Source organism: Jaculus jaculus, chromosome 14, assembly GCF_020740685.1.
Source record: "Jaculus jaculus isolate mJacJac1 chromosome 14, mJacJac1.mat.Y.cur, whole genome shotgun sequence".
Taxonomy (NCBI): Eukaryota; Metazoa; Chordata; class Mammalia; order Rodentia; family Dipodidae; genus Jaculus; species Jaculus jaculus.
Genome location: NC_059115.1, coordinates 10,874,772 through 10,946,860, shown reverse-complemented (window position 1 = coordinate 10,946,860; position 72,089 = coordinate 10,874,772). Strand labels below are relative to the sequence as shown.

Genomic DNA, 72,089 nt, shown 5'->3' with positions numbered 1-72,089 from the left:
GAGAAATCAGGTTTAACCACTTTCATCATACAACAATAGACACAGGTTGAGTTCCTGGTGTAATCTGCACCCATCTCAAATGAAAGGTGACATATGCCCTCTGCATATTTTTTGATACTTTTGTATAATGTGTCTGTAAATGGAGTTAGGCTACTTATCATGTTTGAGATTTGTTGAACAGTTATGAATCTGTGCTTTCTCTCATCTCTACAATCAGCAAATTTTTCCTCACTTTACATAATGCCTCCTCATGACTCTCAATCCCTTCATTGTTAGAAACTTCATTATGTTACAGGTTACAGCTTGCAAGAAACATACTTCTCCATGACTTTTTCTTGTATAGTTAAATTTAGTAGAATACTTACTTACATTCCATCTTTTATCACCCCTACCTTTTTTGAGACTGTCTATTAATATTGGACTTTTACCTTCAACACCTTCAGGAATTGTCTAAATTTTTGACACATCTATATTTATTCAATTCAATTGAAACTTCCGGTACCTCAAACATAGTCACCCAGGCATCTTTTTTCACTTTTAGTTCCTTCGTGATCATGAAATTGATTCTATAGTACCATGTTGTTTTACTATACCAGTGCTCATTTCCTTGTTTTGTGAGGTCCAATTGTCTTCCCAAGTTATTTGTGAAGGTGTGTCTCTGGGACCTTGTTCATCAATGATTTAATTTTGTATAGAAATTTTATCATAGGACCACATAGTGCAATTAGAGTGCATACTTCCTTTGAAGAGACCAGTTACCCAGATGACACTCTTTTCCAGTTCTTTCAGGGAAAGCTGTCCGTGTCCATGCACTCACAGCCGTTTCCCTCAGCATCGTGTCCTGTGGCTTCTAGGGAGAAACTTATTAACCACTTGCAGTTGTTTCTGGTAATTAGTACAAAACACAAAGTTGTTGAAAGTTATTTTTACTTCCCCAATTAGGCACTATCACTGTTGTCTTCTGTCCAACAAAATCAATAACACACACACACACACACACACACACATACACACCAAATTTTATCAGATAGTCAGAAAATCACAGCTCTGGAGGGAGGTGAGGTCAGAGGACTTCACAGTATCTCTTAGGAAGGTTTTTTTTTTCTTTTTTTTTCTGTACTTCACTAATCCTCAACGTACACTATTTTTTCTATACCGACAAATGTCAGAATATCGGTGACTATATAACATTCATAAGACAGAGCCACGGAAGCAAGTGACCTCTGTGTCAGGACAGTAAAATGCAGATCCTAGAAGGGGACATTTTCAACATACGTGATAGTGTCTCACTGACAGAAGGCCCACACGCAGTAGAGGGACGTTTGGTCCAGTATGAGCTCAACATGTGGACTGAAGTTGCAGGTAAGCATGATGTGATGGTCCTGTGTACAATATGGTGTTGGCATGTAAGGAAATATGAACTGTATTGTGAGTTACTTCATGAGATCATTCTGTAGTTAGGACTTCCATCCTCTTTACAGGGATGGGCAGAGAAGTGAGTCATAGGATTATGAACTCTGGTGGGAGATCATGGGCAGACAGACACTAGATGCTGAAATGCCCACTATTGGAATTTACATATTCATGATTCCAACTTTGAACCATTCATGTAATCAGCAGGGTTATGATTTTCTCTGTAGACACCTTTGATAAGCAGAAATGCCTTTCTCTTTTCAAGCAAAGGGTGTTATCTAAGTTAGAGAAAGATTTCTGATGTGTATGTTGCAAATGTGCAATGTTTCATGAACAGCCACAGGATTGTAACACATCTTATGATTAGACTCTTGTTTTAAGGAAGGTTTCCTAATGCAGTCCACAGTCAATTTATTTTTTACTCTATTTTCTCACCCACAGCATCCGTATCCTCCAGTATTCCTTTATCAGTTTATTTACTGAAGAGTAAAATTTGGTGTGTGTGGGTGTGTGTGTGTTATTGATTTTGTTGGAGAGAAGACAAAAATTTTGTAGAAAAGTGAGAAGGGCAGATATATAATAAATTAACGAAACAAGAAAAATAAGAAGAAATAAAATTAGGAAGATAATTCCTATTTCTTTAAAAAAACTGAAAATGAGGAAAAAGTGAAATAACTTATTTCTTGCTCCCATAAATGGTGAAGCACTGGGACATGCCACTGGAATTTTAACTACAAAATGTGGAGTGTGTGTCTGCAGTTTGTTAAACTGTGATGTGTGTGGGTACTCCCTAAACCCTGATTGGATGGACACATGTGCAACAACCTTTCTACCAGAGACACAGAGAGTTTGGCTTTACTATGAAAAATTTGTTAAAATGTCTATTTCTTTTAACATTTCCATTGTTGTTACCTTAGCCTGGAGGACAACCCTCTCACCACCACTGTTAGATATTCACCAAAACATTCCTGGCACCATCTGAGAAGATGTCTTCCAGAGGACTTTGGATTTAATGGACATTGTCTCCTGTCCCAACTTCATTAACATGACCAGATCAGTGATGTTTCTTTAAAGTGACAGTTTCCCATTTATTAATGAGCTTCTCTCTTACTCATTCTTATTCACATAGTTTGATATTTTATTTTTGTCACTATTTGATTTGCAAATGGGTCTCACTATGTAGGCAGAGCTGGCTCTAACCTATGTTTCCTTCACATAAAGGTCTTGAGCTCAAGACATCCGGTCTCTGCCTTGCCATTGCTGGGCATGGTTAAGGTTTATATGTTCTTCAATTACTTTTGGTATTTCAAATTAGTCACACTGTGTGCACATATAAATATATTAAAATACTTTATAAATGTCCTGAGAATTGAAAAGAATTTCAATGATATTGTACATTCATTTGGTGATACTGGAGCTTGTAAGAAAAATGTTTCTCACCACAGCAAAATGCGTTGATATCTATTTTGTCTTTAACTAATGCCTTCATTATGACTCTGGAAATATCCTTTTATTCTTATTATTATCAAGTTTCTTATCATAAGGTCTTTAAGTTGTTGTGAAGTAATTAGTTCAAATATTCTCGTTCATTGTTACTAAGGGATATGACAGATATTTATGTGGTAATTATTTTACTTTGGTTGTCATTAATTCCCCAAAATATTAAATTACATGTGAAAGGCTATTATACCCTTTGGACAAAAATGACTAAATGGCTTGATGTCAGAGTACTTGATTTTTAATTTGTATTTGGTATTACATTAATATATATACACACACACACACACACACACACACACACACACACACACATATATATATATTATATATATACATATATTATATATATATATATATAATTTGCAGTGTTTGTAGTCATTGTACGTTTTCATCCCAAGAAACAACATATATCATTTGTTTAATATTCTAATAGGAAATGGCACATATAAGTAATAATGTAATATCATGATAGTGAGTTATTTTGTTACCATTGAAGAAAAAAATGTATTATCAATATTGTAATTTGAAATATTCTCTTTTCATATTAACAGGAAACTTCCTTAACCAGCAGAGAAACTTTATTCAAATTACCATGACAAGGATATGTTAGTATAAACACACAAGAAAATGCTACACTCCAAAAGGATAAAATAAATGCATATTTTAAACCATTTATTACAAAACCTAAACACTACAAACACAAATGCACATGTACTGAAACAGAACAACTTAGTTTTTGAAAACTATAAGAGTGAATTTTAGTGGCCAGAATTTGTGAATGGCAAGCAATGTATTTAAATTGCCTTGGCAGAATGCACCAGTTCCAATTCTTCCAAGATTGACTGGCTCTGAATGAAACAATCATCTTCCAGACTAAATGTCAACCAGCACCCTGGCAAGAAGCATCATCTTTGCTTCACAGACAGGAGTGGGAATTCTGGGTAACATTTTGCTCCTTTCTTGTCACGTCTTCATGTCACACACAGGACAAAGGTTAAAAGACATTGATTTGATTCTCAACAACTTAACTAAAGGCCCAAGAGAAAGTAACAATCACACAAACATAAAGGACTGTGGGTACTGTTCTGGTGCAATTTTTGACAGAACTGTATCTACATTGTATATATCACTCTTGTCATCCATTGATGTGATGTCTTTGGGGTGTATGGTGTGTGCTAGTGGCTTCATGATGTTTATATTGTACAAACATAAGCAGACTGTCCTACGCATTCACAAGAACACAAGTTCACCAAAATTGTCTGCTGAGACTCGAGCCACCCTGATCATCATCATCCTTGTGAGCACATTTTTCTGTTTTTATTTATAACCTTTATTCTTTACTATTTACATAGATCAGTTTGATAAACCTAGTCTCTGCCTAGTGGACACCAGCTCTCTCTCTTCTGGCTGCAAACTTCCCTTGTTTTTGCCCCTTTGTGCTCATCAGCAGAGACCCTGTGTCTCTAGGCGGTGCTTTATCTGCTGTGTAATGATTAACACTTTCTGGAAAGAGTTCAGAATAATATGAATGTAGAATGCATGCCTCTGGGAATGAATATGTGGAAATCTATTCTTTCTTTTCATACATTTCAGTACTTATTACAACCTAGTCAGAGTGTGGATCAAATCAGAAAGGAAATTAAAATAACCTAAGGATAAAATTATTTATGACTTTGCAAAAAACCAGTGATGAAGTTCTTCTCATTTATACTTTGTGTAGTGGCCATGTATATCAGTGAGAAGAAAAGAAATGCATCTCTATCTATCAATCTCCCTCTCTCTCTCTCTCTCTCTCTCTCTATCTATCTATCTATCTCTACATATCCATCTCTTTCTCTTTTCTCATGTGTACTTTGTTTCTCATGAGACTTTCTGAAGTTCAACTGTTGGAGTTTGCGCAAATGGACCTTCCTTGAATAGGCATCATCTCTGTCATGTGATTGAATTTTAATTCAGAGGTTTTTACTTTAGACCATCTTGCAGATACCTCTTGTTCTACCTTATCCGAACTTCCTACCTTCAGTATGAGTACCCCATAAGAAACTCAGAGTACAATATTTCTATAGCGAGGGTGTATTACACTTCTTTCTATTACTGGGACAATATACCTGAGAGAAACTGTGCTAGAGAAAAAAAGATTATGATCTAAAGGATTTAACTCCATGTTCACTTGGCTCCATTGCTGTGGGTCTGTGGTGAATCATAACACAGTGGTCACATGAGTACACTGCAAAGGAGGTCGCTCATCTCAGCACTGCCGGCAAGCAGAGAGTGTTGACCGCAGACACAGGATGCCAGTCAATTTGCCATCTTCCTCCAGTAAGGATTTGAGTCCTTGTTTCCACCTCTTTTTAATAACACTCTGAGCTTATGAAGCTATCAATAATTATTTGTTGGAAACTTAGTCTACCATATCCAATCATCTCCAATAGTCCCCACTTGTAGACTTCAAAATGAGATTTATGTGAGGAACATTTCATGTGTAATCGTATACAGAGGTTGACTGCATGCTTCATTCTTTATAAGAATCATATGTTGGGTATTCATGTCCATCATATTTCACTGGATCTTGACTCTTCTTTACTCCTTTGAAAATCGATTATTTAATGGTTCGTGGAGTGTGTGTGTTTGAGTGCCCATACCGCAATGCTTACATAGAAATCAGAGAACATGGCTGGAGAGATGGCTTAGCAGTTAAGCACTTGCCTGTGAAGCCTGAGGACCCTGGTTCAAGGCTCTATTTCCCAGTACCCAAGTTAGCCAGCTGCACAAGGGGGCGCATGCATCTGCAGTTAGTTTGCAGTGTCTGGAGGCCCTGACTTACCCATGCTTGCTTGCTCTTTCTCTTTCTCTCTCTCTCTCTCTCTCTGTTGCTCTCAAATAACTAATTAAAAATAAAACAAACAAACAAACAAACAAACAAACAAAAAAAGAAATCAGAGAGCAACTCTTAGGTGTCTGTGATTTTTTATTTTTATTTTTTAGACAGGGTCTCTCAGTACTAAAAATGAATTTACAGGCTGCAAAGTAACCTCATATGGGCCCATGAGCTTCAAATTCTACAGGCTCAACATCTCATTTTCATAGGAAGGTTGAAATCACACATTTTGCATCAATTTACATCTGAATTTATATGAGTATTAGGAAATTGAAGCTGAACCAGTAGACTTAACAAGCAAGAATCATTAGCTTCTCAGACATCTTCTCAGTGCCTTCCTTTACACTTTAAAGTGTTTAAGATCTCTGTGAATACTCTGCTCATAATTTCTATCACATCATGTTAGCCCTCAAATCTCACATTCACTGGATTCATTTGTTTAAGTCACTCATAGTATCTGTACAGATTTTTAGTATGTGTGTATATAAATGCCATTTTCAGTATACTGAAATAGTCCTGTGTATTTTTCCTTTTCTGTGCTTTACTAGAAGATTCAAACAATTTTTATGAGCTCTTTCTTCTCACTGTTGACTGATATATTCTTGATGTCTTTCTCTTATTCCCCACTGATCTCCTGATTGCCTCCACTTCTCTCCTTTACCTGTTGTGGTGGTTTGATTCAGGTGTCCCCCATAAACTTAGGTGTTCTGAATGCTAAGTTCCCAGCTGATGGATATTTGGGAATTAATGCCTCCTGGTGGGAGTGTATTGTTGGGGACGGGCTTATGGGCTTTATAGCCAGTTTCCCCATGCCAGTGTTTGGCACACCCTCCTGTTGCTGTGGTCCATCTTATGTTGGCCAGGGGGTGATGTCCACCTTCTGCTCATGCCATCGTTTTCCCCTGCCATCGTGAAGCTTCCCCTCGAGCCTGTAAGCCAAAATAAATCTCTTTTTCCCAGAAGCTACTCTTATTGGGTGATTTCTACCAGCAAGGCGAACCGGACTGCAACACCTGTATCCCTCTATTTTTATTGTAAAGCAACATATTATAATAATATGTGATGGTAGGGTGTGGTGTCATCATGTAATACATGGATCACATGTTTGTTGGTCAACTCAGAATAAGTAGCACTTCTATTGTTTTGCCTTTATCTCCTAGGTGGAGAAGGTTCCTTCTGATCTTGAATATGACCAGACTCTCCAAAATTGATTTTTTAATTATTTTTAATTATTTTATTTATTTATATGCATGCAGAGAGGGGTGGGGGAATGGGCATGCCAGGGTCTCCAGCCACTGCAAACAAACTCGAGGTGTGTGCGCTTCTTGTGCATCTGGCTTATGTGGGTCCTTGGGAATCAAACCTGGTTCCTTTGGCTTCGCAGGCAAACACCTTAACTGTTTAGCCATTTCTCCAGCCCCAAGATTGCTTTAATAAATACTGTTGTTTACTTGTTATTGACAGAATGTGAACAAAAATTGTTTGACACAAGTCAACATGAGTCATACAGAGTAATTAATTTTAGATTTTAATGACAGTTCAGAAATTCATAGAGAAATGAACGCATGTGTCATACATTGGAGAAATAATATCAACCTTAAAAGAGTGTCTTTTCTTTGAATTAGGAATTCTTGTATCCTGGTCCTCAAATGATGTTTTTTCAGAGGCCATTGCTTGACTGACTTTGTGTACCTATTTTTGTGCCTCTCAAATCAGCATTAATGAGTTTCTCTTCCTGAATCAATAAAATAGATAAATATGTTTTCTCTAGTCAAAAAAAAGGTCATTTTAAAGCAGTCTGATTTAGACTTAACTTCCTTGTCTGGTGGGTATTTGAATGGAATTATATCTTTACCTCAGAGGTGCTATTTGATTAATATATACAATGAATTTATAGAAAATACAGTGGGATGACAGGGAAAGTATGGTGGGTTTTTCTTTCATATTCTTAATAAAGAGAAATAGAAGAAAAGAATACAATTGATCTATAAGTTTGAGTTTTCCAGAGAGAATATAATTTTAAGTTAAGCAGCTTCATAATCTATATATGCTCCTTCTCTAAACTATGTTGGCATTAGTTAACAAAATGCAAATCCTTAAAAGAAAAAGGATGGGGCTGGGGAGATGGCTTAGCAGCGAAGGGGCTTCCCTGGGAAGTCTGAGGACCCAGATTTGATTCTAAGCCAGATGCATATGGTGGCACACATATGTGGAGTTCATTTACAATGGCTAGAAGCCCTGCTGTGCCCATTCTCTCTCTCTCTCTCTCTCTCTCTCTCTCTCTCTTTCAAATAAATAAATATAAATAAGATACTTAAACAAAGGAAAAAGAAGTATCCCAGATTCAGGATACCTTACATGTGGTTAACAAAACATGTTAGCCTAACATGCATATCCAAATAGCAAAGATTATTCTATAAAGTTATTATTTTGAGCAGCCACAGGAAAATAAAATGTGCTTTATTTTATATAGCAGTGTTTATTGAACTCAATTCATTTTCCTAAGACTAGTAAGAGTAGTGGCTATAAAAAGTGTCCTTTTCTTAGCTGACACACTTGAAAGACTCTGGGTGCTGGTGTGGGTGGGTGTGCAGTTGAGCACACATACCTTGAGATGCTGAGTTAGTGTTCATAAAACAAGGTGAACCTTGGGGTGGGTGAATTGGTATCCATAAAACCTTTATTATAGTCTCTGATTCTGAACACACCATTAAAGGATAAGTATCTTACTTCTGCAATTGTGTTTAGAATTTATTTCCAGGAAAACATCTTAACCACACACACTTTTGACTTAGTAACCTTCTCTTTTAAGTGTCCTAACAATTCCCAGTGAAATTGGAGAGAGGTTGTTATCACTTGTTAGGATATCATTTATTTAATAATACTACTTATGTGAAAACAGCAAAAAATGAACCAATTAATAAGGACCCAAAGGGATAATAAAAAAAGAGAAATTTAGGGCTGGAGAGATGGTTTAGCGGTTAAGCGCTTGCCGGTGAAGCCTAAGGACCCCGGTTCGAGGCTCGGTTCCCAAGTCCCATGTTAGCCAGATGCACAAGGGGGCGCACATGTCTGGAGTTCGTTTGCAGAGGCTGGAAGCCCTGGCGCACCCATTCTCTCTTTCTCCCTCTATCTGTCTTTCTCTCTGTGTCTGTTGCTCTCAAATAAATAAATAAAAAATTTAGAAAAATAAAAAAAGAGAAATTTAGGATAAAAGAAGGTAAAATGGAGTTCATTGCTAGGGTGGCTTGACTAAAATCATGATTGATATGCAAATTGCCATATCTTGGTTCACTTACCCCTCCCCTTGGCTATGAAAACTCTAAAATAAAGGTAAAATCTCAGCTTGGGGCCAATATTCCTATTTTAAATATTTTATTTTTATTCATTTATTCATTTGACAGAAAAAAAGAGAGGGAGAAAGAGAGAGAGAGAGATTAAGAGTGAGAGAAATGGGTGGGTCAGGATCTCCAGTCACTGCAAATAATCTCCAGATGTGTGCACTCCCTTGTGCATTTGGCTGGCGTGGGTCCTGAGAAATTGAACCTGGAACCTTTGGTTTTGTAGGCAAATGCCTTAACCATTAATCCAGCCCAAGGGCCAACATTTCTTTTGAGAGATACCTCAAGCTTTTTGGCCCCTAAGTAATAAACTCCTTTACTTTTAGTCATACTAGCATTGGAGGGATCTTTCCACAGAATTTCTACAATATCTCTGGAGGCCCCAGCAAGATTTTCCTTCACCAGGACCCTAATTGATCAGGAAGGATTTCTGCTCCTGTGCCTCCAAGCCTGATAATGATCCCTGGAACTGATCCCCCTGACATGATTGGAGGGTACCCTTTCAGATGGCTCAAGGAGACTGTGGAGCCCCAGATCAGAGTACCTGGGTGGAAGGAGACGAGGCAGAGTCAGACATCTGGACCAGGTAAAAATTCCTCAGGGGAACTGAAAATTGGGACTGTGAATAGTTAGGTCTGGGGGAGCCAGCACACACTGTTCCCCTCAAGAGGTTGAATTCCCGAGTACTGATACTGCTTTGAGGTGACTACCCTCTTTCCATCAGGTGTCAAATTGACCAGTGGCATTCAGTCTTGAGCTTGACCAGGGTATTGAATGAGATTAGATGAGAAAAATTATTTAAACTCTGAATAGATAAATGAATAAATGTGTACAGATGGCCATCGAGTGTCTATATGAAAAGTGTACTTGATATGAATGTATGCACAAGTATGCATGTGGCTCACAGCCCCAGGGCTGCAGAACGGCTTTGCCTTTGTATCTGTTCTGTGGCACTAACACAGTGGGAAATTCACTGTGGGGAAAGACCTGCGTGATGCACATTGTCCTGGATTGCATGGCCAAAAACAAAGCACATTTGAGAATGGACTATTCAGGAGATTATAATACTAAGATGAAGCAAAAAGAATAAAGGTCTCTGTAAATTAGAAAAGCCAGCTTTTAATGTTGAATGGCCTCTAGAGAAAAGTACTGAAAGTATCTAAAGTTATAGACAGGGAAAAATGCAAGATTCTCCTACTCTTAAAAGTTATAAAATGCCGGGTGTGGTGGCGCACGCCTTTAATCCCAGCACTCGGGAGGCAGAGGTAGGAGGATCGCCATGAGTTCAAGGCCACCCTGAGACTCCATAGTGAATTCCAGGTCAGCCTGGGCTAGAGCGAGACCCTACCTCAAAAAACCAAAAAAAAAAAAAAAGAAAGTTATAAAATGACAAGATCAGGGAGCTGCCCTGTAACCCAGAGAAAAATCCAAAACTCTCCCTGGGAAAAAAAACAAACAAATAACAATAACAAAAACAAACAAACACATATCTAGAGTCAGAACCGAAGCTTCAAGGCCAGAGATCACCCCCACAGAGTTGACTCCTAACACATTTTCCACTGATGAGGTACCAACTAGCAGAACTTAAAATTTGCAAAACCCAATGCTACAAATTACAAAAGACCAAAAACTACATGGCTGGCTTCTTCACAGCAATGACATCATTTTCAGTACCAAGTTTTCTCTTCCATTTCCCTTTTTGTTGTTGGGACAAACACATGAACAGAAGCAACATATGGGAGGAATAGGTTTATTTCAGCCTTATAATTCCAGTGGAAGCTTTGATATGGCTGAAGAAGTAGTCTTGTTTCTGAAGGAAAGGAAGATTTAGCTGCTTTGACCAGAAGTAGAAGCTTTGTTCCAAGGATTATTTCAGACTCAGGGAGGCTGACTCCCTTTCTAGAATTCTCTGCTCTTCATACAGCATTGAAATGTAACTTTAAAGAACCTAGTCTGTCAGTTCATCATATACAAGGAAGCAGAGGAATCACGGAAAATTCAAGCCCAGCCTGGCCACATAGTGAGTGCCACAAGCCTGGGGTGCACAGTTACCAAGTCTCAGACTCTGTAAACAAAACTAAAATATTAAACAGTATAAAAAGGGTGTACAAGGGATAGACCTCTCAAGTGAGAACCACAGAAGCTATAGACTGACAGATTCCTGCAGACAGGGGATTTCGTAGCCATCAATGTGTGACAGAGACTCCGAGATGGGCAGGCTCATATTGACAAGAGGGAATGTTATGGGACGGCTGATCTATAGATTTGATGCAAGAAGCATGCTAAAATCAAGGTATCCTGTGTGGGTCTTTTTATAGAACAGAATTTCTGTTTTGGCCTGAATTGAAATAAGTGGTATGATAATGAAGTTGTGACAGAATTAAGTAACCTGTTACTACTTGACAAATATTGTCACTTTCATATAGGTTTTTGTCTTGTTGCAATAAAAGTTGTTGGTGAGGAAACTGGACATGGTGATGCCCACCTTTAATCCCAACAAGCAGAAAGTGAGGAAGCTGGAAATGGTGGTGCATGCCTTTAATCCCAGAACCCAGAAGCAGACGTGGGAGGATCCACATGAGTTCAAGACCACCCTATGACTACATAGTAAATTCCAGGTCAGCTTGTGCTAGAGTGAGAAACTACTTTAGAAAACATAAAACCACACACACACACACACACACACACACACAGTTGTTGTAAGGGTTAAGTATTTATGTGGGATTTGGTCATTGGCATGATGTATGTCCAAAGTATCTTTAGGAGACTGAATCCAGGGAAATTCAAAGTCCCGTCACAGCTTCCTGTCTCTGGTGTTTTCAAATTCCTCAGAATCCAACCCCCTGCTCACCAGTTCCCCCCACAGCTTCTCTGATAGTGGCACCCCACATGTGGGAAATTACTTCCAGTTTCCAATCTTGCCCCTGTGACTATTCCAGACCCAATTAAACATTTCCCTTGTTTACTGACTGCATGAAGTGTTTTTCAGGGACATGTCAGCTCCCCAAGCCCATACTCTCACAGCTACCTTCTCTGACATGACCATTTGTCACATGTGGGAAACGAGACATCAACTTATCAAAATGCCACCCAAGATTGCTGGCCCCCTCAGATAAGTGCTGGCTGTCCTCTGCCCACTGATCCCTAATCTAGGAGCTGGCATCACAGATGCATGTTGCAGGTACTGGTGAGTTTTTTATTTTCATTATCCCAGACTTCGGATGGTAGGAAACTCTATTGCATCTGGGTTTGTGCTGACTTCTGAACTGGTCCATTTTCTTTTTTTCAGGGAGAGGATACTGCATAGTCTGAATGCATGTAGAGCAGAGTATCTATCCTGATGTCTGACCCCACCTGAACTGAGGAATACAGTATGGGAAAGGATCCGTGAGCTCTGGACTATTCTTCTTGAAGCTATTTACGAAGAAATTTACTGTAGGTTCTTTACTAGCAGTGGGGAAGATGGGGTGTGTGTGGTTCAAGGTTTGTTGACTGGGTTTCAGAATTACCTTTCTCTTTCTTTTCTGATATGTAACTCCAGGTTCAATCCAGTGATATCATATGATATCCATCACACAATATTGAGTTATACCAGCAGTTCCCAGTTAAGAAAATTCTTGACTATGTACATATTTCCCTGTCTAACTGTGGCTTCCAGAAGGAAATGAGGATTTTTCTTTGCCATAATAGAAAGGTGCCACAGTGACACTTTCATAGAGGCAAGAATCATAACAAGGATTTAATCTGGTCTTTATGAGCACAATACCAGAAAAATAAGATTTCCTCCAGTTTCTGTCTCATCACTGAATGTTTGTCTCAGTTTGGACTTAATATCGACATCTCTGCTGCTTCCATTTCCAACTGGCTCAGCTGCCCAGGTATTTCAAGTCCTGCTTTGTCCCACTTGTGAGCCATGTTATTTACCAATACCGCATGCATGTTTCCTGTAAAGTAGCAAATACCATATTGCACATACAGCAATGTAATATATGTGTTTATAAATATCCCATGGTATTTGAATACTTTGTTATAAAAGAAACTGTTTTACAGATATTAGTAACGACAATTTATTTCATGTTTGCCATCCTACTACAAGGATATGTGTGTACTCATTAAGGTGACTTTTAAGTAAACTGTTTTTTATTATGATTTATCATTATTTTCTATATCTAGGTATATTTTTAGATATATATATAATTCAGGCCTACAGGAAAAAATTAATGAATCTAGAGGATATTATAAAATATTTTAAAAACATAAATTTTAAAATTAACAAAACAAAAAATGGCAAGGGAAAATTGTAAGGGATGAGCTTGTTTTTTAACAGAGAACTAACTTTAATTATTTATTCTGAAGTTATGTTTATTTCCTTGGGACTTATACTTTTAGTTCTGACAATACAATTTTTTGCAGTGGTTGCACTTGGAAAAACTGAGTTGTCTTGGCACATATATTTTACACCCTAACCATTGTAAACATGGTACAGGGCTCCTGTGAAATTTGAATCACATCATAATTATAAAGCATGTCAGGGACTGCTGACATCCAGAAAGGTTTTAAGTTCCACTGCAATGCCAACAAAAGAGAATTTTCAGGCTTAAGAAATTTATTGAACACATTCCATTATCACTTAGGAATGGAACATTGTAGTTACCAAATAGCACCACACTTGTATGTGCCCTGACGAATTCACCCAAGTGTCTTTAGCTATTAATTTTGAGTGATATTCCAGTCAGATGACAGAATGACATTCACAGGTTTAGCCATGGCAACCATCTTCCTGTCCCAGTTGACACTGGGAATCCTTGGAAACTCTGTCCTGCTTTATCACTTCATCCGTGCTGACTTTATTGGAGACAGGGCGAAGCCCACAGATCTTATTGTCAAGCACCTGACATGGGCCAACCTCATAGTTATTCTTTTTAAAGGAATTCCTCAGACAATCATGGCTTTTGGTCTGATTAGTTTTCTAGATGATATTTTTTGTAAAGTTGTCTCTTATTTTAATAGAATTGCCAGGGGAGTATCTCTTAGTTCTACATCACTTTTGAGTGTCATTCAGGCCATAACAATCAGTCCTAGTAATTCAAGGTTGGTACAGCTCAAGGTGAGAGCCTTCAAGGTCATTGGGCCAGCTCTGGGCCTGTGCTGGGCCCTGCACATGCTGGTGAATTTCTTCATTCCTATGAAGGTGACTAACATCCTGGATGCCAGAAATCATACTAGGTTTGCAGATTCTGTAAATTGTGCTGTTGTAGGGCCTCCTAGTCAAATCCAAATAGTTTATTCAGTCTTGTTGTCTTCCATTGATGTTATATGTTTAGGATTCATAATGTGGGCCAGTGGCTTCATGGTACTTATGTTATGGAAGCATAAGCAGAGGGTCCAGCACATTCACAGCGCCCTGTGTCCAAGTTCATCCCCTGAGACCAGAGCCACACAGAGCATCCTTGCCCTAGTGAGCAGCTTTGTGCTCTTTTATGTAACCTCAGTCATCTTAAATCTGTGTTTTCCTTACTTTCATATTGCCAGTAAATGGCTGATCAATGCAAATGGAGCAATGACTGCATGTTTCCCAGCCTTCTGTCCCTTTCTACTCATCAGACAGTATGCCACTGTTCCTATGTTCTGCTGTAAAAGTAAGGCAAATCATGGACCTTGTTTAAACAGAGAGCTCTAAACAGTGCATTGTATATATTCTTTTTGTTCAGCACCAGTAGTTTTGTCATTCTTTCAATATTAATCTAAACTTTCAATCCACATTATGGACAATGAGCAATCCCTAACATCATTCATTCATTCATTTATTTATTTATTTATTTATTTATTTATTTATTTATTTATTTATATTATTAGATATGGACATATGTTGTATGTTAAGGTAACATGCTGGTACCATCCTTTAACTCTTCCCCGACTCCTTTCTGTAGAGGCCTTCCTCACTGGGGATTCAGGTCAACCCCATCGGGATTGTGGGTCATACAGGATGGATGCAGCAGTCAGTTATGAGAGGCAATGTCTCTGTACAAAATGTCCCAACTTGTGGCTCTAACAATATTTTTGCCCCCTCTTTCATAATTTTCCCTGAGCCATGCTGGGAGCATTTTAAGTCTACTTCAGTGATGGGCTCTTAGGAGCATCTAGATGTCTGGTTTGGTAGGTGTCAAGTGTCCTCAGTATCTTTCTCCATCACCCTCGTGCTGATGTCAGTTTAACTAAGAAAGCAGCATTCTTACTTATTTGCCCAGTTCCTCTGTGGTTTTATGTGGGGTGAGCTGAGTTATTTATCTCCTCAAGTCCAGTTCCCTTCTAAAAAAGATAAACAGATTCTCCAATGGAGAGTGAAGTCAATGCCAGTTAAATGGGATAACCATTATTAATTTAGATGGAATTAAAAGGGTTCAGAAACTTTTATAGCCTAAGCTTGACAATGGAAAGCAGAATCATTATCTGGATAAGATTCTGACTTGTTTCTCAGTTCCAGATATGGCTCCCTTTCCACTGAGCAGACCTATTAGTCAATGCAAGAGCAGTTGGATACCCACCATGGGTGTGTGCCACTATAGCACTTGTGTGAGTATCACATCAGGTTGTTTGCTTCTTAGTTTCTTAGACTTTGAATTGCTCTGACAGATGTTGGCCACTTTCCCCTGGTAGCTCATGTAGCACCTTTCAGCACTAGATAGGCTAATTATTTGAGGACCGGATCTACTCTGTATTCCAACCAAGTCTCTCTTGTGTTGCTTTTATAATGACCATCTATTTTTTGAGGTGTGATTTAAATTCAAATTCTGATTTTCTTGATGATTATTATAGTTCATTCTTGCATTTAATCAAGTCTTCATTAAGCTTAATCAACTAGATGTTGAGGTCTTCCATTTCTTGACTTTCCTTCAATTTATTCATGCCTCTTTGGAGGGTTCTAATGCTTTCTTCCATCAAGTTATGACTACTGTCAAAAACTGAATACTCTAGGACATGATTTTGTTCAATTTCATTGATAGGATTGTTGGTTCTTTGGTAGTTTGCTTCAAATTCAGTGTTTTGTTGTTGTTGTTGCTTATCTGGGTCTCATTGGTTGTTGTGTTTTCATTTTGGCAATGAATTTCTGTTGATTTCTCTCTGATTTCATTGGAGGTTTCTATAGTAGGACTAGACATCCTTGGTGGAGATCTCTTAGTTTTCTGACCTTTTTTTTTTTGGCTTTTTGGCATTGCTTTCTACCCATTTTAGGAAGACTGTTTTTTAAAACTTATTTATTTCAGAGTGACAGACAGAGAAAGAGGCAGAGAAAGTGAGAGAGAGAGAGAGAGAGAGAGACAGAGACAGAGACAGAGACAGAGAGAGAAACAGAGAAAGAATTGGAGTACCAGGGCCTCCAGACAGAGCAAACAAACTCCAGATGCATGCACCACCTTGTACATCTGACTTACATGGGTCCTGTGGAAACAAGCCTCAAACTGGTGTCCCTAGGCTTCACAGGCAAGTGTTTAACTGCTAAACAATCTCTCCAGCCCAAGAGTATTTATTTTATTGTTGAGGAAGCAAGTTTGTGTCCTTTGGCCTGTTCATTCTCTTACTCAGGTGAACAGAGATGTTAGTACTTAGTGGCCAGTCAAGATACCAGAGTCAAAGGCCTGATTCCACAGCTCAAACAGGGGTCAGGCCTCCCCAAACAAGGCACGTTGAGACCTACCTGGACCAAGGGACTAGGAGAAGTTAGGGAAAAGGGATCTGTCCTGCTTCATGCTGAGCCCACCAGGACATAGACCAGTGCAGGCAACCTAGACTAGAACGGTGAGAGGAGCTCAGATACACGTGTCTTGTCTACTCACTCCAGAGGCTATGGCCTCCCACACACTGATGTGCAAGGAACTCAGACCAAGGCTGCGGGAGTGGATCACAATATGGTCACTCCACACCTCTGCCCCAGAAATGGATATTAAGATTTAATTTAATCACTAGTCACTTAATTACAAATATTAGCTATACCCACAGAAACAGATAAAGAAACAAATGTTATAACGGTCATAAGTATTTTCTGCTTTGTTAAAATATGTCTGTTTCTTGTCCTGAAAAATTAGCTTCTTCCACAGAAACTAACTGATACATTCACACAGTAAAGTACATAAATTATAAACATTACTGTCCATAATTTCATTCATGATGCAAATGACACATATATTCGCTAATGCCTTTCTTGGTTCTGCTGCACAGTAAAACTTCACATTTATTGAGTTCAGTGTAGGCAAATCTTTATTGTTATGATGAAATTATTGGATATTGAAAATGCAGACATTTATTAAGTTCCTTTGCTCTCCATCTGAATGCATTTTATCTCCCTGGGAAGTATCTGTACTAGGTTAAAGCAAATTTGGCCTCAGCGCTATCATTTGCAAATTAGGCATGATATAAAGATATATGGGTATTGTCTAGTTATCAAGTGCTAGACTTGTCCTGTTTAGTCTGTGTGGGCAAACTCATCAGGTATAGAATCCTGGTAGAGCCCCACATATGAGAGTGTCTTTGAGGGTACCTCCAGGAAATGTTAACTGGGAGAAAACATTGACCCTACCCTGCACATCTCACACGTGAAGATGTTCTGATAATGACTATTATGTTTGGCCTGCCTTTTGATCTTCCTAAGATAGTCTATATGTTATTGTGATCATCCTCTGCTGATATCAGAGTCCAGCTTCTTCAGCTGCCTCCACGGACTCAGTCCCATTGCCTCTCCAGGATGTTCCAAAGACTCAGCAGTATATTAGCATCTCTGAGGCATCCAACTCCATGGACTGAGCAACACTTAGGTTCTCTCCCTTTGTACGTATGGATGGATACTTTTGCTAACCCATCCCAAGTGTGTAACACAATCTACCCAAACCTCCTTTATGATACAAAACTGTGTTCTAATAGTTATGCTTTTCTATAGAACTTTAATATAAGAGCTATATACTCAACTTCCTTTCTTATGTATTTTATCAACATCCTTGGGGACCATTGTTTCTCTCAAGGCGACTCTTGACATATCTCCATCAGCTCACCTTATGGGTATCTGTGTGCATCTGTTTGAATATCTCTCATCACACAAGTAACCTCCAATCCACATGCAGCCATTTTCACTGAATTTACAGGAGAAATATTATTACTTCTCAGTATGGCAGATTGTGAGAACATGGAATCTCAACCTATATCTCAAGACTCTTCCAAATATTGTGTGACACAGCCTGAACTGTCTGTAAAGCAAATTTCAGCTAAAGGAGTAGTACATTATTTTGAAAATTATTAATTACATACTTTCTTTGATGTTGTTGATAAGCTATTGATAAGCTATCAACACTACATGGAATTTACTGGATTATTTTTACATTACACTTCAAGACATTTTTATTTTTGTTTGATAGCATCCAGTTTGGGATGTTGAGATTTGATGTGAAAGTATCCATTTAACTCTGTGCTAAGCACACATCTGGATAAGTAATTAAATATCCATCAAGAACTCTGTACAATCATCAGTGCTTGCTACTTGGACTTTGTTGCACTGATTTGGTTTTATCTCATGACTTCAATGCCACCCATGCTCTGTAACATTTACATCTCCATGTTATGTTATCTTTGCAATGATAATTTCTATAGGGCACACATCTGCACATGTCAAAAGAGCCTGGAATAGAAATGAATGTGCACCTAACAGTGCCTGTACATGTCACGCGAATTCTCCCGGAGTGAGCGATATCTCTAGTTCAGTGAGGACATACATTCTAGTATCTGCAGCATCTAGAATTTCCCATTTGAGAACTTTCAACATCTAGGATATTTTCTGAGTCATTTCTCTTTAGGTATTGTCCATCAAAACAGTAACTAATATTTGCAGGTTTAACTATTAATACATGAAACAATAGTGGGAGTTTTCTCAACATCACATTTAGGTCACAAAAGAACAATTGGAAATAAAAATATGATTAATATTATGCACCACATTCATGAATTGCCTAATAGTTGGATTATTTATGATTTTATGCACACATGGTCCTTTACATTATACTGAATTTACATAGGTATAGTTTTCATACATTCAAAAAATTACTAATGACTATGACATTTTGTAGATATGAGTATGGTCCAATGTTGCTACATGACTTCTTTTGAGAGATGTGCAAAATCACAATTTACCCAGATAGGGCATAGACTACAGAACAAATAATTGATTCCATCCAAGTCTAACTTGGTGAACCAAAGAATTAATTAGGGTAAAATAAAATTGAATGGGGTGGAATTGTGACTTTTTGTAGGATATGTGAGCAAACATTTTGTTACCCCAGATTTGATGTTGACAAAAAATGAACCAGTTCCACTAATGTCTAATATGTGAACCAATGAGTACTTTTTGGGGGCGTGGGGAGTGACTATTTCAGGATATTACATAGATGATGTGTCACATAAAGGAGCCTCAGTAAATCAAAGGCTAATAGGCATACCTCATCAAAAAAAAAATGTGTCAATGAAAGCATATTTCTTCATATAACTGGCCATATTTTAGGCAGCTGTTACTCAAGGTCACTTTTGCCCCAGAAATAGTTTTGTGCTTATATATTCTTAGGGAGGGACCATGTGAATCTTGTTACTCGCTGACCGTCCTGAATCTTATATTCAGCTTCTGGAGCCTGGTGGGTTAGTCAGCTGCCTGAGCCTCGTGAGGGAATGCATCTGTTAGGAGGAAATAGCTGCATGGGTTTCATTCAAGAGTGCAGGCAACATATGGACAGCTAAGTACTCATGATGTATAGTCCCCTGCAAGATCAGAAATTCATGACTTCTCCTATTTCCCGCACAGGGGGAAGATACTCTTACATGGCACTGTGTGCCCTACAAGATACCCCTCCACTTTCTAGGTAGTAATTGATTATGTGTTCTAGTTATGGGTGTTTTGTGTAGGTAATCAGAATTTCTCCAATTCAGTGTACCAACTTCCTTCTTATGCTTAGATGACAGAAATTTATAACATTCACATCTCAATCTGACTCTTGCATTTTCCCTCCCCATTCTTCCATGATGCTCCCTGATTCTTAAAGCTGGTGATAGACATATGGGGTTATTTTGTTCCGTTTCAGCCTGAGGATTGGGGCATTAAACCACAGCAGCAGGTACTTATTCTCATGATTTTGACTAGTTTTAAGTCTTCAGTAATCACCACCCTCTCCAAAATATTTTCCTGACCAAGACCAACATCAGAAATTATATATGAACACATAAATTAATGTTTAGAAGATAATTGGAAGAAAAATACACACACAGTAGAGTCTGGGGAGATGGCTCAGCTGCCAAGCATGATTCTCGTGCAAGAAAGCAAGGATCTGTGTGGTGCATATTTCCATAGGTTAGAGGGGAACTGACAAGTGGGAAAAAAAGGAAGGAAGTAGGAAAAATCAGGTATATCCACTTTACTCAAGCACAACAAACATAGCAGGGCTATATGTATGTATTAATAGTTACCTACGTTCCATATCACCTCTTTTCAATCAGGTTACCCTATATTGTTATTGGACTTTTACCTGCAACTCATTGGGGAATAGTCTTAGTTTTGTTGGCAAAAGGAAATACTTGCTAAATGTAATAGTGACTTTCCATGCTGGAAAAATGTTTATTCTGGCATTTTTTCTGCTTTTAATTCCTTCATAGTATTTGACTACATTCTACATTTTCAATCTTTTGTAAGATCCAATTTGTGTTCCCACATTAAAATTAAAATCGTTTATCTTGGACAACATGGATTATGGATTTAAATTTTTGGAAAAATATTATCAAGGGGAGCACATAATCTACAAAAGGTGTTTACTTCCTTTGCAGAAATGTTATCTTGTGACCCAAATAACATCCTCACCCATGCAAATGATAGGGCTCAGTAGCTCAACAATGGCTAAAAGAAAGGACCATGAGGGCCATCCCTGTGCTCACCTGACTATCCCACAATGTGTCCTGAAACAGTTCCCCTGAAGAGACCTGAAAACACATCTTCATCCAAATAGGCCTCAGCTGGCAGACAAAAGTATGATTGCCCCAATACCAGTTCCGTGAACCAGTGAGTTTATTGGGGTAACTTAGAGTGCATGAAGGGGTTATTTATAGGAGTGTGGAGCCCCCACAGCAGCCACTGTGGTTAGGCTTCCTAGGTCAAGATCACTCTTTGAAAGCTCCTCCCTCAGCCTCAGGATGAGGGCTTACTTAGAGAACATGGCAGCACCACCGGGAAGTCTCATTTCACCCTGAATCACTTCCCCTGGGTACTTCCCAGGGCTCCTTGTCCTTGTCCAGCAGTATGGGACCCTGTAGAAGCTTTCCAGTGGGCCTCACTATGTCGGGATGACCCCTCTGGTGCACCCTTCAGCCTCAGGGTGAGGGCTTCCCCACTGAGCCCTGGACCCAAAGCAGCACTGTGTCGGGATCAGCCCTGTGGACGCTCCTCCTCAGCCTCAGGATGAGAGCTCACCAAGGGAGCATGGAGACTCCACAGAATCCCAGTCTCCCTCCAAGATGCAGCCGCTGTATCCTGATCTTCTACACTCTAAGTGTTCCATCTACCGCCTGAGTCCACGAGACCTCGTGTGTCATTGTCCACAGCTGGCCTGGGGTGCCTGAGATCTCAGCTAGGGGGTGTCTGATGACCCTCCCCATGTTTAGAGTTATCCCTACTTTTTAGAGCAAAGCTGATAAAATTGTTTACTTTTTTCAATGTGAAAACATTTTTCCATACAATACACAACATACACAGCCACAGGAAACATGGCCCATGTGTCTGCAACTCCCAACATTCTAAAGCAAAGGGAGGCATAGCCAGGAGAATCCTGAGCTCACCGCCCAGCTGCACTGGCCTTCCAAGCAGGAAGAACCTTAACAAGAGAGATTCTGTCTCAAAAACAATGTACAAAGTGGACCAACATCTCTAGCTGGCACTGTGACCACCACATATGCAACAAGGCGCATCTATCTCCCATATGCAACAGACACCCGTGCACACACACACACACACACACACACACACACACACACAGAATCTTAAGTGTTCAGTAATGAGGAAGATGGACAGTTTAAAAATTATATTTCAATAGAAATGTGAAACACATTTCTAAATATCTAAGGGTTTTTTTTAATGACGCAGGGTTCTTGAACAAAAACAATAAAATTTTATAGGTTTATTAACTGACCACACCTGTATGTTATTACTTATCTACTTGGAAACCTAAAACACCTTGAGATCAAAACATTTACCCTGTGCACTCTTATTTATGTGAGATTTTGTTGGTTATTACTGTTACTAACTACTCAAGCAATATGTGAAAGGCAGGGATATGAAAGCTCTTTTTTCTGATTCGAGTGTTGTATGTTTCTAGTTCATGCAAATAACACACTAATATTTATCCCACCAACACCCTTGGTATTTATGAATGACAAATTTATTGTTACACACACACACACACACACACACACACACACACACACACACACATATATATTAACATATTAAAAGTACTTTGCTTGGGCTGGAGAGATGGCTTAGCGGTTAAGCGCTTGCCTGTGAAGCCTAAGGACCCCGGTTCGAGGCTCGGTTCCCCAGGTCCCACGTTAGCCAGATGCACAAGGGGGCGCACGCGTCTGGAGTTCGTTTGCAGAGGCTGGAAGCCCTGGTGCGCCCATTCTCTCTCTCTCTCTCTCTCTCTCTCTCTCTCTCTCTCTCTCTCCCTCTATCTGTCTTTCTCTCTGTGTCTCTCGCTCTCAAATAAATAAATAAAAAAATTTTTTAAAGTACTTTACTTATGCTTAGATTTTTTTACAATTATACTATAAAGTAATGTGTTTCATATTATTATTATTTCTCTTCTACCACTCCTCTCCTCCAGACCCTTATGAAAGTCCTCTATCTTTTCCACTAGTCTCATATGTTACATGCATTCTACTGCCTCTTCCCCCCACACCTGGCTTTCTTTAAGATTTCTTTCCCCTCCTCTCATAGCCTGATTTCTAGTTTCATGACACAGACCCCTCACATATACACACATACTACATAAAAATTAAAATCTAAGGCCTGAAAGACTAGCCAAAGTTGTTTTTAAGCACAGATGATATGTTTTTATACTACCTCATCTTTTCTTGGCATACAATTTCTAGATTTAATCAGTTGACTTAAAGTTATTGATAAAATAATTGATGAAATATTGTTTTCAGGGCTACTAATATGTATAATATACTTATAATTAAAAGTTTCTTAAAAATAGGATGTATATGCTTTCTATGTCCCAGATATAGATTGCACTGTCACCTGGCAACTAAACTTAACTATTATTCAGAATGATTTTAAACTACTGTGTAATTCTCTAACAAGATCTTCTTTGCTAACCAGATATGTTCTGCATCCTTTTAAACTATTTTTTTTCCTAATTATAAACATACAGTTTCTCTGAATGATTATCAACCATGTGTAGAAGCCAAAATCAATCATAAACATTGTAGTTAAAAGGATAACCAATATTTTGTTTCATGCTCCCAGGTCAGAAGTCCTCAGGAGATGATGGGACAGTACTAATCGTTAGTTTCTGGTGTTACCTGTCTTCTTGAACAGAGAGAGTACAGAGACGCACAGATGAATTCTAAGTTAGGGTATCTGCAACAGGAGAGTCACATTGGAGGAAAATCAGTCCTCCAGGCTTCCCAAAAAAGGGAAGGCCACTTGGTCAGCAAGGCCTGATGGAAAAGTTAGATGCCAAGAAGGTACTAGAATACTGAGTCTGAAGAGCTCTTGTATATGCATGGCAGAACCTTGATTCAGAGAGAAAAGTTGAAATTCAAGTATGTACTCAAATGCTAATTCTGAAGAGCTTTTATTGAAATGGTATTTACCTCAGTGGATTTTTTGATTTACTCCCCAGGTCCAGTTGGTACAGGTTACTCTGATCCATGCAGTCCCACTCTTGACATATCCATCTGTAAATTCCCTGAACACCATCCATCTTTCTTCATCCTCACTGCTGCAGCCTGTATTCACTCCACTCCCTCCATACCCAGGCACCATGTCCGTCCCTCAGTCACTGCCACACACAGCACACGCCGTGCACACATAGAATCCCTGCTCCTCTGAGCCCAGTGACCCACCTGTACCTTATGTACTATGGTTCCTGCTTTCTCAGGCTAAGTGAGCCCATATCCTTAGATTCAGGAACCACCCAGGCCTGCTGCAGAGCCACCATATTCTCCTACCCCACTGAGCATCACTGGAGGATAAGCTGCTGCAGAAACACTATGTGGTTGCCTTTGAAAACTAACCTTCCTTAAGTCCATGGAAAAATTATTATTACACACAAATCATGAAGCTGTTAATCCTCCAAAAGTAGTGTTCTGTCTCTTACATCTCTGCTTTCCTCTGTGGAGTCTTCAACAGAAGGGTAGATGGTTTAAATATGCCAAGTGGTAAGGAAAATTTTGGTAATTGCATGATCAGACCCCTTGTGACTTGGCAAAAAAGGAAAGTAAGAGACCAGCAAGAACAGTGGCTACAGAGCCTCTTTTTGCACTTACATTGTTAAGACACACTATTTTTTTTAATTTATTTATTTGAGAGCGACAGACACAGAGAGAAAGACAGATAGAGGGAGACAGAGAGAGAATGGGCGCGCCAGGGCTTCCAGCCTCTGCAAACGAACTCCAGATGCGTGCGCCCCCTTGTGCATCTGGCTAACGTGGGACCTGGGGAACCAAGCCTCGAACCGGGGTCCTTAGGCTTCACAGGCAAGCGCTTAACCGCTAAGCCATCTCTCCAGCCCAAGACCCACTATTGTTTCCTTCTTCTGGCTGAAAATTCTACACACATCAGAACTGGCAAATCCTTTTAAACTATCCCTTCTACTGACTCCACCCTTTGAAGGACTTAAGGTCCTTCCATATCTTATTCCATGTCGGGATGACTCATCCTCCAGGTGTCCTTCTCTACCCAGGATCTGGCTTTCTCTCCTATACAGTCTCTTCTGTGGAATCAGGAAGGGTGTCATACCTTGCAGTAAAGTGACCTGGGATGAGGAGACAATGACTTAACCACCATTAAAACTATGGAAAAGTGAAAACTCTGCAATCCCTGTCTGTGGATGACTCTCAGGGAGCAGTCCATGAGCGCCCCACAGTGTTCAGTCACAAAGGCGTCTTGAAACTTGTAAAGTGGGTTCTAGAGCTGTTTTGAGTGCCTTCCTGAAGAGGGAAACCTTGTCTTATTGCTGGATTTAGGATTTCTCTGCCCTTTCTCAAGTTTTGTCCTTCTGAAGCTTCTCCCCCAAGTAATAGCCTGTTCCTATGGTAACTAGAAACAAACCATACAGTTGCCTGGCTACAAGAACTGAAAGTAAAGATGTCAGGAATGACCGTCACAACGTTCCGGATAGACTAAGCACAACTTAGATCAGGTTTTGGCAATCCTGGCCTGGTGTTCAGACATGGAAACCTAGTGTGGAAGGCTGTGATGAGTCCAACCAAGGACCAGGTAATAACAACTAGATGGAAACAGGAATCAGAGACTAAGGAAGAACGAAGAACATGGAACACTTAAATGTTTCCATGTTCCCAGGCTGAATATTCTGGAAAAGCCCCATGAAGAAGAGGCGCTTATTACAAGCGCATTCTGTACAGTCACTTCCTAAGGACAGAGGCAGCCTTCGCACCGCTGACTCTGCCAGACCCGCGGGACGGAGAGGAGCGCCTGGGTGCTCCTGTAGGGAGGAATGTGGTCACAGAGAGCCCACACTTTAGATGTGAGCAGGACTGTCTGGTTCAATGCTTAAATTTTTAAAATATTTATTTAGCTATCTCTCTCAGACTTCACACAGGCCCCCCGCTTTCCTTTGGATGGGAGCCAGACAGAGGAAGACCCAGAAGCTTCTGGGCCATGTGAGCCGCGGCCACCGCCACATGGACAAGAACCCGAGTGCCCGGGAGGCAAGGCTGCTGGCGGGCATCGCCAAAGGATCCACTTCAACAAACACTATCCAGGTTACTTTGGGAAAGTAGATTCGAGGCTTTACCATGTACAGAGGAGCCAGAGCTTCGGCCCCACTGTCAACCTTGACAAACTGTGGACGCTGGTCAGTGAACAGACCAGGGTAAATGTGGCCAAAACTAAGACCGGGGTTGCCTGCATCACTGATGTTGTGCCATCGGGCTATGACAAAGTTTGAGGAAAGGAAAGCTCCCCGAGGAACCTGTCACCATGAAGGCCACATGTTTCAGCAGAAGACATGAAAGAAGATAAAGAGTTTGGGGGGTGTCTGTGTCCTCCTGGATTGAAGCCACCTAAGGAAGTTCGTTAAATGCTACCAAGTGCTTTTCAAAAAATTATTTATTTATTTAGTTAGTTATTAAGAGGGAGATAAAGAAGTAGATAGAAAGAGATAAAAGGAGGGGTGGTATCAGCGGGCCAGAGCCTCTATCCGCTGCAAAGGAACTCCAGATGCACGTACCACCCTGTGCATCTGGCTTACGTGGGTACTAAGGAATCAAACTTGGGTCCTTAGGCTTTGCAGACAAGTGCCTTAACCACTAAGTCATCTGTCCAGCCCCAATGTTTAGTATTAAATGAAGGTATTTCTGTACATATGTATCAATCTCAGTAATTAAACTCACCATTACAGTAGTTTTCCAGATGATTATCATCATAATTTTTATAGTAAACTTGTCCATTTCTTCTTCCCTCCTAATTTAATTTACTTGCATTTTAAGCTATTTTTAATATTTTATATTTATTTGGTTATGAGAGAGAGAGAGAATGGGCTTGCCAGGACTCTAGCCACTGCTAATGAACTCCAAATGCCTGAACCACCTTGGTCATCTGGCTTACATATGCTCTGGGGAAATTAACATGGGTCCTTATGATTCACAACCTTAACCACTAAACAATCTCTCCAGCATTCTACTTATTTTAATGTACAGGAATATCAGGACATATTTTTGAAATGATCCTTGATGTAAATTCTGCTCCTTTTTGAGATTGCTCCCTGTTCTTTGATAGAAGGGGCTTGGGATGTGGGTCAGTAGGTAAGGTGCTTGTCATGGGCACAGGAAGAGCATTAACAGATTCTTCATCAGAACATGACAAGAACTGCCACTAGCCCAGTTCCTGTGATAGCATTTTTACCACCCCGAGAATTATCATGAGGACTACTAGAATTGTGATAGAAAATCTGACTGTCTTCCATTTAAATTTTACACCAATTGCTTTGCTATAATATAATGAGTTACTCCAAATCTATATAATAATGCTATTTACATATCATGCCACCACTTCATAATGAAGGACAAAACCAAATTGATTATCTCATTAGATGCACAAAGGTCCAACCATTTTCCCTCAAATTTCTTTGTGTCATTTTTTCTTACTGCTGCATAGAATTCCATTGTGTAGATATACCACATCTTAGTTATCCATTCTTGAAGTGATGGACATCTGGGTTAATTCCAGCAATTAGCTACTATGAATTGAGCCACTACAAACATGGTTGAGCAAATCTCTCTGGCCTGTGGTTTGAAGGTTTTATAGTAGATGCCCAGAAAGGGAATAACTGGGTCTGTTGGTATCTCTATAGTTAGCTTTTCCAGGAGTCTCCATATTGCTTTCCAAAGTGGTTGTACCATCCTACATTCCCACCAACAGTGGATGAGTTTTCCTGCTTCTCCACATCCTTGCCAGCATTTACTTTAGTTTGATTTTTTGATGTTTGCTATCCTTATTGGGGTAAGGTGGAATCTCATAGCTGATATAATTTGCATTTCTCTAAGGATTAGGGATGATGAACATTTTCTTAAGTGTGTGTTTGCCATTTGTATTTCTTCCTCTGTGAACTGCCTGTTCATCTCTTTGCCCAATTTTGTGAGTGGGGTGTTTGACTTCTTACTGTTTAGAGTTTTGAGTTCTTTGTAGATTCTAGAGATTAGACCTCTATCAGTTGGATAACCCACAAATATTTTCTCCCATTCTGTGGGTAATCTATTGGCTTTGCTTATTGTATGCCTGTCTGTAAAGAAACTCTTCAGCTTCATGGGATTCCATTGGTTGAGTGATTGTTTAAGATTGTGAGCTACTGGGGTTGTGTTCAAGAAGTGTTTAAGATTGTGAGCTACTGGGGTTGTGTTCAAGAAGTCTTTTTCCATTCCTATATCATGGAAAGTACTTCCTAAATTTTCTTCCAGTAGTATTAGAGTTTCTGGTCTTATATTGAGGTCTTTGATCCATTTGGATTTGAGTGTAGTGCATGGTGAAATGTGTGGATCAAGTTTCAGTTTCCTGCATGTGGTTATCCAGTTTGTCCAGCACCATTTGTTGAAGATGCTGTCTTTTTTCCAGCCTATATTGTTCGGGCCTTTGTCCAATATCAAGTAGCTATAGTTGCTTGACCCAAAGTCTGGCTCCTAAAGTCTATTCTATTGGTCTCTACTCCTGTTTTTATGTCAGTACCATGCTTTTTTGATTACTATGGCTTTTTAATATAGTTTTAGATCAAGTACGGTGATGCCACCAGAGGTATTTCTTTTGCTGAGGATATGTTTGGATAGAAGAGGCCTTATGCCTTTGCATATGAACTTTGAAATCATTTTTTTGATCTCTGAAAAGAACACTGTAGGGATTTTAATTGGAATTGCATTAAATCTATATATTGCCTTTGGTAGGATTGTCATCTTCACAATGTTAATTCTGCCTGTCCAGGAGCACAGGAGGTGTTTTCATTTTCTCAAATCCTCCTCAATTTCTTTTTTGAGTGTTTTTATATTTTCATTGTATAGATTTTTCACTTCTTTGGTTAACGTTGTTAAAGGTTTTTTTTTATTTTTATTTTTTGTTGCTACTGAAAAAGGGACTATGTCCCTTTTTCTTTCTCTGTATCTTTGTACTTTGCATATAGAAATGCTACTGATTTTTGTGCATTGATTTTGTATCCTGCTACTTTGCTATAAGAGTTAATCACCTTCTGGAGTTTTGGGATGGAGTCTCTTGGGTCTCTTACATATACAATCATGTCATTGGCAAATAGAGCTAACTTAACTTCTTCCTTTCCAAATTGTATCCCTTTTATTTCCTTTTCCTGTCTTATTGCTTGAGCTAGGACTTCCAGTACTATATTGAAAAGCAGGGGTGAGAGAAGACAACCCTGTCTTGTTCCTGGTCTTAATGGGAATTCCTCCAGTCTCTCTCCATTAAGTATTATTTGGGCCTTTGGAGCTTTGTATATTGCCTTTATTATGTTAAGATATGTGCCAACTATGCCAATTCTCACCAGTTTTGATCATGAAGTGATGTTGTATCATGTCAAAGGCCTTTTCTGCATCTATTGAAATGATCATGTTGTTTTTATGTTTAACCTTGTTTATGTGGTGTATTATATTGACAGATTTCCATATGTTGAACCACGCCTGTGTTCCTGGGATGAATCCCACTTGGTCAAGGTGGATGATGCCTTTCATGTGTTGTTGGATTTGGTTTGTGAGGATTTTGTTCAGAACCTTTGCATCTAAGTTCATTAGGGAAATAGGCCGGTAGTTTTCTTTTCTTGTGGCATCTCTGCCTGGTTTTGGAATTAGGGTGATACTAGCTTCATAGAAGGATTTGGGTAGCTTTCCCTGTTATTCAATTGTGTGGCACAGTTTTAGGAAGATTGGTTTGAATTCTTCCATGAAGGTTTGATAGAATTCAGCTGACAAGCCATCTGGTCCTAGACTCTTCATTTTGAGGAGGATTTTTAATTACTTTTTCAATCTCCATGAGTGTGATGGGTTCATTGAGGTGATTAATCTGCTCTCAGTTTAGCTTTGATAGATGGTATTTGTCCAGGAATTTATAGATCTCCTCCACATTCTCCAGTTTTGTGGAGTATAGGTTTTTGAAATAAGTCCTGATGATTCTCCCAATTTCATTTATGTCTGTTGTGATCTCTCCTTTTTCATTTTGAATTTTGTTAATTTGGAGCTTCTCCTCTTTTTTTAAAATTTAAAAAAATTTTTTTTTTTTATTTGAGAGCGACAGACACAGAGAGAAAGACAGATAGAGAGAGACAGAGAGAGAATGGGCGCGCCAGGGCTTCCAGCCTCTGCAAACGAACTCCAGATGTGTGTGCCCCCTTGTGCATCTGGCTAACGTGGGACCTGGGGAACCGAGCCTCGAACTGGGGTCCTTAGGCTTCACAGGCAAGCGCTTAACCTCTAAGCCATCTCTCCAGCCCGAGCTTCTCCTCTTTTTGCTTGATCAAATTGGCCAGAGGCTTGTCAATCGTGTTTATTTTTTTCAAAGAATCTGCTCTTTGTTTTATCAATTGTCTTAATTGTTTCATTGGTTTCCAATTCATTAATTTCTGCTCTGATTTTAATAATTTCCTTCCTTCTGGAGGTCTTTGGGTTGGATTTTTCTTGTTTTTCCAGTGCCTTTTGGTTGATGATTAGGTTATTGATTTGGGATCTTTTTGTCATTTTTATGAAGGCATTGAGTGCTATAAAATTTCACCTGAGGACTGCCTTCATTGTGTCCCATAAGTTTTGGTATGGTGTGTTCTCATTGTCATTCAATTCCAAAAATTTTGCAATTTCCTTTTTTATTTCATCCACTATCTATTTATTGTTTAGAAGTGTGCTGTTCATTTTCCAGGTGCTGTTGGGATTCTTGGTGGGTCTTTTGTTGCTGATTTCCAGCATTATAGCATTGTGATCTGATATCATGCAGGGAATTATGTCAATTTTCCTAAATATGTGGAGGCAGTCTTTGTGACCCAGTATATGGTCTATTTTACAGAATGTTCCATGGGCTACTGAGAAGAATGTGTAGTCTGTGGATTTGGGTTGGAAAGTTCTGTAGATGTCCATTAGGTCTAAGTGCTCTATGGTTTTGTTGAGCTCTCTTACTTCCCTGCTGAGTTTCTGTTTGGATGATCTGTCTATTACTGTAATGGTGTATTGAAGTCCCCAGCTATGATGGTGTTGGTGGTTATTTCTGTTTTATTGTCAAGTAGATTTTCTTTTATGAACTGTGGTGTCCCTGTGTTTGGTGCATACAGATTTATGATTGTAATATCCTCTTGATGGATCTTTCCCTTGATAAGTAGGAAGTGGCCTTCTTTGTCTTTTTTGATTATTTTTGGTTTGAAGTCTATTTTATCAGATATTTTTTTTTTAATTTTTTATTTATTTATTTGAGAGCGACAGACACAGAGAGAAAGACAGGTAGAGGGAGAGAGAGAGAATGGGCGCGCCAGGGCTTCCAGCCTCTGCAAACGAACTCCAGACACGTGCGCCCCCTTATGCATCTGGCTAACGTGGGACCTGGGGAACCGAGCCTCGAACCGGGGTCCTTAGGCTTCACAGGCAAGCGCTTAACCGCTACGCCATCTCTCCAGCCCTATTTTATCAGATATTAATATAGCTACACCTGCTTGTTTCTTATTCCCATTTGCTTGGAATATTGTCTTCCACCCCTTTACCCTCAGGAGGTGTCTGTCTTTAGTGGTGAGGTGGGTTTCTTGAAGGCAACAGATTGAGGGGTATAATTTTTTGATCCATCCTGATAGCTTGTGTCTCTTGATGGGTTAATTAAGACCATTAATATTTAGGGTATTGACTGTGAGATTTGATTTGGTCCCTGCCATATTGTGGTGGTAGATGTGTGTTGGTGTTTTCATGGGCTTTGAAATTTTTTGTGCCTACTCTGGGTTTGGTTGTTGTGATCTGCTTCTTGTAGGCATTTGAGTTTGGTTATTTGTTTCTTCTTTGTGGAGAATTTCCTAAAATACTCTCTATAGGTTTGGTTTTGTGTTCATATAATTGTAAAGCTTTTTGTCCTGGAAAGTTTTTCTTTCACCATCTATTATGAGGGATACATTGGCCAGGTACAGTAGTTTGGGTTGGAATCTATAGGTTCTTAGACTTTGGAGAGTTTCACTCCAGGCCCTTCTAGGTTCCAGGGTTTCCATTGAGAAGCCTGAAGTAATTCTGATGGGGTTACCTTTGAAAGTGGTGCGCTATTTTTCCCTAGCTGCTTTTAGGATTTTTCTCTTTTGTGTCTATGTTTAGTCTTAACGATTATATGTCTTGGAGAGTTTCTCCTTTGGTCCAGTCTGTTCAGAGTTTTGTTGGCTTATTGTATCTTGATGGGCCTTTCTTTTAAGACACTGGGGAAGTTTTCTTTAATTATTTTGTTAAATAAGCTTTCCATGCCTTTCATCTGAAATTCTTCTCTTTCTGGTATTCCATTGATTCTGATATTACGCTGTTTAAGTGTATCTCACAATTTCCTCATGTTCTGTTCACAAGAACTTTTGAACTTACTGAAGTTTTTGAACTCTCAAACTGTTTCTTCCATCTTGTCTTCCAGAATAGAGTTTCTATCCTCCACTTCACTGACTCTATTCTTGAGAGCCTCTAGAGAGTTTTGGACTTGTTCAATAAAGTTTTCATTTTCTACTATTTTTCTATCTATCATTTCCATCGCTCTGTCAAGCTCCCTTTTCACATCATTTTCTGATTTTCTTGATGATTCTTGGAATTCATCCTTGCATTTCTTTATGTCTTCATTTAGTATGGCCAGCTGATTTTTAAGGTCCTCTTTTTTTTTTCACTCTCCCTGAAACTATTAACTCTCTTTCCAATCTCTTATCAATTTATTCTAGCTTAGTGATGGTAGCATCCACATGATTATCGGTCCTTTGTTGCTTTCCTGCAAGTTCTACCAGTAGGTTGGTCAGGGTTGCATTGTTCATAGGTTCAATTTGATGTTCTGATCCTAATGATTCTTCTATGTTTTGGTTAGATGTATTTTTCATTGTAGGACTGGGTGATCTAACTGGATTTTCTTGCATTTGATTTTTCATGTTATTTCTTTTGCACTGTTGTCTTCCCATGACAGTGTATGGGCATATAGGTGGGTGGATCAGCCTCGGCTCTAGTGCAATGGGAATCCGAGGCAGCCTGGGCTTTGGCTCATACTTGCCAAGGCCACCTATCTACTGACTGACAGGGGCGCCAATGTTGCCTGAATTCACAAGCAGTAATGTGCCAAAGCTGCCTGTATTTGAGCTTGGAGGTGGACTGAGCTGCCAAGCCCTGAAGGAACCCAAACACTGGCTGGGAACACTGGGACCTGAAAACAGTCTGTGCACCCCCACCACAGGAGAATGGGGGATAGCCAGGGATGGAACCACAATGGGGCACGGGACAGGGTGTGGGACAGGGCACTGTGACAGGGTGCAGTGATGCAACATGGGACAGGTGTGGGTCAGGCATGGGATGGGTTGGTGCAAACAGGTGCTGCAACGGGTCACAGGATGGGTGGGACGGGGCGTGGGATAGGGCTCCACTTGGGAGCGCAGGACAGGGGGCAGGATGGGGCTCTACGATGGCACGGGAAGGGCATGGATGTGGCATGCTGTGACTGGGCACAGGATGGGGTGTGGGACAGGCATAGGACATGGCTCTGCAATGGGGCCAGCACAGGGAGCCCTCGGCGGGGTGCCCAGCTATTTGGTGGAATGGGTGTTCTACCAGCCCTCAAGGGGATCCTTGATTCCCTGTTTTTCCCACCTCTGAGCCCTCCCACTGACAAGAAGACCCAGAAAAACCTTAATGTCTTGCCTATCTTTCCCTGGGATTTGCAGCACTGCTAGGCAGTCATCGTCTTGGCCGGCAGTACAATAAGAAATTATTTTGTTATAAATTACCCAAAATTTATAAACAAATCTCCCTTAACTTGCATTTTTGTTTAAAGTAATAAATTTGTATCATATAAATAAATTTCATAAGCACTTTCAAGCACTGTGGCAGCTGGACAGCAGGGATGAAGTTTCAGCTCTGTTCCATACTTACCTTGCAGTGAACAATTTACATAGAATAATTACCCAGAAATTCCAAGCATTCTCTATCTCCACCCCCACAGTGCTTGGATTGCATGTGGAATTCCACACAGGAGGATTTTTCATGGGCATTGGAGATCCAAAATCAGGTCATATTTCTTGTGTGCAAGGAATTTCCCTCCTTAACTATTCACCTTCCCCTGGGCATTCTCTTAACTTCCAGACTTATCTTTGCATATCTTCTCTTAATCACTAAGCTCAGCATATCTTTTGGATAACACGAACTTGAGGAAAGGACATCTCAAGAGTAGACTCACATTTCCAATTAAAAGGCCTTCAGTATTCCTGGGAAAATTTTAGAAGTTGCATTTGGGGAACACCACTTGCCCTTCTCTCCTCCTCACTCACTCTCAGGATTCTACGGTCATTTCATCTTCAGTCTCTCAAAGAACTGACGTGGAGTAAGTAATGTAAAGATGCCATGAAGGCGAAGGAGGACATGAGGTACAACTTTCCAGATGTCACTGGGAAGTTACAAGTGGGAAGAAAAGAGGAGGAGGAGAAATCATGTCTAACCACTTTCTTCACACAACAACAGACACACAGGTTGAGTTCCCAGTGTGATTTGCACCCATCCCAAATGAAAGGTCACATGTGCCCTCTGTATATTTTCTGAAACTTTTCTACAATGTATCTATAAAGGAAGTTAGGTTACTTATCTTATTTGGTAATTTTGAACAGTTATGAATCTGTATTTTATCTCACCCCAACAATAGGCAAGTTTTTTGTTTCTTCTCACATAGCCTTTTCATTATTCTCATGCTTTCATTTTTGGGAACGTCAACATGTTACAAGATAGAGCTTACAATAAACGTATTTTCATGTCTTTCCCTTGTATAGATAAATTCAGTAAAATATTTACCTACATTCCTTCTTTTATCACCCATTTCCTTTCATGTGACTGTCCATTAATACTGGACTTTTATTTTCAACCTCTTTAGGATTATTTTTAATTTTTGGCAAATTTGTTTTTAATGCAATTGTAACTTCCAGTTACCATTGAAAATGTCCTTAAACATGGCCATCCAGGTATGTTTTGTCACTTTTATATCCTTTATGATCATGAAATTGATTCTGCAGTACCATGTGGTCTTACTGCACCAACAGTCATTTCCTGTTTCTTTTTTGAGGTCCCAATTTTCTTCCCAAGTTATGACAGAAGATGTGTCTCTGAGATCTCGTGTATCAATTACATAACTTTGTATAGAAATTGCAACATGGGAGCACACAGTCCAATTAGAATATGTACTTCCTTTGAAGAGTCCTGTTACCCACACAACACTCTTTTGCAGTCTCTGTCAGAGAGAAACTGTCAGTGTTCATGTTTTCCCTCACCATTGTTTCCTGTAGCTCCTAGGGAGAAAGTTAATAGTCACTTACAGTTGTTTTTTTGTAATTGGTTCAAAACACAAGCATTGAAAGTTATTTCTATTTCCTCAATTAGGCACTACCACTGTTGCATCAGGTGATTGGATAATCACAGCTCTGAGGGAGGTGAGGTCAGATACCTCACAGTATCTCTTAGAAAGTTGTTGTCTCTGCTTCACTAATCCTCAGAGTGTCCTGATTGATCTGTCCTGGCAAACCTAAGCATATAGGTGGCAATATTGCAGTCATGTAGACAGAGCCACAGAAGAAGTTGGACTGTATGCCAGGATATAAAATGCAAATCCTAGAAAAGGACCTTTTCAGCATAGGTGATAGTGGCCCCTGACATAAGGACCACGCACAGCAGAGGGATGTTTGGTCCAGCATGAAATCAACATCTGAACTGAAGATGAAGGTAAGAAACCCAGTGCATCACTGACTCCTCCAAAATTATGATGTGAGGGTCCTGTATAGAAGATGGTGTTGGCATTCAAGGAAATATAAACTGCATTAAGAATTACTTGTTGAGATCACTCTGTAGTTAGGATTGCAGTCCTATTGAGTGGGATGGATGGAGATGTGAGTCTAGCATTATGGACTATATTGTGAGATCGTGGCAGCCATACAAGCTCAAATGCCCACTATTGGAATGAAAACATTCATAACTCTAACACTGAACCATTATGTGATTAGCAGGATTATGATTACTACTATGATAACCAGAAATATTGTTCTGTTCTGGAGACTAGGAAGTAACTTAAGTTGGAGGAAGATTTCTCCAATGCATGTCAAAAATCTGCAATGTTTCATGAGCAGGTGTATGATCTTAACATGTCTTATGATGACTCTCTTGCTTTAGGGAAGTTTTTCTAATGAAGTCTACAATCTATTTATTTTCTGCTGTATTTCCCACCCACAGCATCCATACCCTCCAGTATTTCTTCATCAGTTTATTTACTGATGGGTTAAATCTGACGTGTATGTGTGGGGGGTGTTTTTTTTGCTGTCCAGAAGATAGCAGAAATTCTGTAAATAAAGGAAAGATGTGTTAATATGTAATACAAAATGAAATGAGTAGAATAAGAAGAAATAAAATCAGGAAGACAATTCCTATTTCTTTCAAAATTGAAATTAAGCCCAAATTAAAATAACTTATTCTTTGTCCAATAAATGGTGAAGGACTAGGACTCTAACACATGTCACTGGAATTTTGACTGCAAACTTTGGAGTGTGAGTCTGCAGTTGGTTAAACTGAAGCATAGAAATGAAGCCTACCCATTTTCCAGTGACACTGGGAGTTTGGCTCTGCTCTGAGTGCAACTTTATTTCTTTGACGATTTCCATTGTTGTTACCTCACCCTGGAGGTCAACGCTTTCACACATCAGTATTATTCACCAAAAAATTCCTGGCACCATCTGAGAAGTTGTCTCCCAGATGAATTTGTCTTACTGAACATGGTATCCTGTCCCGACGTTATTAATATGACCAGAACTCTTCACATTTATTTAGGGTGACAAACAGTTTCCCCATTTTTCAATGAGTTTTTCTCCGATGTAATCTCCAATTTTAATGCCTAAGCTTTATATAATTATACAAATGAAAATTACAATTCTTGTTCACATGTTTTGCTATTTTATTTTCCTCTTATTTGTTTTGCAACCAATTCGCAGTATGTAGGCAGAAGTGGTTCTAACCATTTGTGGGTCCATCAAAGAAGGGACTTGAGCTCAAGACATCCGTCCTCTGCCTTGCCACTGTTGGGGAATAATTAAACTTCAATGTTCTTTAATTAATTTTTGTAAATAATAATTTAGAAATGTGTTGAGAATTGATAAGCATTTCAATGATACTGTAAAATCATTGGCTAATACCGGGGCTTCTAACAAAAATGTAACACTCCACAGAAGTGTGTTTATATTTATTTTTGGATTTAATTAACTCCTTTATTATGATTCTGGCAATGCCCATTTATTCTTATTGTTACTCAAGTTTCTCATCATAAAAAATTAAGATATTATGAAAGTAATATTTGAAATATTTTTTTGCTCTTTGTTACAAAAGGATATGACAGCTATTTATGCTGTAATTATTTTACTTTGTCACTAATTCTACCAAATATTAAATTGCATGTGACAGTAAGTCGATTGGATTCTTTCTATAAAAGTTAGTAAATGGCTTGATGTCACAGTGCTTGAGAATTTAATTTGGATTTGGTACTACACTGAATAGATTAAAATGCATATGGAGATTTAGAGTGTTTGTAGTCATTGCACATTTTCATCCCAAGAAACAAAATTGTTCCTTTGGTTGAACAGTCTAGTAGGAAATGGTACATATATGGAATATTGTAATATCATAGTGATGAGTTATGCTGATATCATAGTAGTACAAAATGTGTTTTTAATATTGTAATTTGGAATCTTCTCTTTTCATATAAACAGGAAACCCCTTAACCAACAGAGAAACTTTATTTGAATCAACATGCCAAGAGTATTTTAGCATAAACACACAAGAAAATGGCACACTCTAAAGGGATCAAATAAATGCAGATTTTAAACCACTTATTACAAAACCTAAACAGTACAAACACACATGCATGTACAGATTCACACATGCACGCACTTAAATATAACAACTCAGTATTTGAAAACAACAGGAGTAAAGTTTCAGAGCTTGAATTTCTGAAAGGCAAGCAATGCCTTTAAATTGCCTTGGCTAAATACACCAGTGGCCATTCCTCCAAGATTTTCTGACTCTGAATGAAATAAGACTCCCAGACTGAATGTCATCCAGCCCCCTGACCATGAGCGTCATCTTTGCTTCACAGACAGGAGTGGGAATTCTGGGTAATGTTTTGCTCCTTTCTTGTCACGCCTTCATGTCACACACAGGACAAAGGTTAAAGAACATTGATTTTATCCTCAGTAACCTAACTTTAGCCAACTGTTTGGTTCTCCTTTCTAAAGGAATTCCTCGAACAATGGTATCTTTGGGAATGAAAAATTTTCTAGATGATTGTGGATGCAAACTAGTTTTCTACCTCCACAGAGTGGCCAGAGGAGTGTCTCTTGGGGCTACCTGCATCCTGAGTTGCTTCCAGGCCATCAAGATCAGCCCTAGCAGCCCTCGGTGGATGAAGGCCAAGGCCACACCTGTAAAGTACACTAGATTTTCCATTACCTTCTGCTGGACCTTTCATGTGCTGGTAAATAGTATCATTATTAATTATATTAAAGGTCCAATCGAAAGTAATAATCACACAAACCTAAAGGACTTTGGGTACTGTTCTGTTGTGGTTTCTGAAAAAAATATATCTACATTGTATATATCACTTTTGTCATCCATTGATATGATGTCTTTGGGGTGTATGGTTAGTGCTAGTGGCTTCATGATGTTCACATTGTACAAACATAAGCAGACTGTCCTATACATTCACAAGAAAGCATGTCCACCAAAATCCTCTGCTGAGACTCAAGCCACCCAGAGCATTCTCATTCTTGTAAGCACATTTTTCTGTTTTTACTTACTATCTTCACTTTTTGCCCTTTACATGGATCAATTTGATAAACCCAGTCCCTGGCTGGTGGACACCAGCGCTCTTATGGCTGCAAGCTTCCCTTGTCTTTGCCCCTTTGTGCTCATCAGCAGAGACCCCCGTGTCTCCAGGTTGTGTTTTACCTGCTGTGTAATGATTAACCCTTTCTGTAAAGAGCTCTGAGCACTGTGAATGTAGAATGCATGCCTCTACAGACTGACTATGTTAAACTCATTGTTTCTTTCCTACATTTAAACACTGATCACAACCTAGTCAGAATGTGGACAGAATCAGGAATGAAATGAACAAATCATGAGGTCAAAATTATTTATGACTTTGCAAATAGCTAGTGAGGAAGTTGTCATTTATACTTTGTAGTATCCTCATATTTTAATGAGCAGTTCAGAACTGCATTTCTCTCTCTCTCTCTCTTTTCCTTTCTCTTTCTTCAGGTGTACTTTAATCCTCATGGCACTTTGAAGGACAACTGTTGGTGTTGTGATAATGGAATTTCTTTATAGAGGCTGTATTCCTATTATGTCATTGAGTTTATTTTGCAGAATCCTGCCCATCCCTCCAGTTCTTCCTGGTCTGAACTTCTTTCCTTCAGAAGAATTGCTCAATAAGAAACACAGAATATAATATTTACATAGCAATGGCATGTTACTCTACATTTAATTACTGGGACAATATACCTGAAAGAAACTAAGGTAGAGACAAAAAAAAAGAGCAATTAACTTTGGCTCATGACCTAAGGGATTTAAATCCATTTTCACTTGGCTCCATTGCTGTGGTCTGTGGTGAATCACAACACAGTGGTCACATGAGTACACTGCAAAGGAGGTCGCTCATCTCAGAACCACCAGCAAGCAGGGAGTGTTGACTGCAGACACAGTATGCTGATCAACTTGCCTATATGCTCTTGAAAGAATTCTGAGTTTCACCTTCTGTAGCTTCCTAGTAATACTTTGACATATGTATCTATCAATAGTTATTTGGTAGAGATGGAGTACACATACACTCATCCTCAAAGGTCCCAGTTCTGAACTCTAGACTGGGGACCAAGGCTGCAAAACAAGACTTATGTGAGGAATATTCCATATCCAATCATAAGCAAAGGTTGACTGCACTCTTCATTCTTTATAAGAACCACCTGTTGTCTGTTCATCTTCACTGCTTTTTTTATTTAAATATACTTTGTATTTGTTGACAACATCTATACTTACAGAAATAAACCATGATATTTCCCTCCCCTCCCCCATTTTCCCCTTCACAACTCCATTCTCCATTCTCCACCATATCCCCTCCATCTCTCAGTTAGTCACTCTTTTTTGGATGTCACTGATTTTTTTTTTCTCCAATTATGAGGGTCTTGTGAAGGTGAGGTCATGGATATTAAGGCCAGTTTCTGTCTGTGGAGATACATTGTAAGGAGGGGTGCCCTTCCTTTGGCTCTTACATTCTTTCTGCCACCTCTTCCACAATGGACCCTGAGGCTTGGAGGGTGTGATAGAGATGTTTCAGTGCTGATCACTCCTCTGTCACTTCTTATCAGCATTGTGATGTCTTTTGAGGCAACCCAAGGTCACTGACAATTGAAAAGAGAACTTCTCTAACCATAATTGACAGTAGCATTAGTATATGAATATGATCTAATTAATTACAGTTCTTTCAGGGCAGTTTGGTGAGAATAATATACACATTCAGCCAGACAAAGCAGGTTTTATACCCCTAAGGCACATGACCTCCCTTGCCATAGGTTTTTGTTTTTGTTTTCAGTACCAGGAATGTATTCCCTCCCATAGAGCAGGCATCCAGTCCACTTAGAGATCAGTTGGTTTCCCCACAGCAGACATGCCACTATTGCACCCGTTCAGCCATTTGGCCTATCTGGCCAAACTTAAAGCTTCCAGTGTCCACTGCTTTCACTGCTGATGACTTCTGTCTCCCTTTTATTACCAGTTTCTGTATAACTTTTACTATGAAGAGATGTTAAGTTTGTCAAATGCCTTTTCTGTATCTATTGAGATGATCATGTGATATTTGCCCTTCAGTTCATTTATATACTGTATTTCATTTATCAATTTGCATATGTTGAACCATCCCTGCACCCCTGGGATAAAGCCTACTTGGTCAGGTTGAATAATCTTTCTAATATTCTTGTATTCCATTTGCCAATATTTTGTTGAGAATTGTTTTTACTTGTAGAAATTTTTATTAGTTTTGTACTAGTGTATACAGTAAGCTCCATACCATAATTAGCCTCCTCCCTATCTTCCCTCCTCTGCAGGGACACTCCTCATTTAAAAATATGGGTCATGCATTGTGGGGATAGCCATCAGTTATGAGTAGGAGGCAATGTCTGTCTGTATCCTGACCCAATGTGTGGCTCTGACATTCTGTCTGCACCCTCTTCTGCAAATTTCTGTGAGCGGTGTTGGGTACATTTTATGTCTGCTCCATTGATGAGGTCTTAGGAGCCTCTGCGTCTTTGGATATCTGGTTTGATAGGAATCTAGTGTTTTGTGTGTCTATCTCCTTCACCCTTGTGCTGGTACCATGTTCACCGAGAAGGAAGCACTCTTACTCATTTCCCCAATTATTCTTAGTTGTAGCTGGGGCCCTTTTGATAGCCTGGTTCTCTCCCTAGAATCTGCATCCATCTGTAAAAAGAGGAGCAAATTTTCCAATGGAGAGTGAAGTTAGTCCCAGATAAATGGGGTAACCTTTGTGTTTTAGAGAGAATTTAATAGGTGTGGACCCTCTTGTAGTCTGTGACTGGTGGGAGCCTGGTAATGAAGAACAGGTTCATTCTGGATGTGGATCTGACTTGATTCCAAGCTGTAGCTTTGGTTCCACTGAGCAGATCAGTTAGCCAAATCCAGAGCACGTGGTTTCCCACCTTGGCCATGTGCCACTATTGCACTTGTGTGACCATCATGACTGGTTATTTACTGCTGAGTAGTTTAGATTGCTTAGACAGATATTCATCATTTTCCCCCAGTTGCTCATGTAGCACTTACGATTAACTCTCTTCCAGCTTTCACCCATGTCACTCCATGTTCCATACCATCAGCATATGGTTTCCTCAGCAGTAGGGATTTACCACTAACCTTTTGTGGGTCATCAAGTACTCTGACAGAAATCTGTCTTTTTTGGGGAAACATTGTAGGTCTGTCTGATCAAGAGCCCATTGTGCATGATAGCCACATGCTGGTACTGGGAATTTCAGGTCAGCAGCCAAGAAGAGAAGGAAGATAAATATAACTAGTATAAAAGGGAGAGAGAGAGAGAGAGAGAGAGAGAGAGAGAGAGAGAGGAAGAAGAAGGAGGAGGAGGAGGAGGAGGAGAAGAAGAAGAAGGAAGAAGAAGAAGAAGGAAGAAGAAGAAGAAGAAGAAGAAGAAGAAGAAGAAGAAGAAGAAGAAGAAGAAGAAGAAGAAGAAGAAGAAGAAGAAGAAGAAGAAGAAGGAGAAGAAGAAAAAAAAAAAAAACAGGAGAAGATTAAGGTGAGACTTCATCATACCCTCTCCTGGGCCTTGTGATTCAGGTGCTCCATCTAAGGGCCTGGCGAAAGTTCAACCAATTAGTCTGTCTTTAGGATGTAGACTTTAATGGTACCATTGCTGTTTGGGTCCAGTTTTTTTTTCTTGTTTAATCAACCACCCCCACTGTTTTTTCTGTGTCTAATGAGATGATCATGTGATTTTTCTCCTTCAGTCCATTTATATAATGCATCACATTTATCTATTTGCATATGTTGAACCTTCCCTGCACCTCTGGGATAAAGCCTACTTGGTCAGGGTGAATGATCTTTCTGTTATATTCTTGTATTGTGTTTGCCAATATTTTGTTGAGAATTTTTGCATCTATATTCATGAGGGAGATTGGTCAGTAATTTACTTCTTTTTGTTCTATCTTTGCCTGATTTTGGTATCAAAGTGATGATGGCTTCATAGAAGGAGTTTGGTAGGATTCCTTCTTTTTCTATTTTATGGAAAAGCTTAAGAAGCAATGGTGTTTGTTCTTCCCTGAAGGTCTGGTAAAATTCAGCAGTGAAACCATCTGGGTCTGGGTTTTTTTTTTAGTTGGGAGATTTTTGATAACTGCTTGGATCTCCATGCTTGTTATACGTCTATTTAAGTGATTAATAACATCTTGATTTAATTTAGGTAGGCCATATAAATCAAGGAAAATATCGATTTCTTTCAGATTTTCATACTTTGTCAAGTATATGCTTTTATAGTATGTAGAATTTCTCTGGTTAATCTCTAATTTTAATAATTTGTGTCTCTTCTTTCTTTCTTTTGGTCAGACTTTCTAAGGGCTTATCAATCTTGCTTATGCTTTCAAAGAACCCTTTGTTTCATTGATTCTTTGGATTGTTTCTTTGTTTCTAGTTCATGAATTTCTGGCCTAATCTTTATTCTTTCTTCTCATCTACTGATTTTGGTTTGGCTTGCTCTTTTTCTTCTAAGGCTTTAAGGTGAAGCATTAGGTTGTTTACTTGTGACCTTTCTAATTTCTTAATATAGGCACTTAAAGCTATAACTTTACCTCTTAGAACTGCCTTCATTGTGTCCCAAAGATTTTGGTATGTTGTGTTCTCATTATTGTTGCACTCAATATTTTTTAAATTTCCTTTTGATTTCTTCATTGACCCATTCATCATTGAGTAGTGTGTTGTTTAATCTCCATGATTTTGTGTATGCTCTAAAGCCTTTCTTGCTATTGATTTGTAGTTTGATTCCATTGTGGTCAAATAGAATGCAAGGAATTATTTCAATTTTCCTGTATTTGTTAAAATTTGCTTTGTGTCCTAATATATTGTCTATTTTAGAGAATGTTCCATGTGCTGCTGAAAAGAATGTATATTCTGCGCCATTTGGATGAAATGTCCTGTATATATCTGTTAGGTACATTCCTTCTATGACCTCATTTAGTCCAGATGCCTCTCTGTTTATTTTTTCTTGGGATGACCTGTCAATTGATGAGAGTGGGGTGTTAAAGTCACCCACCACCACTGTGTTTGTTGTTATCCATGACCTTGGTTCTAATAGTGTTTGTTTGATGAATTTGGGAGCCCCCATGTTAGGTGCATATATGTTTAGGATTGTAATGTCCTCCTGTTGGAGTGTGCCCTTAATTAATATAAAGTGACCTTCCGTATCTTTCTTAACTAATGTTGAACTGAAGTCTACCTTGTCAGATATTAGGATAACAGCCCCTGCTTGTTTTCTAGGTCCGTTTGCTGGAAATGGAATTTTCTATCCTTTTGCCCTAAGATAGTGTCTGTCCACCCTTTGTAGAAAGGTGAGTTTCTTGGAGGCAACAAAATGAAGGATCCTGCTTTTTAACCCCGTCTGCAAACCTATGTCCTTTGGTTGGGGCATTGAGGCCGTTAATATCAAGAGATACTATTGAAAGGTGTGTATTCATTTCTGCCATTTTTTAATAGTTCTTCAGTTTTACGTTTGCCCTCTTGTGTTAACTAGTATTGCTTGTTTTTTCCCTGTTCCTCATATGTGTGCTTTTCTTTCTCTTCAGCATGGAGGATTCTTTCAAATATTTCCTGTAGAGCTGGTTTTGTCTTCAAATACTCCATTAGCTTGCTTTTGTCATGGGATATCTTTATTTCTTCGTCTATTTGAATGGATAGCTTTGCAGGATAAAGTAGCCTTGGTTGACAGTTGTTATCTTTCAGAACTTGGAATACATCACTCCAAGCCCTTCTGCCTTTTAAAGTTTGTGCTGAGTAATCTGCTGTAATCCTGATGGTTTGCCTTTGTAGATAACTTGAGTTTTCTCTCTAACTTCTTTCAATATTTTTTCTTTGGATTGTGTGTTTGGTATTTGATTATAATATGGTGAGGAGAGGTTCTTCCCAGGTTTTGTCTGGCTGGGGTTCTAAAGGCTTCCTGTATCAGCATTGGCACCTCTTTCCCAATTTGGGGGAAGTTTTCTTCTATGATTTTGTTGAAGACCCTTACTATGCCTTTGGATTGAAATTCTTTTCCTTCTACTATGCCCTGAATTCTTATGTTTGATCTTTTCATAGTGTCCCGAATATCTTGAAATTCACACTCATACTTTTCTATTAGTTTTTCTTTCTCTTTGTTGGACTGTATTAGATCAGCCAACCCATCTCTCCAGCCCCATTGTCTTTATTTTAATATTAGTTTTATTTTATATTATTTATAACATATTCTTCTCTATAATTCTGGCACCCTAGCTCTAGTTACCCTGGGGACCCTCCTCAGTGGGGTTGTGGAGGGTCATGAATGCCTCAGTGAGTTTTTCTACCTTTTTAAGATAAAGATATTATCTAACTATCTAATGAAGAATTAGATGTCTATAGTGCTAATTTATGCTGTTTTTAGTTTTGTGTATCTCCCTTCCCATTCTACTCTTATCCCAGCTTCCCATAGCCCTTTCCACCGGTCTAACCCCTGGTTCTGTCCCTCCTCCAGCTTGTCTACAACCCCCTTCTCTGGTCTCTTCTAGATTCTCCTTTCCTCAACCTTCACCCTACCTTATTAATACTATTGATGCTAACTAGAACTTCTCATTCCCATATTTGAGTGAGAAATTTAATACATGGACATGCTATAATTTAATCACAGTCCCTTCCCATTATTTTCTTTTGTAATGTTTCTCAAAACTTTTCAATAATACCCTCTTTCTAATTAACCTTCTTCATTTCAATGTCTCATTCATTCTTGTTCCTCTATCACCTATTTCAAAATGTTGATGGGCCCAAAACCTTATGGAACTTGCTGTGGTAAGGATAGGCACTGTCTGAGCTCTTTCGTGCTGTTCAGTAGAGACCCTTGTGTGTCCAGGCTTTGTTCTACCTGCTGTTCAAAGATTGCCCATTACTGAAAACTGGCCAGAGTGCTATACATGTTAGTGTATGCCTCTGGAGTTTGACCATGTATTAACTTATTCTTTCTTTCCATATAATTAAACACTGGTCATTACCAAGTCAGCTTGTGGACAAAGTCACAAAAAACTTAAACTTAGTAGAATCCCAATGTGATTTATAATGTAGCAAATGGCCAGACATGAAATAAGAAATGTCTTCTTGAGCCAGGCGTGGTGGTGCACGCCTTTAATCCCAGCGCTTGGGAGGCAGAGGTAGGAGGATCGCCGTGAGTTCAAGGCCACCCTGAGACTACAGTCGATTCCAGGTCAGCCTGGACCAGAGTGAGACCCTACCTCAAAAAAACAAAAAAAAAAAAAATAAAATAAAAAAAAAGTCTTCTCATTCCTACTGTGTCACACTCATAACTTTTTCTTACTCTCCTCTCTTCTCATCTCCTCTCTTTGTCTTCAGATGCTCTTTCATTCTTGGGAGACCTTCCATTAGTCAACAGTATGTTTTAATGCTAATGTGATTTTCTTTTTATTAAAAAATATTATTAGTATATAGGGAAGCTACTGATTTTTTGTGTTTTGTTTTGTATCCTGCAACCTTGCTAAAAGTGCTTATTAGTTCTAACATTTTTCTGGTAGAGTCTTTAGGATCCTTAATGTATAGAATCATATCTGCAAATAATCATAATTTGATTTCTTCTTTTCCAATTTGTAGCCATATTATGAGTTTCTCTTGCCTTATTGCTATAACTAAGACTTCCAGTACTATACTAGCTAAAAGTGGGAACAATAGACAGCCTTGGCTTGTTCCTTCATTTTGTGGAAAAGCTTTGAGGTTTTACGCATTTAGCATTAGGTTGGCTGTAAGTTTGTCATAAATAGCTTTTATTATGTTCAGATTTGTCCCTTCTATTCCCTTTTTCTTTAGAACTTTTACCATGAAGGAATGTTGGTTTTTGTTGGATGCCTTTTCTGTATCTGTTGAGATGATTATGTGAATGTTATTTTTGTCCTTCAGTCCATTTATGCAGTGTTTTATATGTATCGATTTGTGAATGTTAGACCATCACTGCATCTCTGGGATAAAGCTTACTTGGTTTCTGATATATTCTTGTATTTTGTTTGCCGATATTTTGTTCAGAATATTTTCATCTCTGTTCATAGGAACACTGGTCTGTATCTCTTTGTTTGTTTGTTTGTTTCCGCCTTGCCTGGTTTTGGTATCAGGGTGATACTGGCTTCCTAGGAGTTTGGTAGAATCCCTTCCTTTTCTATTTTATGCAAAAGTGTGAGAAGCATTGTGATTAGTTCCTTAATTAAGGTCTGGTAAAATTCACCAATGAATTCATCTGGGTCTGGACCTTTTTTAAGTTGGGAGATTTTTTTTTTATACCTGCCAGGATCTCTGTACATGTTATAAGTCCAGGTAAATGGTTTATCTCATTTTGATTTAATTTTGTTTCTCATATAAATCTAGGAAATTATCCATTTCTTTCAGGGTTTCAAACTTAATAAAGTATTTGTTTTTAAAGTATGTCCTTACAATTTTCAGAATGTCTTTAGTACCTGTTGTAATGGTGGCTTTGCATCCCTAATTTTATTAATTTCGTGTCTCTTCTCTCTTCTTTTGGTCAGATACATTAAGGGTTTATCAATTTTATATATCCCTTTAAAGAACAAATTTTGCTTCATTGATTAGTGGTATTGTTTTCTGATTTCTATTTCATTAATCTGTTTGTTGTTCAAAAGGCTTCCTGCATCTTCCTTGGCATCTCTTTCCCAAAATAAGGGAAATTTTCTTCTATAATTTTGTTTAAAATCCCTTGTATGCATTTGGAGTGTAATTATTCTCCTTGTTTATTCCCTGAATTCCTATGTTTGAGCTTTGCATAATGTCCAAAATATCTTGAAATTCCCATCCATGCCTTTATTGTGGCCCATAAGTTTTGGTAAGTGTCTTTACAGTATCATTCAATTCTAGGAATTTTATAATTTCTTTTTTGATGTCTTTCACAACCAAATCATTGTTTAAAAGTGTGTTGTTTAGGTTAATCACTGTGAGTTCAATTTCACGATGAGATTACATAATGAATTGCAGGTCAGACTGGGCTAAAAAACAATGTGTTGTTTAGTCTCCAGGAGCTGGTAAAGTCATTATTGAGTCTCTTGTTGTTAATTTCTAGCTTTAAAGCACTGTGATCTGACATGATTTGGGAAGTTACTTCAATTTTCCTTACTTTGTAGAGGCATACTTTATGGCCTAATATGTGACCAAATTTTGAGAAGGTTCTGTGGGTACCTGATGAGAATGTGTATGCCTCAGAGTAGGGGTGGAATGTTCTATAGATGTCCATTAGGGGCAGGAATAGGGAAGGAACAGAGAAAAATGCAGAAAAAAAAAAGAAAAGAAGAAATATGAAATAAAGAAGAAGACCATTTTAAACAGGAGTGCCCATGGTTTTGTTTTCTTGGATAAACAACACTGGATAAGCAAACAGTTACCTAAGGAGACATATTAAATACATAGATACTTGTAGAAGGTGTTGTGAACTGGGATGATGACAATGTCAGGGATTCCCATTACAATCAACACCCAGGGAAAGGCACTCCATGGATCGAGGCTGAGCCTAGTGTATTTTTCATGGAATCTCTGGTCCTTAGAATATCATTAATGGAGTCTTTCACTACGATGTAAGTGTCTGACAAATATATTTAAAAAAACCAAAGATGCAGAAACTAATATACTAATCATTTAAGCATAATGAAGGCATTCTTCAAAATTCCATGTTGTTTGGGTCATTTTTATATGATAAGTAAGTAAGTAATGTTAAGAAATTGACCTGGGCTAGAGTGAAACCGTGCCTTGTGAGGACTAATAACTTTTTCAAGATATCAATAAATGTTTGTTGTCAAAGGGAAAAAAGACAGCACTTCATGAGTAGTGTAAACCCCCATGGATCCTGAGAGGTAACAGAACAATATGATGGTGATGTCCTTATTAGATTAATCTTCTGGAGCCACTTATATCATGGCAATGTTAATCAGATCTTCAAAGATATCTTATCATATAAAGTACCATATGCACTGCATCCAAGGTTAGGGAGTGCACAGAGTAACAGTTTGTATACCTATCTCTCCACTAGTGATGGTTAAGTTCTATTGTCCACATGACCTGATTAGGAATCCACAGACATCCCTTTTGAACAGGTCTTTCATGTTGCTTCCAGGGAGGATTGATTGAAGAAGAAGTTCCTTCTTCCAGAGTAAGGCCTTTCCAAAGGGTAGAAATCTTCCCTTGTAGTGGGCTCTGAGAGGAAACCTCCTTCCTACTGCCTGGCTGCAAGCGCTGCATGTTGGTGAGCAGCTTCATTTGCACAAGCATCTGTCCTGCTCTGCTGCCCTTGCTTAGCATTGGAACCAAGTTTCCTCAGAGTTCCAGTGTGGGCTAAAGAGCAGCGTCGCTCCAGAAATCCTTCCAGCCTTCAGTGCTGGATTGGGACTGCTGAGGCATGCAGCCACGTGTGCAGGACTGCAGACTACCATTCCTGAACTGCCACAGTCTAATATAATCAGTTCTACTCCTCTAGGGAACACAAACTAACACACATTTGTATCTCAAAGAATCACAATTATCCTTCAGTGAAAATCATGGCCATCCATGTAAAGATTCCAAAACTTCTCATCATATTCCAGTGTTCAAAATTCAAATTTCATCATAATCTGATTATTTATACAGTCCTAAAGCTCATCATTTAAAATATCTGAGTGAACTATGATAAGTAACTGTATGAATTAACTCTAGAGCATGTTATTCTATCAGTACAGTTCTAAAGCTCCCCATCTGCTCTAAAACCCAAAGTGCTTGACAAGTCCAGAAGCAGTAGTTATGTTTAAAATAATGTTATTGGAGGTTTACTAATCTTTTTTAGTTGGAAGTTTTTACCCTGACAGTATTAATAGACAACAAAATGGAAAATCAGAAGCCAATGTCACAATCAAGCCACATGTAAAAATTTTCAATTGCATATGCAATGTAAGTTTTGAGATATATCAACTATGGAGTGGAGAGAGGAAGACCTCTGAGAATCACAGTTTAGCCACTCTGTTCTAATAATATAGTCCCTGAGTGATAAAGGTGGATGTCACAGGGCAAAGATGACTTCAGGTGGACCTCTGGCCTTTAAAGGTGGGTATACCCTCATAGAGATAGGCAGACACAAAAATGCATAAGAACAAGACCAATCTGTCTGTTTTCTCATTCTCAGTCAATTGAGTGCTGGCATTTTAGCTATAGCAGTGAGTCAAGAGAAGCAAATAAAAAGGGAAAGTATAGAAATCAAGGGAGACCAATATACTTGTTTTCATAAAATGATTTTATATATGAAATTCCAAATATTCCAAAAGAAAACTCAGAAGATTGATAACTACTTGTAGCAAAGTGGAATGATACAAAATTAGGACACAAAATCAAAAGCCTTCCTGTATACTGGTATCAAGAAAATCATGGAACCAATACCACTCACTATGAGCTCAATAAGTAAAACAGGAATAAATCTAACCACAGAAGCTAAAGACTACTATGATGAAAACTTAAAATATTAAAGAATTATATTTTAAAATGTCACTAGGAGATGGAAATATGTCACATGTCTCATTTTCATGGGTTGAAAAAACTAGTAATGTTAAACTGCTGCCTTACAAAAGTCAATCTACAGGTTCAATGCAATTCTCATCAAAATTTTATCATAATTTTTCATACAAATAAAAATGAATCTTACTGTTTTTGAAGCACAAAATATCTTAGATAAACAATATTGCATGAGCATAAACAATAATATTGGAGGGCTGAAGAGATGGTTTAGCAGTTAAGTGCTTGCCTGTGAAACCTAAGAACCCCCTTTCGAGGCTCGATTCCCCAGGACATGCTAGCCAGATGCACAAGGGGGCACATGCATTTGGAGTTTGTTTTCAGTGGCTAGAAGCCCTAGCGTCCTCATCAATATCAGCATAAATGTAGATATTGGGTGGTGCATATTATCAGGGTCTATAAGAGCACAGAATACAAAATCTCTAAGCACAGTCAGATTTCTTGCCATCCACATGTCTGTCACAATCACAGGAATAAAGGCATTTAGCAGCAACTATAGGGTCCAGCACAGACCTAAGGAAGAACCAATTAACTTGGGGTCTCTGACCTTTAATTGTACCCAAAAGGAAGTGCTGGGGCTAATCATGATGGCCTGAAAGATACTCAAGACACACATGGAACCAACAGACACTTCTCTTACTACTCTATAAAAATAAAAGACAAATGTACATGAAACCTCATCTAGAAAGTAAATCAGACCAAAAGCAGCCATTGTCCAAGGGATTCTTTTAAACAGAAGAACCATGAAGTTGGTCCAGGTCAGGTGCTTGACAATCAGATCCGTGGGCTTTCCCCGTCTCTCTGAGAAGTCAGCAAGAACAAAGTGGCCCAGGCAGGTGCAGTTCCCCAGGACTCCCAGTGCAGTCTGTGACAGGAACATGACTCCCATCATTAGATTACTGGAAACCATACTATCATCATCCTGGAATTTCGCTTTATATTTTTATGCTTGGGACTCTAGACATTAAGGACAATACTCCTTATGATGTGTAAAATATTATGCCCCCATGACCAGTACTTTCAGCAATCAGTAATAATGAAATTTGTCTTTTTCATAAGCATCATAGTGTTTCATGTTTCTTCAATTGTAAAATAATATTAGTCATGGCATTGCAGTGAATCATACCAATGTTAATTTTTCCATGCTTTACATGTCTTGTCCATAGTTTCAAATGGAGAGATTGAAGATGAGTTCAAACACGCTCAGATTTTCTAGATTCACCACAGGAAAATAGTACAGAACTCAGAAAATAGTATAGAGCTCATATTATGTGCAACAAAGAAAAGAACTCCTATCAGAACACAAAAAGAAGATTGTTTCATTTTTTTCTTGGTAAATACATGTTACCTCAATTTAAACACTTTTTTAAAAATTTATTGATTTTTGTCTGGGGATTTATGTGTTTGTACAATCTTCTTCACTATTTATACTTATCTTTATTCCAGATATATAAAAATTCTTCAGGGTAATTTCATACATTACTTAAGGGAAATATTATAGGAAAGACAAGTTTATTTATTTAGTGAATGTATTGAGTGTAAAACTGGTTTGATATTAAGAAGGCATAAATGACATAATGTGTAATTTTTCAACCCAGAAAGTAATCATTACTATAATAAAGTATTCTAAAATGTAGGATATCAAATAGTTATCAAATTATTAAATTATATATTTAATCAGATATTTCCTACAAAAGTATCTGAGACATTTGTCTTGACCAAATTGGAAAGAAGGCCAAGCCCTTGAGATGTAGTTTCTATCAGAAACCAAAGCAACAAATATTAAAATACAGACTCTGAAAAGTTGAGACAGAAAAAGTGGTAGGAGAGAAATCTTGTGGAGTGTGATTTTTCTACTTTTATGCATACAATCATAAAACCAAATGTTTTCACTGTTCTTCTCTGCAAGCAGACATTGTCTTGCCAATGAACAACTATGGTTAAAAGACAGAAATAAATACTATTATTATCCATGGAATCTGTGTTCAGAAAAGACAGTAAGCGGAATTCAGCCTCCTCTAATCTGTGGGAACTGATCTCAGCACTCTCCTAAGTCTGCAAGACTTTCTACCATCCCATTTAAGAGATTTTGTGGGTATTAGTGGTCAGAGGCACAGCTAGGTCACCCTTATAGAGGAAATATTCAGTATTCCAGGGTGAACTGTTCATATATTGAAACTTCATCTCCCATTGAATGTGGGTCCTTAGACTTTGCGGACAAGGGCCTTATCCACTGAGCCATCTCTCCAGCCCCCAATTTTTTTGCTACTTTTTTGACATGGTGTCTTGTTTTATATCCCATTATTTCTTCAAATTTACCATATGGTGTACCTGAATTAATAGTAATACCATGGTCTCTAGTCCATGAGATGCTTGCTGGGTATGTAAGGTATCTTGGGTAGATTCAGGTTAGGTGCTGTAGATGAGTGAAACAATGTGGCGATTTTTTTTTTTTTTTCTGTGTAAGTTCACTGAGAATGATCTGTTCCAGGTTCACCCATTTTTCCTCAAATTTCTTTGTTTCATTTTTTCTTACTGCTGTGAATTCCATTGTGTACATATACCACACCTTAGTTATCCATTCTTCTAGTGATGGACATCTGGATTGATTCCAACTCTTAGCTATTATGAATTGAGCCACTACAAACATGATTGAGCAAATTTCTCTGGCCTGTGGTTTGAAAGTTTTAGGGTAGATATCCAGTAAGGGAATAACCGGGTCTGTTGGTATCTCTATAGTCAGCTTTTTCAGGAGTCTCCATATTGCTTTCCAAAGTGGTTGTACCATCCTACATTCCCACCAACAGTGGATGAGTGTTCCTACTTCTCCACATCCTAGCCAGCATTTATTTTCATTTGATTTTTTGATGTTTGCTATCCTTATTGGGGTAAGGTGGAATCTCATAGTTGTTTTAATTGGCATTTCTCTGATGATTAGGGATGATGATCATTTTCTTAAGTGTGTGTTTGCCATTTGTGTTTCTTCCTCTGTGAACTGCCTGTTCAGCTTTTGCACCATTTTGTGAGTGGGGTGTTTGACTTCTTACTGTTTAGATTTTTGAGTTCTTTGTAGCTTCTAGAGATTAGGCCCTTCAGTTGGATAACCCGCAAATATTTTCTACCATTCTGTGGGTAATCTATTGGCTTTGCTTATTGTATGCTTGTCTGTAAAGAAACTCTTCAGCTTCATGTGATCCCATTGGTTGAGTGATTGTTTAAGATCATGAGCTACTGGGGTTTTGTTCAAGAAGTCTTTTTCCATTCCTATATCATGGAAAATACTTCCTAAATTGTCTTCCAGTAGTATTTGAGTTTCTGGTCTTATATTGAGGTCTTTGATCCATTTGGATTTGAGTGTAGTGGATGGGGAAATGTGTGGATCAAGTTTCAGTTTCCTGCATGTGGTTATCCAGTTTGTCCAGCACCATTTGTTGAAGATGCTCTTTTTCTCCAGCCTATATTGTTCAGGCCTTTGTCGAAAACCAAGTAGCTATAGTTGCTTGACCCAAAGCCTGGGTCCTCAAGTCTATTGTATTGGTCTATACTCTTGTTTTTATGTCAGTACCATGCTGTTTTGATTACTATGGCTTTTTAACATAGTTTTAGATCAAGTATGGTGATGCCACCAGAGGTATTTCTTTTGCTGAGGATATGTTTGGATATGCAAAGCCTTCTAGCTTTTCATATGAAATTTGAGATCATTTTTTTGATCTCATTGAAGATCACTATAGGGATTTTAATTGGAATTGCATTAAATCTAGACACGAGGATGGATGGGGAGGGCATCGAAGGGGTGGAAAACACTAATCTAGACCCAAAACAGCAATGGTTCCATAAAATTCTACTTCCTAAAAAGCAGACCAATGGGTTGAACCTTCACCAGGCCCTTACAGGAAACACCTGAACCACAAGACTCTTGAGAGGGTAGGATCAAGTCTAACATAAACCTTCTACATCTGCCATCCCTCCTTCTCTCTCTCTCTCTCTCTCTCTCTCTCTCTCTCTCTCTCTCTCTCTCCTCTCTAACTCTTGGCTATTAGGTATATTTTTCCTCATTTTCTTAGTGGGCACTGACCTGTAACCCCCACTACCAGCTTGGGGCTATCATCCACAATAAGCTTTTGATCATAGAAACCTACAGGGTTTCCTAAAACAATGACAGATTTCTGTCAGAGTACTTGATGACCCACCAAAGGTTAGTGGTAAGACCCTATTGCTGAAGACACCATATGCAGCTGACACATAAAATGGAACGACATGGCTAGAAGCCAGGAGAGAGTCAGTCCCCAGATAGTCAGCATGTCTAGTGCCAGAAGGTGCTACATGTGCAACTGGGGGAAATGACCAGTATCTGTCCAAGCAACTCATGGTCTAACCTACTTAGCAACAAAAACTGATTGTGATGCCCACACAAGTGCAATAGTGGCACAAAGCCATGTGGGGAACAAACTGCTCTTGATTTGGCTAACTGATCCCCTCAGTGGTAAGGGACCCATAGCTGGATCTGGGAAACAAGTCAGAACCATTTCCAAACTTAAGCCATCTCTCCAATATCAAGCTACCATCAATCATGGGCTACAAGAGGGCCTACACCTATTAAATTCTCTATAATAGGTTGATATTGTATATATGTAATTACAATGATTGTAATGGGGAGGCAATATGATGGAGAATGGAATTTCAAATGGGAAAGAGTGGGGGTGGAGAGGGAGGGAATTACCATGGGATATATTTTATAATCATGGAAAATGTTATTAAAATTTTTTTTAAAAAGTAAGTGTTATCTCATTTGCCCTGGTGCTAACTTGCTCTCTCTTGGAGAATCTGCTTCTCTTTGTCAGATAGATATAGATACTAAGGAGAGAGCCACCCCATCATACCTCAAAAGGGCCCTGGCTGAAACTAAGAAAAGTTGGTGAAACAAGCAAGGGTGCTGTTTTCCTGGTGAACTGGATACCAGCACAAGTGGGAAGGAGATCAATACAGAGAAAAATCAACTCCTACCAAATCAGAGAGCCAGAGCCTCAGAGGCCCCCAACACCTCATCACTGAAGCAGACCAAAAAAGAACCCATCATGGCTCAGGGAAATTTTGTGGAAGAGGGGGCAGAAAGAATGTCAGAGCCACATGTTGGATCAGGATATGCAAAGACATTTATCATACCAATAACTGTGGGCTAACTCCACAGTGCATGACCCATATACCTCAACAAGAATGGGCCAATGGAGCGGGGGTAGGTCACAGATGAGCCTAATAATGGTACCAAACTGCCTATATTTACTGAATAGAAAAACAATTTTTAAAAAATAATAATAATCCCTTGGTTACCCTGCCATTGCTGAATTGATGAACTATGTTTCCACCTTCTATTTGTGGATTTCATTTATTAGAAAAAACAGGTGATGAAATCCTTAAAAATCCACCCTTCAGCCAGGTGTGGTGGTGCACACCTTTAATCCCAGAACTCAGGAGGCAGAGGTAGGAGGATCTCCATGAGTTCAAAGGCACCCTAAGACTACATAGTGAATTCCAGGTCAGACTACACTACAGTGAGACCCTACCCCCCCAAAAAAAATCCACCCCTCACTTGAATTGTGCACTTCTTTTGTGACATAGATGTGTGATGTGACCACAGATATCTTAATTGAGCACAGATTTCTTTTGTTTAAATGGATCCTTCCCAACTTTGTAACTTTTGGATATTTTTTTACAAGATAAATTCATAAAAATTGTCTTTTATATCTATTATCTCTTCCCCTGATGGCATACAGACCTTTTAGTGTTGACATAATATCCTTGGGTTGATAAGCTTAGTATGTGATCATCTCATACCTAATACACCAGTGTTCATGTATTTAATCTCCCGCTATGCTTCTAAGGTCATGTTTATCTTCCAAATTACCCCCATATATCACTCCCTCAGAAATTGGAGTTAAGAGCTGGAGACATGGATTAATGTTTAAGATACTTGCCTGATAAGTTTAGAATCTAGATTTAATTCCACAGGGCACATATAAAGCCAGATGCACAAGGTGACACATGTGTCTGGAATTTGTTTGAAGTTGGCAGGAGGCCCTGCAATGCCCATTCTCTCTCTCTCTCTCCCCTAACTCTCTGTCAGTAATATCTAGCTATAATAAATAAATAACTATTTTTTAAGAAGTAATTAACAGTTAAGTTTTTGCTTCAAGAATCTTAACATGAGAAAGTCTGAACTTTGCCTATCACCAGAAGCAGGCCAGGTCTAGTACTGAATTTCAGTGGATGCACCTGGACCTCTGAAGGCTACCATGAGTTGATAGAAGGTTGAGGCTCTTCAGAGATCCCCACCAGAGCCCCTTCTGTCCTTTTGCAGTGTGGAAGTCTTTAATGATATCCCCAGCAAGGGCTCACTGCCTAATAAGTCTTATCTTAGAGCACAGGTCATTCATGATAAATTCTTTGTGTCTTAGTTTTATTATTTTTTTATTAAAAATGACTCAGAAAATGACCCAACTAGTTATTACATTTTGTTTGATGTTAAAGGTAACTCCAGGTGTGTCTTAATGACTGAAATATGAGTTTTCACAGTTTTTTGTATACCATGTTAACAATATCCCATCATAGGTCATGAAACATTGTGGAAGAGTGGTCAAAAAGATTGTTGAGAGCCACAGAGTGGGTGTGAACGACCTGAAGCATGGACCCCCACTATCACATTGAGACTGACTGAGGCCGTCATGGACCCACAGTCAACCCCATAGCCACACAGAGGCAGGCCCCAGGGTAATGGGAAAAAAAATAATTAATTAATTGAAATGTTTTGAGAGGAGAACCAAAAGGCTTCTTGGATATGAGGTGATCAAGCTAACAGATGAGGAGTGAGGCAAGGCTCTAGGAAGTTACTCAATCCTCACTGAGCAGGCCCTGCTTATTCCCACAGTGTTTCCATCCTTGACCCCGTTTGGTGAAAAAGAGAGATTAATCATGTCTCCACTTTGTACCCTTAAAGAAACATGACAAGGGCTGATCATATTAATGAAGGTAGGGCTATATACAGTGTTCATTTGGGACAAAATCCCATAGAAGACATCTTATCAGATGGTTCCAGGAGCCATGTGGAAGAAATAAAACTCAATCCACATATTTTTCCATGCACAAAATCCCAGTCCAAATGGGTCAAAGACCTCAATATAAGAACATATAAGTACTCTACTAGTACTGAGAAAGAAATAGGAGGAAATTTACATGATATAGGAATGGAAAAAGACTTCCTGAACAAAACCCCAGTAGTTCAGGAACCTAAACAATCACTCAACCATTGAGATCTCATGAAGCTGAAAGTTTCTTAATAGACAAACATACAATAAGCAGGGCCAGTACATTTCCCACAGAATGGAAGAAAATATTTGCTGGCTATCCAAATGACAGAGGCCTAATCTCTAGAATCTACAAAGAACTCAAAAACCTAAACAATAAAAAGTGTCACACAACACACTCACCAGAAAGGGGGCAAAGAACTGGACTGGGATTTCTCAGAGAAAGAAATACAAATGGCAAATACACCCTTAGGAAAATTTTCATCATCCCTAATCATCAGAAAATGCAAATTAAAACAACTATTAGATTCTAGCTTACCCCAGTAAAAATAGCAAACATTAAAACATCAAATGAAAACAAAAAGTGGTGAGGATGTGGAGAAATAAGAACCCTCATTCACTGTTGGTGGGAATGTAAGATGGTACAACCACTTTGGAAAGCAATATGGAGACTCCAGGAAAAGGTTGCCTAAAGAGTTATCAACAGACCCAGTTATTCCCTTAATGGGCATTTATCCTAAAAGCTCCATGCCTCAGTCCAGAGAGATTTGCTCAACCATGTTTATAGCTTCTCAATTCATAATAGCTAAGAACTGGAATCAACCCAGGTGTCTATCATTAGATAAATAGATAACCAAGATGTGGTATATCTACATGATGGAATTCTACACAGCACTAAGGAAAAATGACATAATGAAATTTGAAGAAAAATGGTCGAACCTGGAAGATATCATTATCAGTGAATTCAGCCAATCACAGAAAGATAATTGTCACATAGTCTAACCCATCTATGGCTCCTAACCTGAATCTCCCAGAGATGCTGACAGACCTAATAAGCACATCAAGGACTGGACAATAGGTTGGATAGGGTGGAGTGGAGAGCAAGGTTGGGGGTGGGGGACACAAAACTGGACCCAAATGGCAATGGTACCATAAAATTTTGGATCTGATTTTTGTATATACTCGTATATGTATGCTAATCCAGTGCTTTTTAAAAAGGAACTTTTGTAGGATCACTCCTGGTCAATGTGTGACAGGCGATTGTCACAAAGAGGGAAGGAAGCCAGATTGAAATAGCTGTCCACTTCCTTTCTTTGGTGGGAGGGAGGGCTGGGTGGTGCTCAAAGGCCTAGAAAAGAACACTGTGCTGTATGCCAGTGCCCATCCTCAAGATGGGGCCAAGTTTGTGTTAAATGCTGTTTTAATAAATGCACAATGCTACTTTTCTGTTTAAAAAAATTCTGCATCCTAAAAGACAGACTAAATAGTTGAACATCAGGCCCTTAGAGGGAATACCTGAATCACAAGACCCTGGACAGGGTATGATGAAGACTGATCTTAGTCTCTCTCTCTGTGTGTGTTGCTCTCTCTCTCTCCTTCTCCCTCTCTTCCATGTTACCTATATTTTTATTTTCCTTCCTGCTTTTCATTGGCACTGACCTATAACTCCCAGTATTAGCATGAGCATAATGTCCACGAGGAGCTGTTGACCAGAGAAACCTACAAGGCTTTCCAGAAGAAGATAAATTTCTGTCAGAATATTTATGACCCACAAAAGGTTAGTGGTAAACCCAACTGCTGAAGATACCACAAGCTGATGGTACAGAACATGGAGTGACCTGGCTGGAACCTGGAAGAGAGTCAATCCCCAGACAGTTAGATTGTCTAGTGACATAAGAAACTACATGAGTGACTGGGGGAAAATGACCAATATCTATCCAAGAAACTCGTGGCCTAAGCTACTCTGCAGCAACAATCTGACATGATGCTCACACACGTGAAATAGTGGCACACAGCCTTGCTGGAAAACCAACTGCTCTTGATTTTGTTAACTGATCTGCTCAGTGGAACAGAACCCATAGCTAGAGCTGGGAAACACATCAGAACCATATCTAAAAAGGGGTCCTCACTCCATTATCAGATTCCCAACAATCGTGGGCTACAAGAGTGACTACAACTATTATATTGTATCTAAAATTACAATGGATATTCCATTTATCTGGTGGTAAGTTTACTCTCCATTGGAGAATTTGCTTCTCTTTTTCAGATAGACACATATCCTACAGAGAGAACGAGCCCACTACCTCAGAAGGGCACCAAGTGAAACTAAGAGTGATTGGGAAATATGCATGTGTGCTGCTTTCCTGGTGAACCTGATACCAGCACATGGAAAAAAGATAGACACAGAGAACAATAACTCATACTAAACCAGATATCAAGAGACACAGAGGCTCCCAAGACCTCATCACTGAAGTAGAGACCTAGAATGAACCCAACATGGCTCAGGAAAGTTTGCAGAAGTGGGGGCAGAAAGAATGTTAGAGCCACATGTTGGATCATTATGCACAGAGACTTTGCTTCTTACCCATAACTGATGCCTACCCCCACAATGCATCACCCATATTCCCCAATAAGGAGGGTCTCTGCAGAGAAGAGAGGGCAGGTAGGAGGCTAATGATAGTACTAACATGACTGTATACACTGTGTATATAACTAATAAAAAATAATTAAAAAAAATAACCTCTTGCAAGGAAACCAAGTCTCTTGCAAGGAAACCAAGTCTCTCAGCACTGAAGCAGACCAAAAATGAACCCAACATGGCTCAGGGAAATTTTGTGGAAGAGGGGGTGGAAAGAATGTCAGAGTCTCATGTTGGGTCATGATATACAGAGACATTTATCGTACCAATAACTGTGAGCTAACTCCACAATGCACGACCTACTTACATCAACAAGGAGGGTCCAATGGGAGGGGTAGATCATGGATGAGCCTAAAAAATGGTACCAAACTGCCTGTATTTGCTGAAAAGAAAACTAATAAATTAAATTTAAAAATAAAAATAAAAACCTCAAGGAAGAAATAGAGAAGGACTTGAGAGGATGGAAAGATGCCCCATGCTTCTGGATAGGTAGAATTGATATTGTGAAAATGTCAATTCTACCAAAAGCACAATACTGATTTAATGCAATACCAGTTACACAATCCAGCATCATTTTTCAGAGATAGAAAACATAATCTCAAAATTCATATGGAATGGCATAAGGCCTTAAATATCTAAAATATATCCTCAGCAAAAGGAAAATGTCTGGAGTTGTGACCTTACCCCCATATAAATCTATATTACAAAGACATAGTAACAAAAACAGCATGGCAGTGCCATAAAAGCAGAAATTATGCACTGCACCAACTACCCAGACTTTGGGTCAAGTAATTACAGCTGCTTGATCTTTGACAAAGTTGCCCATAATGTAGACTGGAGAAAAGACATCATCTTCAACAAATGGTGCTGGAAAAATTGGATGGCCATATGTATAAAAATGAAACTAGACCCATTATCTCACCATACACAAAAATCAAGTCCAAATGGATTAGACCTAAATATAAGACTTGAAATACTTCTCCTACTGGAAGAAAAAAGCAAAAACAAAAACAGGATATGCTCTCCATGTTGTGGGAGTGGGGAAAGCCTTTCTGAACAAAACCCCAGTAGCCCAGGAATTTAAACAATCACTCAACTAATGGAATTTCATGAAGTTAAAAAGCTTTTTTTACAGACAAATATACCATAAGCAGAGGCAATAAATTACCCCCCAAATGGGAGAATATTTTCTCTAGCTATACCACTGATAAAGCCTAATATCTAGAGTCTACTCAAAAAATGAAACAATAAAATATCAATCAACCCACTCCACAAAATGGGGCAGAGAACTGGATAGGGTGTTCTTGGAGGAAGAAATACAAATGACTAACACACACTTAAGAAAATGTTCAACATCCCTAACCATTAGAGAAATTCAAATTAAGACAACTATGAGTTTCTACCTTACTCCAGTAAGGATGGCAATCATTAAAAAAACCTAACAACAAAGGTTGGCAAGGATGTGGGGAAAGTGGAACCCCCCATCCATTGTTATTGGGAATGTAAACTTGTACAACAATTATGGAAATCAATATGGAGATTCCTGAAAACAATGAACAGAAAGCTTCCAACAGAACCAGTCCTTTCATTCCTAAGCATTTATCCCAAGTCCATATTTGATTTACTGTCATTTACATCCATTGATGTACTGTTTGGGGGTGTATGGATGTTCATATTGTACAAGCATAAAGAAAATGTACTATGCATATACAGGAAAAACCTTCTTTTGAAAATTCTCTGCTGAGATTAGAGCCACCCAGAGCATCCTCATCCTAGCCAAAAAAAAAAAAAAACTCATTTTTTTCTATTGTTTTTTTTTTTGTTGTTGTTGTTTGTTTTTGAAGGTAGGGTTTTGCTCTAGCCCAGGCTGACCTGGCATTCACTATGTAGTCTCAGGATGGCCTTGAACTGATAGCGATCCTCCTACCTCTGCCTCTCCAGTGCTGGGATTAAAGGCATGTGCTACCATGCCCGGCTCATTTTTTTCTGTTTTTAATTTGTTTCTTCTTTATTTATCTTTTATATGTCTCACTTTGATAAAGCAGTCACTTGCTGATGGGCACCACATCTCTTCTAGATACAAGCTTCCCCTTTCTTAGCCCTTGTATGCTCGTTACCAGAGACCTTGGGTCTCTAGACTTTGCTTTAGTTCCTGTGGATAGGTTAACCATTTCTGTAATTGGAAAATTGGACAGAGTACCATAAATTTCAGAATGTGTGCATCTGGAGATGTACCATACAGAAATTCATTCATTCTTTCTGTATATTAAACGATAACCAGGAGCATGTCAGATGTAAACAGAATCAGAAACAGGAGAATCAGAGCAATATCACACAGTTATTTATATATTCACAAAGTAGCCAGATGTTGAAAACAGAAAGTCCTTCTCAATCTTACTCTGCTGTGCTCATATCCAAACCAGAAGCAGAGCTGGAGTGTATGGTCTCTCTCTCTGTGTCTTCCTGTGTCCTTAGTCTTCACGGGGCCTTCTAAACTTCTCTCCCACTCTCTACAGCTCTTCCCTGCCTTGCAAAAATATGCACTTGACATACTATGATTACAAAATATATTGTTTTCCTTATTTCATTAAATTAAATCTTTAAAAAAATCATATCAGAGCTGGAAACAACATTGGAATTACCTTTGTGACATACATGCTCACTTACATTGGAAGAATAGCCTTAAACCATTTATAAAACAAAACTACTTGCAAACTTAACGCAAGAACACATCAGATCTGGAAGAAGAAAATTCAAAAATAAAAAAAAAAGTTTTGTGAGGAAACTTATCCCTCCAAATATGAACAATGTTTGTACTCTTCTTTCTTTTTTTCTCCGTATTAGCTATGTACATACTCAGTGAGTAAAGAACTCATGTTGGTAACATTATTAGCCTCCTCCCTATACTGCCCCCTCTGAAGGGACCCTCCTACCTTGGGGTTGCCAGTTATCACCATGGGGATTGTGGACCCTTGTGCATTTGGGGGGTAGCCATCAGTCATGGGGAAGATACAATGTCTCTGAGCATAATGTTCCAACTTGTGGCTTTGAAATCTTTCCACCCCCTCTTCTGCAAATTTTCCCAAGACATGTTGGGGTTTTTTAAGTCTATTTCAGTGATGAGGTTTTTGTGTCTCTGGATCTCTTCATTCTTTGTAAGAACTATGTGTGGTCTGTTGATGCTATTGCTTCTTACTGAACTACCTGGGATTTCTCAATTGTCTACCACTAGTCTGTTTTTCAAAGGATCTATTCTGAGTCAGCACATTTCGCTGGATATGACACACAAGATGAAATAGCATCTGGAATTCATTTGCACTGTCTGGAGTCCCTGGAGTTCTCCCTCCCTCTCCCTCTCTCTCTCTCTCTCTCTCTCTCTCTCTCTCTCTCTCTCTCTCTCTCTCTCTCTCCCTCTCTCTCTCTTTCTCTTCCTCTCTATTGCTCTCTCTTTGCAAATAAAAATCTTTGCCATACAAGTATGAATAGTTGAATTACAAGTCAAGTACATGGGCTAAAAATGAAAACAAGCATGGAGGTTTTCACTTCCAAACTGATTGCAAGGGACTAGACACGAAGACCCCGGCACAGTCTGGAAGCCAGTCAAGCCTAATTCATGTGCTCCAGACCATTGAGAGAACGTGTCTCAAAAATTGTAAATGGGGTGCCAGAGGTATTGCACACACTCACAGACACACACTCGCACATGCATTTTAACTCATGTATTTGTAGAAAATATAACAACAGGGCCATAGAGAGACGACTCAGTGGCTAAGAGTGTTTGTTGAGTGAGGACACTGACTAGATCATGTTACTCACACTCAAGTAAACAGGCAGACATAACACGGACACAACCACAAGCTCACCACTAGGGTGAGCAGAGGCAGGACGATCACTGGGACGTGCTGGTCAACCGCTCACTCAGAAAACATATGAGCGCCAGGATCAGTGAGAAACCTTGGACCTGGAGACTAACGGAAATAAATAACTGTGTGAAAAAGAAGGTCACAAAATTTCCTTTTCTAGCCATACACATATTGTGTACACATCTGTACATATCACATGCACATATACCACAGACTCTATATTAAAATGCAATATACAACATTATGCATTAATATTGTATACACTGATTAAAAAAGTAACAAAAATATTTACAATACTATTAAATGCAACCAAATAAGATGAGGATTAAAAATGTATGGATATACAAGTGTACAGGTACATAGAACTTAAATTATATTTTATGCATAATTATATAAAAGTACATTATATAACCTAAAAATCAAAGCTCATAGACAAATACTTCTTTTCCCATTGAGAAAAATAAAGATAATGTATATTAAAGTATGACAAAAATAATCCCATGATAGTCCTGCTCTAATGAATTAATCACCTTTGGCATTTATAGCTGGCAGTAATCTCATGTATATGAATTTATTTCCCTTTGAGTAGAGAATTAAATCTAGCCTGGCAGGCTTTGCAATAAAATTCTCATAACTGCAAAACCATCTTTCTAGCCCCACTTTTCTTTTTACTAGTCTGCACCTAGTTTTATATAGTTTTATAAGCACATTGAGTAATTCTTCCATTGCAAATTATTGTGATACAGATAACACTCTTTTCTACTCCTCAATCAGGGAGAAACTGACAGCGTTCATAAAAAAAAAAAAAAAAGAAATAGAAAAAAGAAAAAATATCCCTCACCATTGGGCCTTGCTCTTCTTAGGAGAAACTTAATAATCTCTAGTAATTGTTCCTCATAATTGGCAAAAAAATACAAAAGTTTTTGATATTTATTTTCAGTTCAAAATTAGGCACTGTCACTATTGTATAAAGTGATTGGATAATCACCATACTGGAGGGAGGTGAACTCAAAGGACTTTACAGAATCTCTTAGAGAATTGTTCCCTCCTCACCACTAATCTTCTGTGATGATTGGTCCAGCACCCAACAAAAGGCAGCTTACAGGAGTTTATATATCAGTTCTGTAGACAGAGGCACAGAAGGAAATGGACTCTTTGTCTGGAAGGTAGAATGATAAACGTGGGAAGCAACATCCACAACAAGGTGGAAAGGGCACAGTGACATAAGGACCACTAAGAGGAGAGGGTGTTTTCGATGGCATGATGGACACTTCTGAGAGAAAGCTGCAGGTAAGAATCTCCACCCACACCTGTGCTGCCGGTGATACCTGTGATGTGGCCAAGGACACAGGGTGTGGGGTGGTGCACAGGATGAACAGCTCTGTGAGTGACTTCAGGAAATCATTATGTCGTCAGATTCAGGTTTTCTTATAGGATTGACAGGGCTCATATCACTATTGCTTCCCGTGTGTGATCATGGGCAGGCACTAGCTGCTTGAACAACAAACATCAGAGTGCAAATATTCATTGAACTGTATGATTTTCATGTGGTTTACAGGACAAACGCTGTCTCTGTAAAAAACTCTGGTAGTGAGATGACTTTTTCTCTCTTCAAGAAACATAAGCTATCTTAAAAGGAAGGTTTCATGTATGCGGATTGCAGGAAATAGATTCAGCAGGCTGCATTAGCAGGCATGTCATTCTACTCTGTCCCACGGTGAGTATTTTGTTTTAGTGAAGGTTGTCTAGTACACTAGGCAGTTTATTTATTCTTCTCTTTCATTTTACTTAGTCATGGTTCTGCATGCCTTCCAGTACTCCTTAATCAGTTCATATTGAAGAGATAAATTGAGGTGTGTATGTATGTGTGTGTGTGTGTGTGTGTGTGTGTGTGTGTGTGTCTGTGTGTGTGACTTTATACATTTGTTTTGAGGTGTGGTTCAATATAAGTGTGTTGAGGGGGACACTGAAATTCTATATCTCAAAATCATGGAAAAGTAGTATACTCAAAAAATAGACTAGAAACAAATTCAAAACTACAAAGTCAAATCCTATAATTTTGGAACAAAGCAGAAACAAATCAAATTAACAGAATTCTTTTTGCTCAGGTGACTGGGGAAAAATGAGACTCCTATACACTTCATGAAAATTTGAGTACAGTCTTTTGTGTCTGCAGTTATTACATTGTTACATGTGTGTTGAAGGTCTAAATGCTGATTGGTTTGCCATTGGCATAACCTACCTGCTTAAGTGTGACACTGCTGTAGTGAATAATTTATAAAATGTATATTTCTATTTACATTTCCATTGCTCTTACCCCAGTCTATAGTTCTATTCTCTCCCATCTCACCATTACAGATTCCCCAAAACATCCTTGTCACCACCTGAAAAGAAGTACTGCCCAGGATATTTCCATACAGGTCACTACTAACATTTTATATCATTGAAAACATTTATTTCAGAGCTTATTCTGAATTTTAATCTTATGTAAGCCCCAAATCTGAACAGTTTAGTATTATGTAATAATTTAGTAGCTGGAAATGCACAATCCATCCTATCCACACATTTTTTATGTTCTAATTATGAGACAGCATCTCATTCTATAAACTGAGCTGGCATTTAACTTCCTGGATTTCTGAGGCTGACCTTGATCTCAAGATCATTCCACATCTGCCTCTCAACATATTTTAATGATTCTTTAAATGACTTTAGTTTAGATTTTCAGCTGCCAACATTATATATATATATATATATATATATATATATATATATATATATATATATATATGTATATGTATATGTATATGTATATGTATATGTATATGTATATGTATGTATGTACGTACGTACGTATGTATATACCATCTATAGCTTAAGCTTTCCATGTAAAATATTCCATATTATATACATATATTTACATAGGTCAAAATTTAGAAAAGTCATGAAATTTGAGAGAAATTTAATGATATACATTCAATATGTAAACCACATCTCCTTGCAAAAATTGCATTCTTGGGGCTACAGAGATGGCATAGTGGTAAAGGTGATTGCCTGCAAAGCTTAAGGATCCAGGTGCAATTCAGGTCACATATAAGCCAGATGCACATGGTGGCACATGTATCTGGACTTTGTTTGCAGGACATAAATAAATAAGTAAAATAAGTAAAAATATACCTTAAAATTGCCTTCTTTAATGGAAAGGTATGTTTCTATATTGGTTGTCCTTAATTTCCTTATTAGTCTAACACAGCAATTTATTCTTATCATTTTCAGCAACAAACCTTAAGATCTAAGTAATTAAATATGTTATATATTTCTTAATGAATGATACTAAGATAAAACACAACTATTGATTTTCTTCTTTTATTTCTTTGGGATGCATTGCTTTTGCAAAATATTGAATCAATTGTTCAAAGCAAAATAAGGTAGTTTGATCCCCTATGTATAGAATTGATTAATGTTATTTTACAAATATTTAATTCATTTATTTGCAAGCAGAAACGAATAATGTGGGGGCAGGATAGGGACCCCAGTAACTCTTGCCAAAGCAAATGAACTCCAGTTGCAAGCACCACTTTGTTAATCTGGTGGCTACCAGGGAATTCAGTCAAGGGCAAAAGGCTTTGTATGCAAGTGCCTTTAACCACTGAGCCATTGCTTTAGCCCCTGATTAACATTTGTATTTAATGATTTTACAATACAATTGTATTCCCTAGCAAATTTGGTAGAGTATAATGCACTTGAATATGTGTTATGATAATGGTGATTGATAACTTGCATTCAAGTGATGTAACAATGTATCTTTGGTTTTAACATCCCAATATGGAAATGCATATATATTAAATAAGTTGATTACATCATGATGAATGATTTTTATCATATTAAGAATTTAGTCCATTTTTCTGAAATTTATTCTCTTTTCTTTTTATATAAACAGGAAATTGCTTAGCCACAGAAAATGTTTTGACAAAAGGACCAAGCTGTTAGATATTTCAACAGAACAACACCAGAAAATGGTATACTGTATACAATAATATAAATACAAAATTTTACAAAGTTGATAGGAAAGCCTAAATAACACACACACACACACACACACACACACATACACACACACACAGAGTCATACACACACATACCTGTACACAGCAAAAATTTCAATTCATTCTTTAAAAACTGCAAATATATATATGTATGTATGTATGTATGTATGTATGTATGTATGTATGTATAAACATGCATTTCTGGTTAGGAAATTGTTTTTAGTCAAAATGGATTGAATTGCCTTCACTGGTCCTTCCATCCAAAACTTCCTGACTCTGAATGAAATATTTATCCTAGATTCTCAATGTCATCCAAGGACCTGACAACTGGGGTCATCTTTGCCTTGCAGACAGGAGTTGGAATCTTGGGCAACATCTTCCTCCTGGCTTGTTATACCTTCATGTCCTGCACAGGACAAAGGTTAAAGGACATTGATTTGATTCTCAAAAACATGATTTTAGCCAATTGTATGGTTCTTCTGTCTGGAGGAATTCCAAGGACAATGTTCTCTTTGGGGATTAAAAATTTTCTAGAAGACATTGGATGCAAAGTAGTTTTATATCTTCACAGACTGGCCAGAGGTGTGTCTCTTGGGACTACCAGTATTCTAAGTTGCTTCCAGGCCATCAAAATCAACCCTAGTAGCCCTTGGTGCATGAAGGTCAAGGCCAAACCTATTAAGTATATTAGGACATTTATTATCCTATGTTGGACTCTTCAAACAATGGTAAATAGTGTTATTATTAACTACGTTACTGGTCCAAGAGAAAGCAACAATCATTCGAACATACAGGACTTAGGGTATTGTTCAGCCATACATAAAGGAAGAAATGTAAACATATGGACGATGGCTCTATTTTCTTCTATTGACATGATCTCTTTGGGGTGTATGGTTTGCGCTAGTGGCTTTATGATGTTCATACTGTACAAGCATAAGAAGAATGTCTTATACATTCACAGGAAAACCTCCAACCCAAACTTCTCTGCTGAGACTAGAGCCACTCAGAGCATCCTGATTCTGGCAAGCATATTTTTCTGTTTTTACTCACTGTCTTCAATCTTTACCTTTTATGTATATCATTTTCAAATACTCAGCCGCGGGCTAGGAGACGTCACTTCACTTATTACTGCAAGCTATTCCTGTCTCAGCCCTTTTTTGTTGAGCAGCAGAGACCCCCGCGTCTCCAGGTTTTGCTTTACCAGCTTTGCAAAGATTAGCCATTTCTGTAAACTGTCCAAAGTTCTATAAATGTCATAATATATGCTTCTGTTGAATGTTTATACAGTCATTCACTCTACATATTAAACACTGGTTGAGATCCAGTGAAAAAGTGTTAAAATCAGGAACAGAACAAACAGCACAGGATCACAAATTATTTGTGATGTATAAAATATCCCTGCATGCAAACATAACGTCTTCACAATCACACAGTAGAGTGATGATATCTACCAAGAATCAGAGTAAAAACATATTCCATTCTCTTCTTCTGTTGTCTTTGTGTATCCTTATGTTCTCATAATGCGTGTTTGAGAAGTTCTTGTTGCTGAGATGCACATACAAACCAGACACCAGTTATGGGACGAAGGAGTTTATTTCAAGCTAACAAATCCAGGGAAGTTCTATCAGTGGGAAAGAAGCTGCTTCCATACAACCAAGAAACAACCAAGCAGCCAGTACACAGTCCTGTAGCGGGAGTCTTCCCACTAGGGGCTGCAGTGATAACTCAATTATAATTAAACTCCTGCATTATGGGGGACATACATTCAAACTCCTATATAAGACATTATAAGGTTCCCTTCTACCATCTATGTTTTCCTTCCTGTTTAAATTTCCCTTGGATATGTATGAATATACAATGCTTGCCCATATTTACTAGTGCAATTACATAAAACAAATAAAATCATTAAAAAATGACGGTTTCCTTCAGTTGGAATTGTTTGTGCTAGATACATTGGAAATGCATTTGCATATATATGCATACACACACACACACACACACACACACACACACACACACACACACACACACACACAGAGTCAGGTTTGCATTGCTGGCAGAAATCACCAGAACAAGAGCAGCTTGTTAGAATTAAAAAAAAAAAAATGTTTATTTTGGCTTACAGACTCAAGGGGGAAGCTCCATCATGGCAGAGGAAAACAATGGTATGATCAGAGGGTAGAAATCACACCCTAGCCAACATAAGGTGAACAATAGCAACAGGAGAGTGTGCCAAACACTGGCAAGGGGAAACTGAATATAAGACCCATAATCTCGCCCCAACAATACACTGATTTCAGGAGTTGTTAGTTTCCAAATCTCCATCAGCTGGGAAACTAGCATTCATAACACCTAAATTTATGGGGAGCACATGAAACAATCCACCACAGAGAGAATAAACGCAGTCAGTTACATTTGGAGAAGTGCCCAAACACATCTGGGTGAAAAAAGAATTTCATTCCATTGCATGTAACCAAATACATTTCTCACAAGAAAGATTCCCTCAATTAAACACTGAACATATGTGAAGAAATAAAGTTATCCTTTAATTCTACTCTTAACTCAAAAATAGATATCACACATTGGGCAAGTGAGTAGAACATTTGGAATTTGGTGCTAGAAATATTTCTTCATGGTTATGTGCACACTCTGCAAAATTCTGAGGTCTTAAGGAGGTCTGAGACCACCCTACTTAAAATCCCAAGAACACATATTTTACAGCTGTGCAGACACACAAGAGTGTAAAACTAGTTAAGTATGGGGGCAGAAGCCCAGAAGTTTCTAGAGATCTAGAAAAAATGGTGAACTGAATGATCAGTAAGAGATACCATATCAAACAAGCCAAAAGAACAGTGGAATCCATGCTATTCCACTCCAGACTTTGCAAGGAGACAGACAGATCCACACACCTCACACAAGATACAGCCGTACTACCATATACAAAAAAAAAAAAAAAAAAAATAGAAGGAAAATATAGTAGAGTTTTTTAATTGTCGTTGCTTGTGGATTCAGTCTAAACAGGAACATCATAAGTAAGCTGTGAACATATTTCCTCCACTCTTATATGATTGAGAAAGGTCAGAAGAGGCTGAGCTAGATGGCAGTGATCAGTTGTAGAGGAGAAGCATTCCCCGTGAACTTAACAGGAGGTCTCACGGTGCAAGCACTTGGTGTCCCAGGCAAGAACCAATGACCTTGATAATGGGACTTCTGGGAGAGGCTGCAGCTGTACTCCCTGGGTTTAGTTTCAATCCTTGGCTTTCATTTTTGGTGACATTTCACAACTCTCTCCTCTTCATCTTAACCTCTCTCTTTCAGAATAATCACACAATAGGAAAATGAGCAAACTAATAGGAAGGCTCTTATAGTCAGTTTATTATTGATGTGAAAAAACGCTTGAGATGGGCTGGAGAGATGGCTTAGCGGTTAAGCGCTTGCCTGTGAAGCCTATGGACCCCGGTTCGAGGCTCGGTTCCCCAGGTCCCACGTTAGCCAGATGCACAAGGGGGCGCACGCGTCTGGAGTTCGTTTGCAGAGGCTGGAAGCCCTGGCGTGCCCATTCTCTCTCTCTCCCTCTATCTGTCTTTCTCTCTATATCTGTCGCTCTCAAATAAATAAATAAAAAATCAACAAAAAAAAAATTAAAAAAAAATGCTTGAGATAAACAGTGTTGAAAAAAGAAAAAAGAAACTTTTTTTTTTTTTTTGCTCAGTGTCTTTCATGTTCCTCATTATCATCATAAATAGGAGATGTGGACTTCTGCTCAAGATGGCATCGGCCTAACCACGCTGGACCTCTTGGGAATGAAAGACAAGTCAGTAGGGGTTCACTGGGACGTTTAGGGGAGAGCAGTCTCTAGTAGACTGCTAGTGGGAGGGCACAGAGAGGCAAGAAGGGGAACAGACTAATTCCCTCACTTTCAGGTAGCCCACCAGTACCCCAATTTCTCAAGCAGCTGTTCTAGGCATAGTCCCAGCCTCAGGATACTCCTGCA

The 72,089-nt window shown here is 38.7% G+C and overlaps 2 protein-coding genes and 1 pseudogene across 2 annotated transcripts; all 3 read left to right on the top strand.

The window, feature by feature from the left end:
- Positions 1-13,897: 13,897 nt before the first annotated feature.
- Positions 13,898-14,812, top strand: LOC123454605 (vomeronasal type-1 receptor 4-like). The gene has a single exon (XM_045133307.1). It carries the CDS (start codon positions 13,898-13,900, stop codon positions 14,810-14,812), a length of 915 nt encoding a protein of 304 aa, XP_044989242.1.
- An 11,201-nt stretch (positions 14,813-26,013) lies between these two features.
- LOC101596587 lies at positions 26,014-26,451 on the top strand (annotated as a pseudogene).
- An 11,767-nt stretch (positions 26,452-38,218) lies between these two features.
- Positions 38,219-39,133, top strand: LOC101596881 (vomeronasal type-1 receptor 1-like). The gene has a single exon (XM_004671827.3). It carries the CDS (start codon positions 38,219-38,221, stop codon positions 39,131-39,133), a length of 915 nt encoding a protein of 304 aa, XP_004671884.2.
- The last annotated feature ends 32,956 nt before the right edge of the window (positions 39,134-72,089 follow it).

Coding starts and splice junctions, on each gene's coding strand:
- LOC123454605 (XM_045133307.1), top strand. CDS start 13,898: ATGGCAACCATCTTCCTGTCCCAGTTGACACTGGGAATCCTTGGAAAC.
- LOC101596881 (XM_004671827.3), top strand. CDS start 38,219: ATGAGCGTCATCTTTGCTTCACAGACAGGAGTGGGAATTCTGGGTAAT.